The sequence below is a fragment of the Panthera uncia genome (genome assembly GCF_023721935.1).
Source record: "Panthera uncia isolate 11264 chromosome A1 unlocalized genomic scaffold, Puncia_PCG_1.0 HiC_scaffold_17, whole genome shotgun sequence".
Taxonomy (NCBI): Eukaryota; Metazoa; Chordata; class Mammalia; order Carnivora; family Felidae; genus Panthera; species Panthera uncia.
Window position 1 is genome coordinate 25,548,143 of NW_026057577.1, and position 71,250 is coordinate 25,619,392.

The 71,250-nt window shown below is 47.9% G+C and overlaps 2 protein-coding genes across 8 annotated transcripts in view; one reads left to right on the plus strand and one right to left on the minus strand.

The window, feature by feature from the left end:
• Window positions 1-6,407: 6,407 nt before the first annotated feature.
• P4HA2 (prolyl 4-hydroxylase subunit alpha 2) lies at window positions 6,408-40,657 on the minus strand. Of its 6 annotated transcripts, none has more exons than XM_049649132.1 (16): window positions 40,562-40,657; window positions 39,866-39,999; window positions 31,806-31,905; window positions 31,078-31,174; window positions 30,545-30,696; window positions 26,616-26,753; window positions 22,530-22,769; window positions 20,840-21,033; window positions 19,633-19,809; window positions 16,499-16,569; window positions 16,168-16,267; window positions 11,565-11,618; window positions 10,936-11,001; window positions 9,082-9,150; window positions 8,589-8,685; window positions 6,408-6,885 (listed from the first exon to the last, which is right to left on the minus strand). In XM_049649132.1, exons 3-16 carry the CDS (start codon window positions 31,885-31,887, stop codon window positions 6,815-6,817), a joined length of 1,608 nt encoding a protein of 535 aa, XP_049505089.1. In that variant the 5' UTR covers window positions 31,888-31,905; window positions 39,866-39,999; window positions 40,562-40,657; the 3' UTR covers window positions 6,408-6,814. The 6 variants fall into 6 exon arrangements, 5 of the variants coding, with proteins under 5 accessions (XP_049505089.1, XP_049505088.1, XP_049505092.1 ...); XM_049649131.1 differs by having other exon boundaries at window positions 31,806-31,927; XM_049649135.1 differs by lacking the exon at window positions 10,936-11,001 and adding an exon at window positions 11,051-11,110 and having other exon boundaries at window positions 31,806-31,927.
• A 23,816-nt stretch (window positions 40,658-64,473) lies between these two features.
• PDLIM4 (PDZ and LIM domain 4) overlaps window positions 64,474-71,250 on the plus strand; it is a 15,343-nt gene continuing 8,566 nt past the window's right edge. For both annotated transcript variants that reach the window (XM_049649137.1, XM_049649138.1), the window contains exons 1-2: window positions 64,474-64,646; window positions 69,981-70,132. In XM_049649137.1, the coding sequence (XP_049505094.1) occupies window positions 64,554-64,646; window positions 69,981-70,132 (245 nt within the window). In that variant the 5' untranslated portion in view covers window positions 64,474-64,553. The remainder of the gene's footprint in view (window positions 64,647-69,980; window positions 70,133-71,250) is intronic.

A 71,250-nucleotide genomic window follows, 5' to 3' on the forward strand; every position in this document is an offset into this window, starting at 1 on the left:
AGTAGGTTAAGCATCCAACTTTTTTTTTTTAATGTTTATATATTTTTGAGAGAGAGAGACAGAGAGCACAAGCAGGGGGAGAGGCAGAGAGAGTGGGGGAGACACAGAATCTGAAGCAGGCTCCAGGCTCCTAGCTGACCCTGGGCAGACCCTGACCTGGGGTTCAAACCCATGAACCATGAGATCATGACCTGAGTGGAGTCGGACACTTACCGACTCTTGATTTCGGCTCAGGTCATGATCTCACAGTTGCTGAGATCGAGCCCCTCATTGGGCTTTGCGCTGACAGTGTGGGGCCTTCTTGGGATGTTCTGTCTCTCTCTCTCTCTCTCTCTCTCTCTCCCCCTCCCATGCACACACACACTCTGTCTCACTCTCCTAAAATAAATAAATAAGCTTAAAAAAAAAAATCTGGCACACTTGTTCATGATGGCTACATCTGACATACAAAGAATAAGTTAAAGTATTTCACTCACTTTATTCCCAATAGTGTTTCAAATCTAACATGATTTCCTAGTAACACTATATGTTCCCCTAAAATTCCTATGTTGAAGTCCTAATCTCCAGTACTCTGGAATGCAGTGCAACTGTATTTGGACTTAGGGCCTTAAAGAGGTAATAAAGGTAATATGAGATCATTATCAGCGGGCCCTAAACATGACTAGTGTCCTTTTAAGAGTTTAGGCCATAGACAACACACAGACCAAGGGATGTCCAGAATAAGGACATAGTAAGCAAGTGTCTACTTGCAAGCAAAATAGCGAAACTTCAGAAGTAACCGAACTTTCCCACGCCTTGATCTTGGACTTTTAGCTTCCAGAAATGTGAGAAAATGTCTACTGTTTAAGCCACTTAATCTGTGATGTTTTATTATGACAGCCCTAGGAAACATACAAGTTATAAATTTATATTGAATTTTATTAGACAAATAAGGCACAGATTCCCTTTTAGGATAGCTACATCACATATAATAAGTTCAGTTAAATTAAGAAACATAGTAATTGGTTTTTCAACATTTAGTATCTGTTTAACCTGGAAACTAAAACAATGTCTAAAGTATAACTGACAGAAGTCTGGAAGTAAAAGGACATGTTATTGTGACCAGCTGTTTGGTCAAACACTAGTCTAGATCTTTATCTCACATATTAGACTGTTAGACATACAGCCTTAGGCTTACGCAACAAAAAAGAGGTTTATGTTACTAGGCAATGAGAGGGCTATAAATAATAGAACTATCAAAAAGTAGCAAAGGGAGTGTGAGATGTAATGAAGGATAGTGAATATAGCTACATGATCATCTTTCAAATTTCCAAAGTGTTAAAATCAAGAGACATGTACTTTGTAAGTATATGGTTTACAGTCAGAAAAATTAAAAAGAGACTATGGATAGAGGTTCCTCTAGGAAGGATACAAGAAGAAAGCAGTAGGGTGGGGAAGAATTATTCATGGTAAGCTCATGTTCTTTAATTTTAAAGCCATATGCATGTATTTTTAACTGGGATGGCAGAGAAAGCAAATCTTTGCGTGTGCTTCAAGATCCAGATCTAACGTTGCCTACTGTAGTGGCAGCTTCCTGGTTAAATTAGTCACTCTTCTGTTACGCAAGCACTTGGTTCTGTTATCATGCCTCTCCTATTTCACACATCTATTTAAGAATGCCTTCCATTACTCCAAATTATTTAAAGTTAAAAGCAGTATTTATCTTTATTTCCATATCAGATCTTTAATAACTGTTGAATCGATGAAAAATATGAATTACTTTGAGTAAAGGCTTTGGGAAGCTACCAGATCAGGATTTGATTCCCAGGCTTTTCACTTAGCATCAGTGAAATCTCATGGGACCTCAGGTGTCTTACCTAACCTTTATGACCTCCAGCTTGTTAGTTAAAAGTTGTGAGTTTAGTGGCACCTGGGTGGCTCAGTTGATTAAGCATCCAACTTCACCCAGGTCATGATCTCATGATTCCTGAGTCTGAGCCCCGCATTGGGCTCTGTGCTGACAGTTCGGAGCCTGGAGCCTGCTTTGGATTCTGTGTCTCCCTCTTCCTCTCTGCCCCTCCCCCGCCTAAAAAAAAAACAAAACAAAAAACATTGAAACAAAAAAAATTTTTTTAAAGTTGTGAGTTTGAAATACCAGACTGTAACATCCCAACAGTTGGGCATACTAAAACGCCCAACTCTTTGGTGCCATAGTGAACATGTTAATGCTAAACTAAGTAGGTTAATAAAATTACTGAAAACAGTTCCCTGTCTCTAATGTTATCCTTTATTTGTTTCCAAGACCACAGTGGGATTGATAAGTAGGCACCAACACATAACAGATTCCTTAACGGTTGATTTCATGCTTACTGCAGGAAATGCTCAAAAGCAATGTGGAACATCTTGTTATGCTATATAGCAAAGGAAGATACCAAAGACAAGTTTTTCTGTATCTGTGTTTTATTTCACATGAAACAAATTTTAAAAACTCAAGAGAACAAGAGACTTCCACTCCCAGTTAAGATGGAGTAGCATCTGGTAGATCAACTTTCATGTCAAATGTAACAATGAAAACTGGATAAAATCTCCTAAAAATCTGTTTTAAGGCATCAAAGGACTGCTGAAACAAAAAAGACTTGAGCATGAAGATCCCAGGGAAGAATGAATCTCAAGTCGGTGAGCCAAAAGTCCATAGCCTCTTTTATCCTTAGATCATGTTCTGATTGTAGGCATGGGGCAAAGATTGAGAACACAGGTAAATGACCCAAGTAATGGGCAGGTGCTAACAGGCAGAGAAACCATCAGAGGTCTTGTCAGTGTTAAGGGGTATTGAAAGGCAAAACCTAGACTGTAATTTGTTGGGATATTGAATGGAAGGGAGAGATGAAGAGTTTAGTCAACCACTCAGCCTGTTAACTCAGTAAGACATTTTCTGAATTCTGAAGGTGTGCAGAATGGAAAGTTAAGAAGCAAAAAAGCCTCTAAAAAGAAAAAAATTTGCAGCAATATCTAGATACTAAAGATACAAGGATTGAGCTTCAAAACTGCCAGAGGGACAGATCCAGTGAACACTCTGGGCTCTCAATTGGAAAACCCCTGGAAGACTAATATATAAGAGGGGAAAATGAAGGTAAATCAGAGGTAGAGTAAACAAAAATGCAAATTAGCCTTAATCAAGCTGGCTCAGACTCTGATTAGATTAAGATGATCAATCCCCACTCTGCCTAGAAAAAGGAAAACAATGAATCCATTATGTAGCAGGTTGTCACCATCCAGAGCCTCTATAATTTGTCTAGCATCCAGTCAAAATTATCAGTCATACCAACAGAGGGGGAAAAGGATCCACAGAAAATTTATATCATGGAATTAACAGAGAAGAACTTTTAAGTAAGTGATTCATTAGTCCAAAAAAAAATGAGTAAAACAAAAGACAAATTCCCCAGAGAATTAGAATCTATTAAAAGTAATTGAATGGATACATATTCTAGAACAAAAAAATGTTAAGAACTAAAATTAACTAAATAGATGAGGTTAGCCGAAGAGATAAATGAATTAGAAGACAGCTCAACAGAAAATATTTACTCTGAAACACAAGTGGGAAAAGGATGGGAGGTATGAAAGCTTAAACTGAAAAGTTCTATCATTCAGATTATTGGAATCCCAGAGGAAACACACACACACACACACACACACACACACACACACAAATGAGACAAATAATTCTTGAATAATAACTGAGAAATTTCCAAAACTAAAGATGACCCACAAATTCAAGAAACTCTGTAAACTCTAAGCCAGAAAATAACAAAAAGAAATCACACTAGGCAAGTCATAGTAAAACTACTGAAAACCATAACAAAGAAAACTCTTTAAAAGCAGGTGGGAGGGGATGAGGAAGAAATTACCTTCAAAGGAGCATCAAAAGGACAAGACAGCTGAATTTTCAACAGAAATGGTGTAAGCATGCCTATAATGGAATCACATCTTTAAGCTGTTTAAAGAAAAACATGTAAATGAATTTAATAGAAAACAGAATAAACTGGAAAACAGTTGTAAAATTTACCCCCAAATACAGCATAGTTTTAAAAATATATGAAAGCAGGTTAAGAACTAAAAAAAGTATGGTATAATCTAATTTACTTTTAATCCAAGTTCCAGAAAGGAACGTAGAAAATATTGAAAGAGAAAATGGTTTAATAACTTTCTAAAACTGATTGAAGATAATATTGTACACATTCAAGCATTCAAGCAGCCCAAAGAATGTCAAACAGTGGAAAAAACACACCTAGCATGACAATAATTTTTCTGTTTTCAGCACTGAGGGAATCTTTTTTTTTAAGTAGGCTCCATGCCCAGCATGGAGCCCAACGTGAAGCTTGAACTCATGACCTGACGACAGATCAAGACCTGAGCTGAGATCAAGAGCTAGACGTTCAACCAAATGAGCCACCCAGGTGCCCCTCTAAGTGAATCTTTCTATACTCTGCTGTTATATTGGAGTTGCAACTCCGTAAATTCCATTTCCCATATTCCCTTACCAGCTGGCATCCTGTTAGGATCTGCCGATGGAAGGCACTAGAAGATTAAATGGCACTAGATAAGTAGCAACTGCCCAAACCCAGCAATTTTTTTTTGCATGAGAGACAGTTTTATATATTAAGCCACTGAGACTGAGAGGTTATATTATTACTGTAGGTAGCATAAGCCTATTCTATCCTAACAAAATATAAAAAAGAATCTTTTTAAGAAGACCCTTGCACCAACAAAAATAAAATGTAAGTATGTGAGAGGCATAAATGTAAAAGACAAGGCTATAAAAGATTTTGGAAAAGAATACAGGAAATACCTTCATCATTTTGGGGAACAAAAGAATTTCTCAAACAAGATATAAAAAGCATAAATCAAAAAGTAAAAGCTTGGGGCGCCTGGGTGGCTTGGTCGGTTAAGCATCTGACTTCGGCTCAGGTCATGATCTCACGGTCCGTGAGTTCGAGCCCCGCGTCGGGCTCTGTGCTGACAGCTCAGAGCCTGGAGCCTGTTTCCGATTCTGTGTCTCCCTCTCTCTCTGCCCCTCCCCCGTTCATGCTCTGTCTCTCTCTGTCTCAAAAATAAATAAACGTTAAAAAAAAAAATTTAAAAAAAAGTAAAAGCCTGATAAATGTGGTGTAAAAAATTGAGAACTTCTCTTCATCAGAAGACAAAACTAAGAGTGATACGACAAACTAGAAAAAGGAAGATATTTTGCAAAATGTATAAGCATCAAAGAACTTATGTCTATAATATACTAAAAATTCCAGTGAATCAGTAAGAAAAAGACTTGAAAAACATAAACATGAGGACTAACAAGAAAGTGTTCAATATCATTAATGATGCTAAAATAGACAATACTATGCATGTAACAAGTTACCTAAAATGCACAAGTAGGACATTACCAGGTATCGGAGAAGGCTGGGATAACAAGAACTCTCATTCACTCCTAATGAGAATGTGCATAACCACTCTGGAATACATTATATGGTAAAGTTGAAGACTAACTAGTAAGATTCCATACTTCAACTGCTAGATACATATTCTGCATGCACAAATGTGTTTATGTGTACCAGGAATCATGTATAAATATGCAAATGGAAGTATTATTCATAGTATACAAAGTGAAACCTTCTCAAATATCTATCAACAGTATATTGGCTATATTATGTACTGTCTGTCCTACAATATACATTAAAAAAACTGAGTCAACTCTACATATTAAAACAAACTACAGCTACACAACAGCATGAATACTAAAAACAACTGTCAAACAAAAGAAGGCAAAAGCCCCAAAAATACATGGATTCCATTTACAAAAAGTACAAAATCAGGGGAAAAAAATAACTACCTATTTAGGGATGTAGACATAGGTAGTAAAATTACAAAGACAAGCAAAGGAATAAGTACCATAAACCACGAGACAATGGTTACCACAAAGGTACTGAAAGCAGAACAGGAGATTTGATCCAGAACAGGCTCACAAGGGGCTCCTGAGGTGCAGATTTGAAAATGATCTCTTCTCTAACCCAGGTGGTGGTCAGCTGGGTGCTCACACTCACCTTCATATTTTTTAAACTGTACATCTGTGTTTTGTGAACAATTCTGTGTATGTATCTCAAAATTTTTAAATAAGAAATTTCAATTTATAACAGCCAGTCATGAACACACATGATTTCTATGTTCTCTGGGAGTCAAGGAGAGACTATGTTCCCTCACTTTCCAAAAAGGATACTGAAGCTTGGAAATGTAAGTGTTGAAACCATATCTAGAACCCGTGGTCAAGGTTTTGCCATTCAAGTATACACTTACCCAGATTCCACCTACACAGAGGAGATGCACAGGAAATAGTGAACTTGGTACAAGCTCACCCACCTTAAAAAATACTCAGAATAAGGCTCTTTAAGGCTTCTGGCAGGGACATTTTATTTTTTGGTTAAAGCCACATTGATAGAAATGCCATAAAAACAAATATGTAAACAAGGTATCAAAACTTTGGTTCACTAAAACACCTCACACCTAAAACATCTGAGGTACAAAGGCACCTTGCTAGGTGCTAGACAGCCTGACTCTGCTGTAGCCACTCTGACTCAAACTCTGTGGCCAGAGGTGGCACAGGCCAACCAGAAAGGTTGGGACCCAGGTCACCGAGAACCCTCCTCAGTCGGCTCTCCCTTTGGTCCAGACAAACATTCACTCCAACTAAGATCCAAGTGACAAGGCCTGGAACATACAAAGGTGTCTGTCATGTTGAACTTGAGGATGACATAGGCTGTGGGGCCAGGAAGGAGAAGGGCAGAAAACAAAGTCAGTCAACTTCTGTTGATCCACACGGCCTCAAGAATTCCTGTCCTCGTTCATGGAACCACTTATTGGAGACTGTGAACAGAAATAAAGTTATGTTAACAATCCTGTTGATTAGTTTAGCATCCAAAATTAATGACTCCTTCATGATGACTCCAGGACTGGGGCCTGATAATCAAACATGAGTAAGACATGCTGTCATACTCGAGTTGCTCATGAGCTGGTAAGGAAGACCTATATGAAAAGATTAACCGTACAAATGTCTGCCAGTGATAAAAGATGGGTATGTGTACGCTGCCATGGAAACTGAGCCAAAGGCTATCCATCTAACCATGTGAGGGAAGAGGAGACCCAGGGCTGGGACATGAAGCTGAACAGGAGTTATCCAGGGCAGATGATGGACATAGCAGATGACTCCTATATCAAAGGGTCCAAGAAGGGGGAAGAGGACAAGAAAAACATCAAGGCACGAACCACCTTGGTGTCAAGGACCTCAAGCAGCTTGGTATTACTGGGATGGAACTGAGATACAGAAACTAAGGATGAGGAAGACCATCAGGACTATGGGTGCCTGGACATCAACCTCAGGACCTGGGGGCCAGCAGATCCAATCTGTGTGCTGTGGGTAGCAGAGTAGCAGAGCTGGTGCTAACACTGCCTGTCACCTAGAGCTGTGTCCCAAATGCACCTAAAGCTGTGTCCTTAACACATACTACTGAAGTCAGAGAGCTTTTGAATTAAAGTACAAGATATACTTAGTTGAAAAAAAAGCAAATTGCCTATAAAGCTTAGAGTGATAAACAGCAATCTCCTACCCACCCCCTCTCTGCCAAACTCCACTTCTAGAGGACATTCAATTCCTTTAGTTGTTTCTTCTGATATTCTGCCACTTATTTCTAAGCAGCATGCTTATAGTGCTATCTCTTGTCTTTCAATTTTGGAATTCTTTCATTCTATCCCTAAAACACATATATTTAGTGTCTTTTATCTTCCCAATAAAGTCACAAATTTTAATTAAATTAATATTCAGTGCCTACATTATGTCATATAAGTGTCACTTACACCTGAGCCACCTAGCAGTATATGCTAACATTTGTTGCACATTTTCTTTGCCCTTTTAGTCAGCAATTGCCCCATTTATTTTCTAATTGCTTAATTTTCTGCGAACCTACCACTAATATCCCCAACTTCTCCAGGACAATATAAACTCACATCTTTGCAATCACTTCCTGTCATCCTCACTCAAGCCTCTCCCTGGCTCACCACAACTATTTCCAGAACAAAGCTCAAAGCTCAAGCTTTAGCCTGTGGTCCCAGCCTTGAGCCTCATCTCCTGGCCCCTGTGCCACAGGCCTCCTCTTATGCAAATGACAAAGGTGGCTGGTCCCCACACCTATGATGATGTTTTTAGCCTTGCTTGCTTAGGACACTCCTTCCCCTCTGTGATTCCAGTTCTCCCCCACTGCCCCTCACCCCTTGCCAGAGTCCATTCCTCTGGGGAGCCATCCTGGACCTACTATGCTTGTGCAGCTATTCTTCCTTGTGGCTTCTTCAGTTCTCTGGGCATCTCTGAGAGTATTCCCAACCACCTGTCCTGACACATAACCAGCATTGTGGTTAGTTACATGGCTGGATGAGACAACCACTTAGCAGGGGGAAAAAAAATAATCAAAAAGGAAGATAGCCTTGGCGTTGTAAAAATATGGCAGCAGGTATCTCCCAACTCAGAGTCTAAGGCTGACCATAAGAGCCCAGGCTGAGGCCACCAAGCCACTCACCCCACTTGCAGCCCACAAGCACGGGACAGGCAGCATGTCTTGTACGATAGTCACCTTCCCCACTCCGCAGGAGGTTGTACCAGAATACAGCTGTGCCCTAGGAAAAGGAGACAGCCTGTCACACAACACCCACAGATACTGGGCTCAGTGACCTGACCCCAAATACCATAGACCCTCTCTGAGCAAAAACACCCTCACTTTCCTGCATACAAAGCGACAGGGCTCTGAGATTCCAGCAACAGACAAGCACCCCAGAAAGCATCCACCCTTCATGAGGGGGTGGATGCTTGATAACCCACCTTCCCCCAAAGGGACTTCCCTCCCTATCCATATCCCCAGATGGAAGCTGGAGCCCCAAGGTCAGAGTTCAGGCAGGAAGGGGCTAAGAACCCTCAGAGTAAGAGTCAAGCAGGCCAGGGAATGGAACTCAGAGGAGAAAGGAATAAGGTCTGAGCCGTGCTTCAACCTGTGACCCACAAGGACTAGAACTCACCTTCTTAGGCCAAATGGCAGCCCCCAGATCAGGAAAAACAGTGGCACCGCCAGCTTCCACATCACTCATCTGAGAACAGAAGGCATATAGCTTGGCCTTTATACCCAAAGCTCTCAGAGCAACTGAGTCACAAAGGACACAAGAGTGCAGATTACCCTTCTCTGAGCAGGAGTGGCACTGCTTGAAGGCTCTGCTCTACAGCCAGTCAGCCACCCAAGAAAGGCTCTCCCCATGCACTACCCCTCCCTAAACCCTGCTTTAACCTGCATGGTTCATCAGGACAGCTCCATGCCAAGGGCTCTTGAGAGCTGTAGCCCTGCAGGAGACCCACATCCTGGCCATCCTCAGATAGGAACAACCCCAGTCTGTACACGGAAAATGCCTGACTGACCTCCCCCACATCCCACCCTTGTATCCCCTTCCAGGCCGGGCCATTCCTAAGGCACTTGTGCCCAGTGATCTGCCCTGACCCAGAGCTCCTTGCTGCTTCCAATACCATTGGTGGCCCCCACTGTGGGCTCTGTTTCTCTGGTTCTAGCAACACCCTCATCAGAATGGCACCTGCCATCAGAATGGCAGCCCTAAGGGCCAGCTAGGTGAGCAGGCAGAGTGAAGCTCTGCGGGCCCTGCTTTCTCCCAGTGACACCTCAAACTAAATGGACCACAGGCTCCACGGTGGGGAGACTACACTTGGGCCCGCAAAGCATGCCTCAACCCATGCCCATGCCCAAGGCACCACCTCTCTTTCATCTGGCTGGCTTCCTTCAAGTTTTTTTGTCTATAATGTATTAACAGGTGGAGTAAAAAAAATATTTCCACAGGATGCATGCCAGACAGACTAAAGAGCACTCAACAGACATATGGTAAACGAATAAGATGAAAACCTTTGATGGCTTCCCATAGTGCTGGGGATCAAATCCAGGCTCTTTTCTAGAACCCAAAGGCCCTGTCAGTCTCAGAAGCCATTCTCTCTCACTAGCAACTCTCACCTCATGCACTGCCTCTGAGTCACAATAGCCTTCTTCCATTTTCCAACATCCCCAGCTCCTTTCCTCTTCCAGGTCTCCACACATTCACTCCTCTGCCAGGAAGCATGTTCCACCAACTAATTTCCACTCAACCTTCAAGTCTCCACAGACACATTACTCCCCAGTGAGGCTGTCTCTGAACCTCAGCTTTTTTAAGGCACTTATCACCATGGTAACTAAATAATTACTTCTATGTTTAAAGCAAGTCTCTCATATTAGACCATAAGCCCCACCAGAGGCCACACGTGTCCTGCTCACCAGCATGTTCATGGCCATCCCCGGGACATAATAAACATACACAAACACTTAAATGAGATACCAAAGGAAAAGATGGACCTCGGTTTCTGTGTCTAAGTTACTTGACAGTCTGTATGCCTCTTTAAAGTGGTTGCAAGCATAGGGGAAAGCAAACTGTTCCTCACGTGACAGGTAAACCCAATGGCATGTGGCTGGAGCACAGGCAGCAGGTGGGAGGCAGGCCACTGAGTTCTGGGTAAACAAAGGCAGCTTTCATTTAAAAGCGCCTCATGGCAGGCTCCCCACTCTGCCACCAAGGAAAGAACACTCCAGGGCACTCACCTCAAAAGTTCTGACTAGCAGTGGGCCCATTAAAAAGGGTCAAGGACGTGAAAGTCATGGGTGTGGCTAAGCACACAGATGGGAACAAAGGTAAACTCTCTACTCCAGCCAAGAAGAGAGCTGAGGGCCAGAAGGCTCAGTCATTAAGCAACAGCTGGTGATATCAGGCCTCACAGAAATGAATGTAAGATAGCACTCTGGACCCAGTTTCCCCTGAAGACCCATAAGCTGCATGCATCATACTCACGTAGTTTAAGAACGTGGCCACACGGTTTCCCGTCCCTAAACGCTTGAAAGCATCTTGCTCATTTTTCTATAAAATTAAGTGAGAATGAACAGGTGGACCTGGCCCGAATACTTACATAGTTAAGAAACGTCGCTAACCTATTCCCCTCCGTTTTGAGGCCGCTGTCAAAAGGTCGCTGCAACAAACAACAACTTTCACACACGTTTGCAGATGATTCCACCCCCCACTCACAGGACCGGGGCCAAAAGGATCAAGGAAGGGCACTCAGCATGTATTCCATATATCAGCCTGGACCATGGACCATCACTGCAAAGGAAACCCTGACTGGGGCACAGGGGAAGGGGGGCAGGAACAGCTTTCACTAAGACCTAGTGAGGTTCTATGTTTTACAATCATGGTAAAGTGGCAGTTGGGGCAGGGGGAATACTCCCCACATCACAGGGATACAGCCAGGCTGCACTGGGCTCCACAGGTCCCATGCTTCCAGATTTGGACTTCTCCAGTAACAAACAGGTGGTCCTGGTAAGGCAGGGGGGCCTGATGTAGAGGTTGAAGTGCTCCTAGAAGCTCCAGCTTTCTCTCACCAGCTGGAGCAGGGCCTCTGAAAGCACCTGTGGTCTGGGCCTTACCCTAGAGAAGTCAAAGTGTGGCTCGTATTGTCCTCCCATTCCATAATTAGCAACCTGGTGGGAAAGAACAGCGTTGGACCTTGTCAGCAGCATGAACGGTCCTGGAGCAGGCCCTCTCCCCAGGGATACTATCTCCCCCTAACAGCTAAAACAACCTGAACCTCCAAGTGCAGCCTCTCTATACCCTGCCAGCACTGGCAGAAAAAAAACTAAATGTGTCCACAGCTGTGTCCAATCGTCAGGCTGCAGCACAAATGTGCTTTCCCAACACAACAGGATAGGCCACTGGGAAGAAGCTATGGGCTTCGGGGACACTCAGAAGTCAGCAGACAGAGATTTCCTTGAGGTAGGCTCTGGCCTGGGCCCTACATGATTGCGAGATAAGAAGAAGGTAATCCAGAGGAAAGCCAACAAGAAACTCACGACAGGGAATTTCTTTTTACGCTAGTTTGGGAGTGACTCGGTGCCTGACACTGCTCCTGCCCCCACTGTGTCACTGTGTACCAGTTGCTGTTCCTAGTCAAAGTGAGCAGGGCAAACGTACCTGACTCCCCTCTCTCAGCAGTTCCCTGTACAGAGTAGCTCTGTATCCAAGTGAAACAGCGGGACATGGGCAGCCAGCTGCAGTGTGGCCAATGACTGCTGCTCTACCACGGTGACCCCTGTGGGAGTCTGGACCTGGACTAGGACCTGAGCCATCTTAGCTTCAGCAACTACCAGATGTCATTATAGCAAAACCTTGGAATGCAAATAACTTCTTCTGCAAGTGTTCCACAAGACGAGCAAACGTTTCTAATAAATTTCAACTTGATAACAAGTGATATCTTGCGATATGAGCAGTACGTGACACCCAATAATACATAATCACAAGTGAGCCAATGGTTCTTGAAATTCGCCTTGATATACAAACGCTCTGGATTATAAGCATGTTTCCGGGATGAATTATGCTCACGAACCAAGGTTTTACTGTAATTAGATTATGAACTGTAAATACCTGACTGAACAGTTTATCACCACAATGTAAGTCCTAAGTCACAAACGTTTATTTTAGCCACAGTAGCCAGATTGATAGACAAAGTTCAAGAAGAAGCATATAATTTGTTATGGAAGCTGACAGATCAAGTGGCACCACCAATGTCCATCTGGGAGCATTTGGCTACTGTCTCTTACTGAAACCCTAAAAACCTCTAGGGCACAGCTATTAGTCTTTAGGAAGTTGGCATTTTCTGCATATCCTTTTTGGTGATTCCAAGAGTCAGATGTGAGATACTCCAAGATTGTCAATAATAGAGACCTACAGACATGCGGGAGAGAGAAGGAGGTACTTTTCAAGAGAGGAAATCTTCTTACTGGAAAAGAAAATATATATCAAATGTGAGGAAGGGCAGAATTTGGACAGCATGATTTTCAATGTCCAAAGAAATAAAATTTGATAAACAATCAGGGGATGAAAATATGCTGTCATACGCTGCCTCGGCCTGCAAGATTCCTGTACCAGAAATACCGGGAAATCCTGTCAACAGTGCAAGGAGGCCTGGTTCAGCCAGTGGCCCAAAGGCTGAAGGTGCATGTAAGGAGGGAAGTGCTACAGTTGTTGATAAAATATTACAAACACTTTCTTTGGGTCCAGTTTAGCTGGGAACTTGAAAGAAAATTTTAAATATGACTGTGATTACTGTAGCTATGCACTCTGCAAAATTTGATCACTGCTTGCTGTTGGAACTGCAGTGTATGACTGCATTTTCCAATACTCCCCTTTGCTGGATAGGATGGCTTAAGCTTGCAGCTGGATAGGATGGAGTGAAAGAAGCTGCATTATTTTAACGGACTCATCTTTTTACAGTTCAATCATGGTGCTGATGCTATTGTGTCTACACAACTTAATACTGTCCCCAAAGAGCAAGTGTCATGGGAGCTTCTGGATTTGCAATCAAATTCACCATCTGGGCAAACTCCAGGCCCAGACTCACAACTTTAATAACTAGCAACCGTACATCAAAACATTCTTGGGGTGTCTAGGTGGCTCAGTCAATTGAGCATCTGACTTGATTTCAGGTCAGGTCATGATCTCACTGTCTTGAGACTGAACTCCACATTGGGCTCTGTGCTGGGTGTGGAGGCTGGTTGAAATTCTCTCTCTCTCGCTCTCCCTCTGCCCCTCCTCTGCTCGTGCGTGCGCTATCTCTATAAAACAAACAAACAAAAACTGATTCCTGTGAGGAGGTATTCATTTTAATCTTTAGATGTGTTGTTACAAAAGTATTAAGAGTCAGTCATTTGAAAGACATGGGTATTTATGATATTTAGGTCAGAGTGAAGACACACACAAAAATGGTCAGAAATTACTTTTCTAGTAAGGCTGAGATGAGACATCAAGTCATAAGTGTCTTCAATCCTGCCAGTGTAGCATCTCTTCCACTATCAGACAAGCCTTTGTCTAATTCATAAGAAAGCCTCAATTGCCCTTTCTCCTCCAAAAGATCTACAGCAAACATCGACTACAAGTGACAGAGTATCAATAGGGAGCATAAGCATCAGCTCCTTTCCAGAAGCCTGTAATATTCTGAAGGACCAGGGACTAGAGACTTTTGCTGGTGCCGAGGCTCTAATGACACTTTAAACGGTCCATGTGGAATGAGCACTTAGAAGCAAGTGCTGAAACCCAGGTTGCTGTCCCCCAGACCATGTAGGGTCAAAGCTTTCAACACTGCTGGCTGGCAAAGGAAATGCCAAGACAGCTCCTAGAAGAAGGCAAACAAAAACGGGGCCTTAGCCCCCGGGCAGCTGTGGTCTGGGTCTTCCAGAAGAGCCCCAACATCAAGAGTCCCTCCATAGGGAGTCCTGGCATTCAGATCCCAGTCATCAATTCAGCTACAACATGATGACAGGCCTGACAAGATGGAGCCAGGGTTGTGGCAGATAAGCTAGTCCAAGTACGAAGCTTCTGCCTTTTAGATTTCATGTGAGATAAGGTAGAGAGGGTATAGCAGGGAAGCCAGCCAGGAGGGCACCATGAGCAGAGTCCCACCCACTCTTCTCAGCCCATTGGTTTAAAGCATGCAATCAGCCAATCAAGCAGAATGTCAATCTCGATGGGGGCAGTGAGAGTCCTAACACTGGCTCCAACAGTGGCAGATGTCTTAACAACAACAAATCTGCTCCACGAAGATATGGATCACAACAAAGCCAACAGGGATGCACCAAGTGCACTGAAAGTCCCTACCACTCTTAAAAAGGTGAAAGTAGGAGAAGTGATCAAAATCCTCCACTGATGGGCTTGTTTACAGAACTACATTAAAATTAAATTAAGCTTACAAACTCAACACTAGCTTGGGCTGAACTAAAGATTATATAAAACTTTCACAAGAATGAAAGGTAATCAGCAAGTTTTCAAAAACTGGTGGTGGGGTGGGGTTGGGGGGAGCGGAGCGCCTGGGTGGCTCAGCTGGTTAAGCATCCAACTGATCATAATCTCACAGATCATGGGTTTGAGACCCACGTCGTGCTCTGTGCTGACAGCTCACAGCCTGGAGTCTGCTTCAGATTCTGTGTCTCCCTCTCTCTGCCCCTCTCCTGTCTGTGTGTGTGCTCTCTCTTTCTCAAAAATAAATAAAAATAAAAAATAAAATAGACTAGAATAGACTAAAATAAAATAAAATAAAGTAAAACAAAATTAGTGGATTTCAAACAAATCCATAAAGAAGACTTTCAAAATCCAAAAGAAGACTTTTCTGATTGGTGTCACAGCTATAGGAAAAAAAAAAATCAGTGATTTGCTTGAGTGTATCCTGCAAAAGTTCTGAGAACCTTTTCCAAATGATCTTCAATATTCTAATGAAATCTATTGTTGATCAGATCCAAATGCCAAGCATCAAGATGAAAGGAGCAATCCTGAAATACAGAGAAACTCTAGCCAGAAAGACAGACCCAGGGGACTCTTAAAAAATGCCAACAGGTCATCACTTTACAATAGTACCCAGAAGTTCCAATGTTCAGAAGGGAGGATGGCCAGAACTGATTTGAATTCAATATACTACAGAGAATACATTAATTAGGAGCTTTACTCAGCTTTCATGTGTCTTTACAATCACCTTGGAAATAAAGGCAGGAAGCCAGGGTTCCACAGGGGGTACTTTGAAAAAAGCACTCCACTCTCACCATCCTCTCCAGGCCTCTCACTTTTCCTACCAATGTATCTCAGGACACGTCACCTCCAAGTGCATGTGAATCATGTGCATCAGAACCAAGACCTTTGAAGGTATTTACAGCTCTCTTAGAAGTGTCCTTAAAACCACTCAGGATTTCAGCTTCCAAAGTCAAGAAGACACAACGGGCCTGCCATGCCCACCACTGATCCCTAGCTCCTACTATGATACTTGGATACAGAGAAGATAATCAACATTTGTTGAATACTAACTGTTGGAATGACAGTAGGCATGCTTAATTCTGGCTTCCCTGTGTGAGGTCATTTCATATTCATATCGTTGTGCAGTCATACAGTTCATTGGGCAAGCCTCCCTAAGTCTGGCCATGGGCACCCTGGGAGACCATGTAGCCAGAAATACACACTTCCCAACCACAGGGTCACAGGGACCAGCCATACCTGAAGCAATTCTGCAGTCTTTACTGTTAGCCCTGTGATGTGCTGCATCCGACGATTCACTCGAGCCACAACAGGGTCATCATCCTCCTCCAGCCATGAGCTAAGTCAAAAGAGGGAGAAACAGGAAAGTTGGGAAGGCAGCTTAGGTGAGATCCTTCACTCTCCCCCCAGAATCAGGGCCAGCACAGGGTGAGTATTGTAAGTAGGGATGGTGCCAGCAAGTAGGACAAGCCAAGCCAAGCTCCCTTGAGTACAGACTAGGAAGCCCTGGAAAGAGGGCTTGAGCAGCCACCCCCCTCCCACCACCACTACCGCCATCACCTCTGCTAACCTTTTGGAAACCCTGTAGCTGGCCACAGTGAGGACGCCTGTCTTGGGGTCACGAACAGTGGCTCGTGCAAGCTGGAAGACAGGAAGAGAGGCACACTTATCCTTCTTTGTCTTGAGTGTTTTCCCAGAGAGACTGGGGCCAGACCCACCAGTCAGACCAGTGAGGGAGGAAGACTTTCAGGCAGTGGCTCTGGCCAAGGCAACGTGATCCTGCAAGCCAGGCAAGGTGGTAGTCTGAGGCCTCGACATTCCTACTCTGCTGCTGCCCCACTCGGTCATTGCCTAGCCCTGGGTGCTGCCCAGGTCTGTGCTGTATGCAGAATTACACCTGTGGAGTCTTCTTTATCCATTGCCTCATCTTCCTGGACAGACTGCTTTCTCACCAGGCCCACAAACTGCCCCTGACTGAACACCACCTGTGCTTGGCTGCTCCCACTGTATTCAGACAGTGTTACCATCCCAGAGCCTGAGGCCTTCTGAACCACAGCAGCCTCCTGTCCAAGAAACCTACGCAAACACCCTCCTGCTGCACCAGCTCACACCGGACTCCCACTGCTGTGAAGAGGAAAGATAGGAAGCACAGTTTCTACTCACTTAGGGGCCTCACAAGGTCAGATGACAGAATCCAGAAAGGACTCTACGAGTTGAAATATGTGAACTAATGCTTGGAAGCCACCTACCTCCACATACACACTCATACACACACATACACAAATACCCCTAACCTACCTCATCTCCCCCTCAGTCTCCACAGACAGGTGCAATGATGCTCCCAAGAATCACCTGGCTGCCCAAAGTCAGCCCCACCATGCTTCAACTGTGGGCCGTCCTAATGACCTCACATGGGTAGGACCACAGACCCAGATACCCCCACCCCAACATCACTTCCCCTTAATTTCAATTAATACTTAATGAGTACCTACTATGTGCCTGGCACTACACTGGTGACCAAGACATCGCCCCTGCCCTCACACACCTCAATCAAGTGAAGAAGGCAAAAGACTAGCTGCCTAATTGCAGCACAACATGGTAAGAGCTGGGAGTGGGGTAAGCTTACAGTCTGTGGGAGCTTAGTCTATACAGTCAGGAATGGTCAAGGGAAGACCACCTAGCTGAGACTTGAAGGGTAAGCAGGAGTTAGCCAAGTAGGGGAATGTTACAGTAACAGGGAAGGAACAGCAATGCAGAGGCCCAGAGATGAATATGGGTGTGGCACCATGACTGTAGATTAGAAGTTAGATGTAAGAGATGAGAGTAGGCCAAAGAGGCAAGTGAGGACTGGGCCTGGAAGCAAGCTTGTGGCCAATCAGAAACAGGAAAGGCAGGTGAGGGATACTCACAATCTGAATGTGGACACCTCATGGAAAACTAGGGAAGGGCCAGAGTGGTAACAAGGAGGCCAATGAGGAGGTCAAGGCAGAGGTCAGGCCAAGAGTTGATGGCAGAAGGGATGGAGAAGTGTGACTGGACCAGAAGATTGGCCAGGAGATCACCGAACAGGGACACTGCTGCTGCAGCAAGTTCTGGCAACACGGCAGCGCACCCAGGACAGAGGGCTTCCCTAAGCTCCCAACTACGATTCCTCCTGATAACAAGTGCGGCTGCAGCCAGACCCCACTCAAACATCTGAGCCTCGGTGCTCGCTGGACATCCACAATGAGGCTGTGGGCAGCTGTGTTCTGCTACAAGAGACAGGGCTATTTTCAAAGCAGGCCAGGGACCCAAAAAAGCAGCTGCCAGGCATTCCCTGCAGACCAAGTTAAGTTCATGGTTCCTACTTCAAAGCCAGAATAGCATCTGTCCCTCACAGGCTCCGGAAAGGAGAGGTCAGCTTTTAATGGCCAACATGTCATGGCTTCTATTCAAAGACAAGTTTTCCCCCCACTACACCGCCCCTGCCACACACATGTATACACACACACCCATCGTGAATACACACACAGATATGCTGCAGTGCCTTGGTCTGAAAGACAAGTGAGGAATGTCTCAGGAGGTCATGGCATAACAAACCCTCTCTTGCCCGGCAACCAGGAAAACAGTTTTCTTCCTTGGCTGACTCTGCAGCTGTCCCAGGGAGTGGAAAGGGAGGTCCTGGTCCCTGTTCTCCACACGCACTGGCTACACCATCCCTCAGCAACATCAACGGCTGATTCTGAGTGCTCGATGTCCTAGTACCTCAAGCCAAGGTCGCTTCAAATTGAGGTGCAGGGGCCAGGATAGGAACCTGTTTTCTGTCTCTCCACAAGTGTTGGGCCTCCTGGCCACTACCAGTCTATTAGGAGCACAGCAATACAGGATCTAACTAAATCCCTCCTTGTAATCACCAATGATAAGAGAAGGGTGGGGACATAACACCAAATGGTTCTCTTTGAAAGACGTCAAATGGAAACAAGTCTTCTATGAACTAGAAATATAAGAATAATTTTATAGCCTGATGACAAATGTACAAAAACCAACAGCCAACTGTATACTTAGTAGTGAAATACCATAGGAATCCCCAGGAAATTCAGGAACAAGACCAGGATGTATACTGTTAACAATGCTCATGGAGTTCTGAGCAGTTCAGAGGAACTGTAATTACTGGGAAGGAGAAAACAAAATTTTCCCTATTTGCAGTTGATAACAGTGTCTGGGCTACGTAAGAGAATCAGCTAAAAACCCAAAGAAGAATGAGACAGTTGAGCAACCAGGTGCAAACTACACAGGTCTGTTTCCTCGTGGGTAAAATGAAAACAATGACATAATATGTTTAAGACACGTGATAGTTAATATATGTTAAGCACTCAGAACAGGGCCTGCCATACTTAAGAACTCAGTAAACATTAGCTATTACTAAAAAATATATTTTTATGATCAATACTTCAGCATATAATAAACTAACACTAGAGACCTAATTGAACAACATAACTAGTAAAAACCAGTGAGGCCTTCTGTCCTAGCACTTGGCTGTTCACATTGGTTCCTTCAGTTTTCCTCACCATTGGACCAGGAACCCATAAGGTCAAATTGTGCAGTACCTCAGCACCCAGACAGCAGACTCATGCTAGTATCAGAAAAGGCCAGCTGAATAAACAAAGAAATCACTCCATGGTACCAGGGATGAGGTGGCCAGGAAGGAAGTGCAGAGATACCTACTTTGGGTTTCGCGATCTCCTTGATCCTCTCGATTTCCTCATCAGACATGACATCATAGTACCTGACGATGTGCGGACTGTCCCACTCATCCTCTTCTTTGAAGGGGGCAATGAGAAGCTGTGGTGTTCTGTTGCCATGGTGATACCTACAGAAAAGCCTCTTCTGCCTCCGGGGAGTCTGGAGAGCACACAGAGCGAGAGGTCCTGAGCAAAGTGCGTCTTAAACCTCGGACCCAGGCTGGCTTGGTGCAGAGGCTGGTCTCACATGTCGTGTCCAGCAGCTGCTCCCTTCTGCCCCACCAGAGAAGAAACAAGAGCCCCTCAGCTTGACTGAGAGAAATGATACCCCACAAATCATGTAATGTTTCTCCTCTTCCAAGAATTCCTCACGTCCACAAGTGCTGTGGCACAGGGTGATCCCTGACCCCTCTCACAGAGATATTAGAAGGTCAGAAGGGCTGACGCTGGGGAGAACCCATTCCAGGTGGAGGAGCCAGTGGGAGGTAAGCAGACATGGGCATGGAAAAGGCCCAGAGACCGCCTCACACCTGAGCCTCCTGGAGGAAGCAATGGAATCCCAAGGCTCTCAAAAGCCAGTGACACCTGAGACTAAGCTGTAGCTACTATTGTGTCTTTACTACACAGACCACAACTTCCCTTTGGGTCACATCCACACTCATGGTTTTCCTCAGAGCATGGGTCAAGCAGAAGCTGGGCATGCTGGGATGGGAAGGGGAGCTTGGTAATAACTTAGAGGATTGAAATTATGCCTGTGGGGTGCCTGGGTGGCTCAACTGGTTAAGTGTCCAACTCTTGATTTCGGCTCAGGTCATGATCTCAGAGTTTGTGAGTTCAAGCCCCACATCAGGCTCTGGACTAACAGTGTGGAGCCTGCTTGGGATTCTCTCTCTCTCTCTCTCTCTCTCTCTCTCTGCCCTCCCTCACACTGTCTCTCTCTCTCTCTCTCTCAAAATACATAAATAAAGTTCAAAAAAAGAAAGAAAGAAACTCTGCCTGGATCATCAGGGGAGACAGTCTCACAATCCTACACCTCAGAGAAAACCCATAGGTCAGCCACAGCAGAGGCTACAAAGAACTGGGGAAGAAGTTGAGGAAACGGCCTACACACAGAGGAACACCCTCCCCAAATGTGCTTGTCCAGAGCTGAAATCTAGGTCCACATGTAGGACCCAGCCATGTTTTCTCACCAGTTTGACACCCTCCCCACGACAGAGACTCTCATAGATATCCCTCTCAGGCAGGTAGTCCACAGGCCTCTCATAGATGCTTTCCTGTGTTGCTAGCCCAGCTTCTGTCTGATTTGACAACACTTTTTCTCTTTCTTCCTCCAACAACTGTTCAAAGTACCGCAGATTCCCTCCAGCTCGTTCATGGCTCGGGTCTAGAAAGAGCAAAGAACAAGAAGGAAAAGGAAACCACAAACATCTGTTAGATCGCTCAGAGAAATTATCCTGTAAGTGGTTTTCTCTCCAGGCAGCTCACTTTGCACGCAGCATTCTGCTTTTCCACAGCACCTAACGAGGCTCATCGGTCAAAGCGGGGAAAACTGACACAGGCTCTCCCTGCTCCATCAGAGATGCGAAAGGAACAATAAACTGGGGGACACTTAGCCGGCCACACAAGGGGTCTCCTCTCAGGCCTCCCTGAAGGGCCCATGGGCACAGGTCTAGAGAAGGAGTACAGACTCTTGCTGCCTCCTCCCCACTTGGCTGAGTCATTTACACCCATGCCCTAGAGTACACCCATTACTAGTGACCGCATCACATGCTGATCACAACAAGAAGGCAGGCTGAAATACTGGCAAAAAGAACAGCCACGACAATGCCACAACTTCATTTTGTGTGCCTCAATAACACAAAGGAGTACACTTGACAGGATTACTGTGCCACTCCATACTGAGGAAACTGAGGTCCAAAGATATTAAAAGATTTAGGTTAAGGTTATGCAGAAAAGGAATCCAGGCATCCTGACTCCCGGTCCAAGGCTCTTACTAACATGAAAGGATCTATAAAGCTCTCTGCCCACATCAGTCTTACAGGACAATCATACGCTAGGGGGCATCAGACTCAAGGCTCATGAAAAACAGCAGCTGGTCTATGAAATTCTCGACTGTGATAATTCCATATGTTAGTAAGAGGTGGAAGAGATAGATTTTAAAGACACACTGCTGGGGCGTATGGGTGGCTCAGTCAGGTGAGCATCCGACTTCGGCTCAGGTCATGATCTCATGGTTTGTGGGTTCAAGCCCCACGTCAGGCTCTGTGCTGTCAGCTCAGAGCCTAGAGCCTGCTTCAGATTCTGTGTCTCCCCCTCTCTCTGCCCCTCCCCCACTTGCGCACGCACTCTCTCTCTCTCTCTCTGTGTCTCTCTCAAAATGAATAAACATTTTTAAAAATCCAAATTTAAAAAGAAAAAGACACAGTGCTTCTGATCTCCTTCAATCCAACACCACAAGACATTCTAAACACCAATGCCATACCAAATCCCACCAGTAAGACCTCAGACTTCTAACTAATGGGGCAGGCCTCTGTCACTGCACAAACCCTCAAGTGCCTCTTGAGCTGTTCCTGACACTGTGAAGGCTCTCTATCCCGCAGAGCAGCAGAGGCACTGCAGCACTGGATTCCTATTTAAAAAGGGAGTGTGTAGGACGACAGGTCTGAGGGTATCCATCAGCAACTGGGCAAGGGCTCAGGCCAGAAATAAGGTGAGTAAAGAACTAGGTGGCAGATGGAATAGGCCTGAAAGCAGTTAAGGCATTAGTCACTGGCCAGGTGACATGTGAGACTGGCTCAGTCCCAGGACAGTGGCCAGCAGAGTGACCAGTTCTCCTGCCAGCTCCCCATCAGCTCTGACCTTCCCCTAGAACATACTTACCAAGAGAAAGCAGGCGGCGGGTGAGCTCCAGGGCACGGTGTAGGTCACCCAACTGGAAAACAGCATAGCTCAGGTAGTCCAGCACCTGGGCCTTGGTTGTGGTGCCCTCCTCCCCAGCATCGAGTTGCTTCAGCACCTGCTCCATCCACAGGACCGTATGGTAATAGTCGCCTTCATTGTAGGCTGAGCGGCCCATCCCAAAGCAGTCATCCACACTCAGCACTGCCTGGTACTTGGTTCCTGCAGCAGGAGAGGCCAATGGTCAGTCTCCAAAGAGCCTCTGCGCTGGCAGAAAGATAATCACATTGAGGAAGCCTGGACGAGTGGAAGGTGGGGGGTGGGAGGGCATCATCCCAGCTGAGTTCCACCATGGCTTCAGACCATGCACTTCAAAGTGAGCACAGAGAGGCTGGTCCTGCCTCAGACTGGAGTTCACAGCCAACCTCCCAGCTGCAGACTCCCCTTCTCCCATGTGGGAAGGGGCCTTTGTTTTTTTTTTGTTTTTTTTTCAACGTTTTTTTTTTTTTTATTTATTTTTGGGACAGAGAGAGACAGAGCATGAACGGGGGAGGGGCAGAGAGAGAGGGAGACATAGAATCGGAAACAGGCTCCAGGCTCCAAGCCATCAGCCCAGAGCCTGACGCGGGGCTCGAACTCAAAGACCGCGAGATCGTGACCTGGCTGAAGTCGGACGCTTAACCGACTGCGCCACCCAGGCACCCCTAGGGGCCTTTGTTGTGGAGAAACCCAGGAAGCCCAGAAAGTAGTATTCAGAAGAGTATGAAGGTCCTGTGAGCCACAGAGGAGATGTCTGTTGGGCAGCTGGCCATATCAGACAGACTGGGAGGGAGAAAAATTAGGTGAATATAAAACAAAGAACTTATGTGGCAGCTAAAGCCACAGATGAGGATAATCACTTCCAGCAAGAGTACAAGGCAAGAGTAGGGAAGGTGGCTAAGGTCAGAACCCCACAGATCACCTGCAGAGAAAGGACAAAGAGTAACACTGAGAAGGACCTAAGAGGTAGTAGCACAAACAATGCCAGGAGTGCTGTGGGGCAGATGCCAAGGGAAGTCAAGAGCCAAGCCTGCAGTGTCAGCTTTGACCATTAGATGGCGGGGACCTTGGTGAGCATCTATTCTACAGGTCCTGCCTGGGCTCAGCACTGTACAGTGACAATGAAGGTAGTTTCAAGTCAAGGACAAGATATGGTATGCCAGCTACAGAAACATGTAGGATTTAGGGTGGGGGCAAAGTGGGAGGGACCATGAGTGAATTCCTCAGGGAACGATGAGAAAGCAGGTCTCACGAAGAGGAAAGAAGAGCTGTGACCCTCCCTGGAAAGTGAGGGAATCTCCGTTAACTCTCTTAACAACTTAGGCAAGGGTGACATGGAAGAGCTGCCTCAGAGGGAGTTCTTTCTGCCTGATGTCCAAGATGGGGCTCTGTCCACAATAAAACCCCTGTTGCAATGGGTCGGGTACTTCAGAGACTGGGGTCTGTTTGCCCTGATGGCTCAGCAACAGACAACGTGGGATAGGAAGGTGAGGAGGGTAGGTGGAGTTAGTAGACAGGCCAGAGATGAAGGGGTTCCTTGAGCCCCTGGCCATCATCCTTGGGCCTGCACAGATCTTTGGCTCTGTAGGCCCAGGAACTAACAGTGATGGAGTCAGTATAACACAGCAGCTGAGCTAGATGGACAAAGCTGGGTCTATGTGGGCCTCACTATGGCAACCACCAGCTGTGTGACTATGAGTAAGTTACTTAGCCTCTCTGACTCTCAGTCCCCTTACATCTAAAGTAAACACCATCAATTTTAGAGGACTTGAACAAGAATTCAACGAGATAATGCACAAAGATGTCTTCTATGATCCCCAGGATGCTAATAATCAGTAGCAACTATCAGCATGTCTCACAAACGCCAAGAATGTCAACAATAGCTCCCAGATACTCAGCATCCTCCCCAGAAGCCAATCAAAAGTCTACCCGCTGGAGAGTGCTCCCTGGAGAGTACCGGCTGACCTGAGTGCTGAAGGGCAATCAGACATGAGACCCAGCAGATGTGGGTAAAGGTACTTCTGCAGAGGGTGTGGGATGGGCAAAGGAGCTGAGGGGTGGGTAGCTTAGTACAAATTTAATACACAGTATGGACAAGGAAGAGAGGGAGAGGGCTCCATGCAAGACTCAAAGATCACACATAGGTGGAATTTGGGTTTAGCAGTTAAAGTTAAGCTTTGTGATCAGGAACTGATATAAACAGATATGTGCTTGTAACTGCATAGAGAGTGCTTTTAAGGAGTGACGTGACAGGTCAAAATGACATATTTCAATACTACAGTTGAGAAATAAGGCTCCATGAGGCTGGAGTCAGGGCCTCCAAGTAAAGAAGACACGATAAGACAGGTAGAATCCACAGACCTTGGTATTCTGACTTGGGCAGCCAGTGGATGGAGGTGCTTTTTGCTCAGGTAAGGAGTGAGGGAGGAGGAGAAGCATTTCAAAAGCAGATGAGAATTTCAGTTTGGAACATGTGACTTTGGAGGTGCCCACAAAACACCCAAGTAGAGATGCCCCATAGGCATTTGCCTACACTGGTTGGAAGCTCAGGAGACAAGCCTTGATAGGAAACACAAATCTGGATATCATCCAGGTACAGGTGATGCCTCAAATGATGGCAATGGCTGGGCTCACCTGGAGAAGGTGCTTAGGGAAAAACACAAGGTAAAAGAATCCTGGGGAAGAACTCCCTTCCACCCCTCACTCTCCCTCCAGGACATGCATGGGTCTGTTAACTACATGTACAAAGTCAATGCTTGAGTGTGGTTCTCTCCTCCTACCAAACATTCTCACAGCTATAGGGTGAACAGATCTTGCAGGTGCCCTGAGGGGCCTTCTCTCTCTAGCCTCATGGCCTGGCTTGATCCAAGACCTGATTGAGGCAGGAATAAGAAGTCTACACTGCTTCCCATTGACTCACCAGACTCCTCAGGGCCAAAACTCTAAGCTTTGACTAGCCAACAACAGAGTGCCTCTTTCTCCCACACACTGTGATACCCTGGGCTTATGCCTCCTCCAGGGTCCCATAGGTGAATGGCATCAAAGGTCTAATAGGGTCTAAATGAATCCCTGGGCTTATTGGTCTCTAACAGTCCCCTAAGCCCAATATGTCTTGTTGTAAACATACTGAGGCAATCATGGGAAAGGGGCCTGTTTAAAAGAGAGAGAGAGAGAGAGAGAGAGAGAGAGGGAGTGCAAAAGTGAGAGAGAGCACAAAGGCCGAAAAGAGAAGAGAGATCAGTGCCCCAGAATTCAAAGGAGCCAGAGTATCAGGAACACTGGGATAATCAGTGTGCCAACTGCTGCTGAAAAGTTAAAGAACATTATGCCTGAAACCCATCCACTGGCTTTAGCAGCTGAGTGGCCACTGGTGACCTGGCAGGGGCAAGACTGGCGGATGGGGGGCAAAGAGCCAGACTTTGCATGTTTAGGAGGACATGGGAACCAAGAAGTGCAGACCATGTGGATGGCTATCCAGCAGTCTAACCAGGAGGGCAAAGAGATCCATCAGCAGTAGAGACTCAAAGGGCCTTGAATCCTGAGGGAGGGGTTTGTAAAATGAGTAAGAACAGACAGTGCATGTGAGCTCACAGATAAGAGCCAAGAGAGGTGGGCCAAGAATGAACAGGGCAGAGACTGTAACTGAGGACACACAGGACGCAGGGCAGTGAGTCCAGAGATCAGCCTTTGGCAAAAAGAAATCAGAGGGTGTGGGGACAGAAGCAGGTCTGAAAGCAGATCTGAGCAGTGCTCTGGGGGCAGAGTCTGAGGGGTCCTGAGCAGCAGCCTTAGTTTTCTCTGAGAGGGGAGAGGAGAGGGTGTGGGAGGCAGGTTGGGAGGGGCTGACGGGAGGCGGCTGCCAGGGAGTGAGGGAACTGGCACCATGGGAAACCCAAGACAGATCACCACCAGCACTGACAGCATGCCTGACAGTCCACCAACCACAAACTGGCAGTAGCTCCAGCCCTGTTCAGATGCCATTACAGACACACACACACTGGACAGGTAAAGCCTTGAGAGGTAAGGTACCTGGAAGTTGCCCTTTGGAAATGGTGTCTGGGTCCAGCTTGTATGTGTCCTGAAGTCTCATGAGGGCCTTGGCAGCTCCCATTTCGTCCTCTTCAGTGGGGAAGAACTGCCGCTGCACAGAGAGGTTGGCAATAAAACCTTCCAAATGAGAGTGAGAACAAGAAGTTACCCTTGATCCAAGGGCACAATTCCACCTGGGATCAGAGAGGTACCCACTGGAGGGTTTCTAACTAGTGCAATCTCCCTGCCCCTTCCCTCAAAGGCTGCTTGCCCCTCTTCCAGGAAGCCCACCCTGATAACTCCAGTCCATGGAGATCTCTTTTTTTTAAGTTTATTTATTTTGAGTGATAGCATGCACACACAAATGGAGGAGGGACAGAAAGAGAGAGAGAATTTCAAGCAGACTCCATGCCACCAAGACAGAGCCCGATACGAGGCTCGATCCCATGAACCGGGAGATCATGACCTGAGCCAAAATCAAGAGTCAGCCGCTTAACGAACTGACCCACCCAGGACCCCTAAGACATCTCCTTTCTTACTCCTCACTGTACTGTCTGCCTTGACTCCTCATTTGGAATGAACAAAAATGTTCCCACATACTGGTTTACATGTGAGAGTCTGGGAGTCTTGGCTCCAAAGCACTCAGACCCGGTAGAGACAGAAGAGACAGAAGACAGAGACAGCAACTGAAAAGGGCACAGAAGACGACTCAGGGAGGACTTGCTGACCACTTAGTGGAAAATTAATCACATGGATTCAGGATCCTTGGGCTGGCCAGATAAACACATTTCTAGCCCCCGTTCCAGGTTAAGGAGCCCAAGGGACAAAGGTGGTCAACTCAGGGAACCCAGCTGGCCACTCATTACTGATCACTGGCCCTTATCATCCAGAAAGGTGATGATGACAGTCTTGGAAGCATTTGGTGCTGTCTCCACCCCCCAGATTAGGGACTGGGGGACCATCTGGCCAGGCCAAGCACTGAGGTGGGGCTGTCCAAGTCCAGCATGTTACCCTGAGAGACCACACTGGCTATGGCTCTCTCTCTAGGGGACTCATGCCACTCAGACCTACAGTAAGCTCAGAGCATGAGCTCCCAGAGTGTGGCACTCAAGACCCCAGGCTGGAGCCGGGACAGCTCCTGACCACAGAAGTACCCAAGGAGGCTATTCTTGGGCTCCAAGCCCTAGCTCTTCAGCAAGATATACACCTACTACAATTTCAGGCCTCCAGGTGGAGGCCAGGCCCTTCCAAGATGATTCAGGGGTTTCAATTCTGCCTGTGAGCTGAAAAGTGGGAGGGGGAGCTCCAAGGCCCTTTCTTCCCTGGCCTCTTCCTCAGGACAGCAGTACCCATGACCACCTACTTTCACAACCTCAGGCTGAAACACCCACTTCTAACCATCCCTGGACCCAAGGACCAAGAAGCTGTAATCCTGTCTTCCTCGTGGCTTCACAGTCAGGAACTCTAAGAGTCTGGAATTCAGGAAAAAGAAAACATGCCCTTAGAAAAAGCCACACCATCAGCATGTCCCCCTCATCTCAGAGGCAAGAATTCTCAAAGTCAGAGGTGAAAACAACCTATTGCTCTCTAGGCCTGTCCTGTGTGCCCTCTGGTAATTATAATGTTTTCTAAAAGAACCAGAGGCTGACAGTGGGGATTGGGGTGTAGAGAGCAAGACTGGGGAGCAGAAGGTCACTCCGGCAAGCTTATTCTTATTCTACGGCAGTGCAGACAGAACAGTCAGTTCTTAGCTACAGCCCCAGGCTGGAAGACAGGGGGCTGGGAAAGGCAGTCATGGCTTCTGGAGGCAGTGAGCTCACTGGGCACAGCTCCAGCCTGGCTGAACTCACCAATCCCTCCCCAGAGGCCACCCTGCCCCCAGCCAAGCCCAGCCCAGTCTGGCCACATGGGCTGAACTCCCTCAGCCAGAGACAACCAGTCTGAAGTTAATCAGCACTCCCAACTCAGGGAGAAGAGGCAGTGAGTCCAGGATAAGCTCTGGGCTAGAGTCAGGGGGGCCCACATCCGTGCCTGCCCCACCATCTCCTGCTGAGAGGAAAATGTTAGAGCACAGAAAATACCAGCATAGTAAAAAGCACCAAGCATAGTTACAGCTTTAAGAAAATTCATACTCTGACCTGCAAAAACCACTTCTAAGAATCTATCCTAAGAAAATAATCAGAGATAGGCACAAAGATGTATGTGCACGATTGCTGGTAATTTGGAAACAATCCCACTTCCACTGACTTGACCAGTTTTACACTAGATCAGTTTGACTTATTACTGTTCAGACATTAAAATCATGTTTTATAACATTTGGGGCACATGAGTGGCTCAGTTGGTTAAGCGTCCGACTTCAGCTCAGGTCATGATCTTGCAGTTCGTGAGTTCAAGCCCTGCGTCGAGCTGTGTGCTGACAGCTCAGAGCGTGGAGCCTGGTTTGGATTCTGTGTGTCCTTCTCTATCTGCCCCAACTCCACTCACACTCTGTATCTCTCTCTCAAAAAAAAAAACCAATCAATAAACATTTTAAAAAAAATAAAAAATACATAAAACCATGTCATATAACATTTAACGTATATAGAGAGAAACTGAAAATTCAGAAAAACACTATACACTTACGGCACAACTCTGCCTACAGATACATTTTATTTCTTTTTTTTTAAGTTTATTTATTTTGAGAGAGACAGAGACAGTGAAGGTGGGGGAGGGAGAGAGAGAATCCCAAGCATGCTCTGCGCTACCAATGTAGAATCTAACGTGGGGCTCGAACTCCTGAAACCGTCATGAGATCACGACCTGAGCCAAAACCAAGAGTCAGACACTGAACTGAATGAACCACCCAGGTGCTCCTGGATATGATTTGTTTCTAAAATATATGAATGGAAATGGATTTAGACCATGACCCCTAGCTTATGCTGGCCCCACTACCCAGTCCACTTAACTCACTTTTGTTAATTCATTTGGTTCCTCAAAACAAATAAGTTTGCATCCCCTGGAATATATGTATGGGTCCAATTTTTTTTATGTAAATCTAACTGTAGGAAGACCGAAAAAAAATTTTTTTTAATTTTTTAAATGTTTATTTATTTTTGAAAGAGAGAGAGACAGAGTGTGAGTGGGGAAGGGGTGGAGAGAGAGGGAGACACAGAATCTGAAGCAGGCTCCAGGCTCTGAGCTGTCAGCACACAGCCCGACACAGGGCTCGAACTCACAAAATGCAAGATGATGACCTGAGCCTAAGTTGGACACTTAAATGACCGAGCCACTCAAGCACCCTGGAAGACTATAATTTTAACAGTGCTTATCACCAAGCAGCTAGATTAAGAATTTTAATTTTCTTTGGGCATCTGGATGGTTCAGTCGGTTAGGCATCCAACTTCAGCTCAGGTCATGATCTCACTGTCTGTGGGTTCGAGCCCCACGTCAGGCCCTGTGCTGACAGCTCAGAGCCTAGAGCCTGGAGCCTGCTTTGGATTCTCCATCTCCCTCTCTCGCTGCCCCTCCCCTGCTCATGCTCTGTCTCTCTCTCTCTCTCTCTCAAAAATAAATAAAGATTTAAAAAAAAAAAAAAAAAAGAATTCTAATTTTCTTACATGATTATTTTATGTTTTCTAATTTTTCTATGAAAACATATTAGTAAAGCATGATTTAAAAAAGTACCGCCCGAAAAGGAAATGAAAATGCAGGAAAAGGCAAGACCTAATTACATTACATATTAAAAACAAGGACAGCCAACTGATAGGTCTGCACAGAGAAGGGAGAAGGCCAGAGGGCTCTGTGCACCACAGAAGGTGGACGAGCAGAGAACACAGGACTACATGTTCACATACTGCACATGCCCATCAACACCCTCAAACCCAGGACAGGCTCAGATACACACTCCCCAGACATAATGGCCCACCCAGTACACGTTCACCGTCCCTCACCTGCGGCTGAGTCCTGCAGGACAAGGTCCTCCAGCGCAGGCCAGTCTGTGTTCATCCGCTTCACCAATTTATAGGCATTTACAGGGTGGGCCAAGTAGCCTTCAGGGTCAGCGGCTGATTTGCTGGTCAAGGCTTCCATTTTGTCCGCCCAGCTGAGGAAACAAAACAAAAGGAAGACTAACACGCCCACTCACACAGGTCTCAACCTATGGCAATTTCTCCAGTGAGATTCAGGACCCTTCAAGAGGCAATAGAAAATGAAAACAGCAACTCTTCACTAACACTTGCAAGCCCCTTAATCTAGATAAGGGGTGGGTACACCAATGTATGTAAAAAGACTCTTAAATACAAAGGGAAAAGCAGGGAGTCCTTAACCCAAGCACTGAGAGGACTGGCATGAAGTAACCTCCAGGCCAGCTCCTCACCGTTCTCTCAAGGGCTTCCTCTTATGTGCACCCTAGGCGGGTTGTGGGCGGGGGGGGGGGGGGGGGGGGGGGGTGAGACTGAGGGTGAGGATTTAGGACATCAGATACCTCTTAACCTTTAAGAGTTTGGCTTCTTCCACAAGGATGTACTCCTTCAGAGACTGTACCAGGTCCTTCTCTGCATAAATCAAGTCGGTCATGTGCCCTGCAGAGAAAGAAAAAAGGCAGAACCAGTAAGAAATAGATGAGAGGCATCTAGCCTCCTTCCTTGGGGCACAGAACACCAGCACAGAAGTAAGTCCTCTGGGCCACCATCATGTCAACTCTCATGGGATCACCGGGACATGGAAGTTAAAGGGGCCATAGGCACTCACAGGGTCCTGGCCCCCAGTTTCAGTAAGAAAGAGGCGGAGGTTCTAAGGGGCCAGTGAGATAAGCGCACTGGGAGTGCCTTCAGGAAGAAGCCCCAAATCTCATTCTCCTATTGCCACCGGCTGGGTCCTGTCACCAGGGCATGGACATCCTAAGGGTTCTCTGCTCAGAACCACTTTCTGACCCTGGGGAAAGATGGTCATAAAGGCCAGGAAACCCAGGAGCAGCCTGCAATTTTCAGGGAGGAGACCCAGTTGAGACAGCTAGCTCCTAGGAAGGACATTCAGGTCACCAGGGCCTCAGAAGGGGAAATGGCAGCTCCACAAGCCCCAATTTCCCCTGAACTGTTCAAAATCAGTGGGTGAGCCATCCCATCTTGAGTAAGAACAGGACTTAGGCAGTGATATTCCCTGGCACTTGAGCCAAGGATTGCTCAGGGAGACAACAGTCCTGTTGGCACATACCAATGGAAGTGAAGAATTCAGCCTGCACACGGCCCAGGACAGCAAACCAGGCCACCAGCAATGTGGACACCCAGCGTTTCATGGTCACAGAGAGTAGTGTCTGCAAGGCATTCAAGTGACAGCTGTTGGATCAACAGTTGAAAAATGTAACTTAGGTGAGAGATACTTACACATGTGCACACAGACAGACATCACCAAACATGCCAAAACTCTGACCTAGTACATAGAAACTAAGGATATTCAGAATCAGCAGTGCAACGAGGCCAAGGTGTACAACGAGGGATGTGTGCTCAATGCTCCCTGCTCTGGGAGGCCATGCACCCTTGGGAGAGACCCTGCCCTCTAGATTCCTGGTATCTAAAGGCAACATGGAAAGGCTGAATTGTGTGGGAGGCAGTCACCTCTGATTCTAATAGCCTATCAGTCCAAGATTCTGGCTCACAACTTGTCATTTCACAGCCTGCTTGACTTATTTGTCTTTCCAACACGTGTGTCAGGATGGTGCCAGGTGCTGGGGACACACAGGTAACTTCGGCACACAAGAAGACTGAAAGTACACGAGAAACAGGGAGAGAACTTGACACAGTATGCAGCAGGGAGCCCCTATCCGAAACGAGGCATAGAGCAGCTGTTGGCCAGCAGGGGGATAAAACTGCTCCCCTTGACAGTGTGCACCTGGCCACAGCAGACGCAGTCTGGGAAGCAGGCACTTTGGGCAGACACCACTCTTCCCGTCTGCCACCTCACCAGACACCATCCCCACTGGCACGTCACATTCACAAATATTTACTGAAGATCCACACAGGCTACCCACTAAGCTAGGCACCAGGGATACAAAAATGAACCATCCACACAAATCCAAAGCTCTGGGCTAGGCTAGGCAGCTGACATGGTGTGAGATCAGCTTCTGTCTTCTAGTCAGCCTAGAAATAGCGCAATTCAGCTGTGAAGGCAGCAGGCACAACATGGGGCAAGCTCCATTGGCAGTGAACCTAAGTATACAACGGAAGCTTTGGACATGGTCTTCCAGCTCAGCCACGCAGCCCAGAGCATGCTGAAGGACCAGCTCCCATCTGAGTCCCCAGTCTGCCAGCCCCTTCTCTTCCTGCTCTACTTCAGCCAAACCCCCCAGAAATGTACTAAGAGAAAACAAGGAAAATGAAGAAAATACAAATGCTTCCCCCCAAAAACGTAAGCCTTACCTGACTGAATTCCAAGTCTGAGCTAATGCCAGTTCATCAGGGTTTTGCCTGCTATGGTCGATCAGACACACACAGCCAAGACTATCATTCCTTACCTCAGAAGAAACTCCAATCTACTATGGTTCCAGGTTAGGCTCAAAGAGGCCCAACCACAATCCCTACCCCTAAAACAGTTCCTCTATTAAGAGGAGTGAATAAGCAAATGGCCGCATTTGTTCATGTCCCTGCTAAATGTCTGCAGAGCTATGAGCATGCCCATCAGTGCCCTTGATATTGGGGACCAGGAGATACACAGAGCAAGATCTTTTAGGCCAGAACCTGCTGCAGGGTATGGAGTAATGGGCTAAAGGACCAATATATGGAGTTAGGGCAGCAGAGGAGAGCAAGTCACTGAGAGAAGGCGAGCAGGCCGTCAGACCTCAGGTGGAGCCCAGGTCCTCCTTGTTCCAGCCACACATCTCCTCTCAGCCCTCACCATGCTGCATCACCACCCCAGGATCTGAAAGCCTCTCTTCTTGTTCACACAAGCCCCCTGTACAGGGAGTAGTGTCTGTTCCTTACACCCCAAGAGGCTTAACTAGCTCAGGAAAGCACCTTCTGTATGTGAAAAGAAGGAACAGTAAAATTCAGGGCCAAGAGGCTGTTATCTGTGGACAGTGAGAGACCAGCCAACTGCCTTGTCAGGATGGGGTGGTGGGAGACCAGGGCCCAGGCAAGACACCACACCAGACACGGCCAGAAGTGGGGGAGCCCAGCGCTTTCCCCCTGTTGTGTCACGAGCTGCAGTGGCATATCTCTTCAGAGATTGGGTAACAAGTTCAAGGGAGGGAGATGCCTCTCCTTTCCTTTCAAATCACCCTAGTGATCCAGTCCATGGTTCATGCCTTATAGCACTCAGGAAAAAGCAGCCAGGTTCCTTCATTACATGAATTCCAGCTGTCATTTCTCTGGAATGCACTATCTGACTTAGACTGAGCCCATCCACAAATACCAGCCTGGAGGCAGAGCCCCACAGAATCTCAAATGGGGTTCTGGGAAATGGCTTGCTAAGCGCTTGCAAAGTCCTGCTGTGATGGAGGAGAGCAAGATGACTGCACTGGTCAGAGAGCCATTTACTCCCAAGCAGCCCCCAGACTGCCAAAACCAACATTACCACCTCAGGCAGGGGTACCCTAGAGCCCCAACACTTCTCTTGATCCTGGCCCTGAACACCACAAACACTTTGTACTAAAAAAGATACTAACTAGGGTCAGGTTGGGAAGAAGCAGCATCCAAGGACTGTCCCAGAGTGTGGGAAAGGCCAACCACCTACTTGCCTGCCCTTCAATCTGATCTCATACCCACACCCAGAGCTTGATAGGATACAGTAGGTGGGAATGTGTGTGCATGCCCAGTGCCCCCCCAAAGTGTCCAGTGCCCCCCCAAAGTGTCCAGTGCTCCCAAAAGCCTTTCCAGGAACACTCAGAAATCCATGCTGAATAGTCCTAGAAATGGGCAATGTCAAACCTCCTTTTACAAAAAACAAAAAACAAAGTGGCACCCGAGCCTGAGGAGAAAACCAATATGCAATTTTATGTGTGTTGCACCCTGAGTTTAGAACAATGTCTGGCCCTTATCAGGCACCCAACAAATAATGCTTTGCCACAGACTTGTTTAAGTCAGAAACCATTATCACAAGATTTTACATTTTTTCCCACACAATGGATTGTTATGGATTGTTTAAGAATGGACACTGTATGCATATGAAGTCCCAAGTTTGGACCCCCACAGGTAGATCCTCCAAAGCCTACCAACACCCCAGTGACAGTGATTCACTCACCAGGTGACCAGCACTGTTTCTAAGCACAGGGAAATTCCAAGACATACAATCAGAGGTCCCAACAAGCCTGCTCTTTGGAAAGGACATTTACAATCTGGCCAAATGGCCATGAAAAGAGGTTTCCAGCTGCAAACCAGCAGAGTCCTTAGCTTCTCCCCTTACCTCATCAGGCATGAACCTCTGCCAAGCTCGCAGCTGCAACCCAAATGCAACAGCTTGAATTTTAACAATGTATTTAACAGCCTAGAGACAGAACATGGGTTTGCTGAGTATAAGCAAGTCTTGCCAGGCACTAATCAAGAAGCTGCCTGCCTTCTGTGAAGGAGCAAAACGCGCCCCCCAGTGGTCCTGCCTCCCAGTGGTGTGGCCAACTCTGGGATGGCAGAGTCAAGAGGACCTGTGAGCTGTGCAGAAGCTCGGGGAGGCCCCGGTACTTAAGCATACAGATGTCCAATAGGCCCAGAAGCTGACTTCCCCAGAAGGTTGAGAAGCACCCTTCTCTCCTCACCCAATGTGAGGCCTCAGTCATCACCGTGGTCTGAGCCACCTCCAATTCCCTCCCGCAGCCATCCTGGTTCCTACCTACACTCACTGTCATCACATCTGGTGCACCGCCACCCCACCCCCAACTCCCACCAACCTCTGCTCTACAAAGTAGCCAGCATAGCTTACTGCAGCTCCTCTTGTGGTCTTTCTCTCCACTGCTCGTAGGATAAAGTCCAAACTCCTTGATCCCCAGAGTCTTTTTGACTCTGTACGACATGGCCCTACAGCCCACTCCAGTCCCATCTCATGACTCTAGGTTTCCCAGCCTCAGATGCTACTTTTCATGGAAAATATTCTTCGCTGAGGATTTTCTTCACTGAAACCCAGATGTTCATCTATATCCATACTTGTACTTCACTATCAGGTATATGAACATGTTGATTTATACTTCCCACCTGGGTACCATCAAAACTACAAAGCCTCCTGCTTCAATAGCCAAGCAATGAAGTAGCAGAGAAGGCTGTAAAAATCAACATGCAAAGACCAAATTGGATCTTCAGTCAGGGTCTTGGCAGAGACTTGGCAGTCTAAGTGAGACTAACTCATAAGCAAGTACACACAAGGACAAGACCCACACGGCACTACATAGGATGCTTCTGATGTACCACCTCACACTCTCTTGGCCTCACCAGTCTCCTGGACCCTGGGTCTCTTGCTGGGCCTCAGACCCAGTGAAGGCGACTGTGCAGGCCCCAAATCTCTGGCTCCTCCTCCTACTTCCACACACCACAGAAGTGCCACACTGGCCTCCCCAGTGGCTGCTGGAGGGCCCTGGTAGTGCAACCAAGGAGCCACAGGGAGAGAACTCTTATGAGGCAACTCTGACCAATGAAGACAGAACACAGAAGGAGGTCAGCAGATGAATTCCCTCTTCAGGCTTTGGATGACAAACTATTCTGCAGCATGGAGTTTCTGTAGAGATCACCCAGGGATATTCGGCACAGCTGAACAATGACTGCGTCTCTGTGCAAATTGGCCAGCTTGCTTCCATCCTTCCCTCCCTCTGGTTAATCTTCCCTTATCCTTGCTGCCCTGCACCTTCCAGTAAGGCATTAAGCACTTAAGCTCTGCCTCAGGCACTGCTTTTTTGGGAACTAAGCCAACCACCATTTACATTTCCAAAAATCTTCCATTTCTACCATCTCATCCTCACCAAAGTCTTGCAAACTAGATAAGCATCTTGATTTCAGATATAGAAGCTAGGTAAGTGGGGATGAGAGGTTTCCTGTATACCTGACATACTACCACCAATCAGTGGCAGAGCTGACGTAAACCCAAAACACACTTTCTGCTAGATACTGCTACCATTCAATCCCACTCAGTAACATCTGCTGTCTTACAGCCTAAGGGTCTCCCAAAAGGAGGAGCCACACTTTGACCAAGCAGAGCAGGCTTGCCCAGGTCAAGGACTGTATCACAGTCCACAAAGCAGCTTCATGATATACCTGGCTTGATCCCACCAAAAGGTGGACAGCAGCATGGGCCCAGAAGATAGGAACAAGGAGCCTCAAGTTCAAGCGAGCAGTCACTCCTGCTTCAGACATCACAGCACTCACAAATGACCAACCAGCCCAGTTCAGGGCAAAGCAGTACTATCTAATCAGGCACACCCACAGTGGGGTCAAACCACTCCAAGTTAAATCTCACCTCCCCCATCACTTCCTGGCTTTGTGACTTTATACAAGTTACAGAACTCCCTGAGCCTGTTTCCCACCTATGTGATGGTGATAACATTAGGACCCACATCTTACAGGGTTGTTGTGAGGACTGAATGAGATGACAAGTATTGACAGGCAGCCTACCACCAAGCAGTTTTCACCAGACATTGGCACCAAGGTTACTAGAGGGACATCAGTAGACCTGGATTGGCCAGCTGTCTGGCTAATCCCTAGAAAATGAGAAGGTCCAGGAGTGCCTGGATGGCTCATTTTCTTAAGCTCCTGACTTCAGCTCAGGTCATGATCTGATGGTTCATGAGTTTGAGCCCCACACCGGGCTCTGTGCTGACAGCTCACAGCCTGGAGCCTCCTTCGGATTCTGTGTCTCCCTCTCTCTCTGCTCCCCCGTGACTCACACTCTGTCTCTCTCTGTGTCTCAAAAATAAATAAATGTTGAAAAAAAAAAAGTAAAAAGAAAGAAAGAAAGAAAGAAAGAAAGAAAGAAAGAAAGAAAGAAAAGGAGAAGGTTCAGCCTAAGGGACAGTGAAGATGAAAACAAGGCAGAAATTGGGCAATCTCCATATCCCACAAGGGCCAAAAGAAATGAAACATTAATTTAGGTGAGAGCAGAGTCAGACATAATGGAGCATACTATCAGGGAATAACCCTGAAACAGGCCAATCAGTGGCTCAACAGGTCACCTAGGAAACAAAGCTCTCTGGCAAAAGGCAGAGGACTGGACTAATACTCTAGGATCTCCTGTATTTCTATACCTCTGACCTAATGGATCTGAGTTCCTACAAGTACCAGGCCTCAGGATCTTGCCACACCCTGGCCCTCAGGAGTACCTGGTACACAGTAGGCTGTACTCTAGAATGCACTTCCTAAAAGGTCTACAGCAGATACTGGTCTGTGAACAGGCTCAGACAGATCCAATCTGAGCCAGAGAACTCACTAACCAAACACTTAATCTTCTGCCCTGCAATAATACCACTTGTGCAAAAACCCTTTTCTAGGGCTCCAAAAAGTCTAGTCCAGGCTTTTCATTCTCCTCCACCCCTTCTGAGAATAAAAAGTATACCCTTCATCCCACATCCCCAGCGCAAACCCCAGAGACCACAGGAGCCACTAGCCCTCTCCCTCTAAAACACGCTGATGTCCCACTCTGGGGCACTTCAAGCAATGTTTTCCTAGTCCAACTCTCGCTCTAGCACTCTGTCTGGGCTTGCACGTGCCTGCAGCACAGCATTTCCTGCCAATGACCATCTGCATAAAATTAAACTCTTGACAGATCCCAGGAGCCAGGGACACACCCATCAGTCCAATGTACACTATCAGCCAACGTGGCCACAAATCGGCCAAGATCTTGCGTCCAGCCTCAGAACTTCCCATGGATGTGGGAGAGCGGAGTAAAAAGTAAGGCTCTGTTAGGAAATGAGTAGACCCCAGAATCCCTCACCCTAGTCATTCCTCAGGGCTGCACCCACACAGTCTCTCCTACTGATGAGTACTCACACTCTGAGCTCCTCCTCTGCCAAAGGACCAGCTGCCAGCATGAAGCAGTAATGTCAGGGAGATTATGAGCTATCCACAGGCAAGGATAGTATCACCACCACTTCCCTCTCCTTCTCTCCCTCCTAATTCTAGCCCTAGGCACACTCAAAGCAGAAGCCAAGCACAGTAGAGGAACTCAGGAAATGAACAGAGATCAGCTGTGTACAGGCTAAACCAATGACAAAGTAAACACGCTCCTGGGCACCCCATTTCAGAGCCTCCTACTGGGTAAAAAGGCCTATCACAAGTCATAGACAATGCCTAACCGTCATCATGTCTGCATGCTGGGCTCTCAGAGAACTAGGGTGGCCCACTATGACAGCATCTCTGGGATGAGGCCCCAGGCCAACTCACTCCATCCTTGCTACGTGGCCTCCTTGGCTGGGCCGCACAGCAGACATACTCGGCCATCTGAGAATAAGAAGGCCTAGAAGAAAAGGATTCAAAGCCCAAACATCTTTCAAGTGTGTTCAAGTGAACAGAAGAGGCCTGGGCTCTGAGGCCCAGAAGCACAGTGAGAGACTACACCTAGACACTTCAGTGGCAGCTTAAACACAAGCCAAAGGACATCTTGGTGCATTAGTAGAGAACTAAATCATGAAACCTGTTGTTCCAGATGTGATCCAGGGTGAGAAGCAGCAGTAACTTGCAAAAACATTCTACACATTGTTAGGTGGACAGCAGATCTTGGCAAAATCAGGGACATGTGAGAATGTCCTCAGCTACAAATGATATCACCCAACCCTTGCTCTCAGAGCCAGGAACTCCTGAGAAAGGGCTGAGGCTATCAGGCCTCAGACGGTATACATTCAGAAACACATGCCTTAGGCTTCACCCTACAGCACAAGACACCAGTCTTGGTCTTGGGATGAACACTAATGTTGCACACCATCTTAAAGATGTCATATTAGAATACAAGGCCAGGGGCCCTACCTATGCTGTCCTGAAGTTGGAAGTGCCCTGATCCAGGCTCATGCTGAGGCAAATCCAAATGCAGGGCACAGTACCAGGCACTGTCCTCTCACTTCAAACTGTGGTGGTCAGGGCCCATGGGCAGCTATCCCCTTAAATGTCCCTTCCCTCATCACCTTGCCTCTTCTAGAGTATACAGGTCTGCTCCCACTCACACGGGTTGTTCCTCTGTCCAGGTTACCCTTATTCAGATTTCTTCTGACCACTCCAGCTCATAAGTCACCTCCTCCAGGAAGCCCTCTGGCCTGACACATCCTGCCCTCTACCAAGGACCCACAGCCTGATGCTCCCTCCTAACACCACACTTACCACACTGTTTTGGACCTGGATTTTCCCAGTCTTCAATCTGTCTGCTGCACTGAGCTAGCAACTCCTTGCAGTTTCCGACACACCGAAGGGTCCGTTTCAATTAGTTAACTAGTTACCAGAGGTCCACGCAGCTTCTGAGGAAAAATAACGCAGGTTGGAAACAGAGGTCTATGGGGGGGGAAAAACTGTTCTCAACCAACAGCCTGTTTCATGGGTACCAAGGTGGACCCCGCCGGGCTAAAGCCAGAAACTCCCATCCCTTTGGAGGGAGGAAGGCGGACCTCGCTAACTTTAAGCGGCCCCCCGGGGCTCAGCCGAGGGCACCGCCTCTGCCTCCAACCTCTGGCCGCACTCGGGGCCAGGCCTCCCGTTGCCGTTCCCGGGGAGCCTGCCGAGGCAGGGCGGCCAAGTTCTCCACCCCGCCCGGCTCGGCGCGGACGCCCAGGGACCGGCAGGAAGGGCGCCGCTGACCTCACCACCCTGAGCTCGGGGAAGCGGCGGGACAGGAACCCAGACGGGAGGAGAAACAGGGCGGAGGGCTCCGGGCTGCGGCCCGAATTGCGCTGCGGGAAGCGGGCTGCGCGACCCCCGGCCCCCAACTCCCGGCCCCGCGCCGGCAGCACTCACGGCCCGACGACCCCGGCCCGCGCGCGAGCCCAGCCGCGGACCCGGCGGCCGAGCGGGCGGGGCGCTCACCTGGACACGCGCCGCTCCCGGCGTTTCCAGAACCTCCCGCGGCGGCGCCCGGCCCGCTCGGCGCCTCCTCCCGGGGCGGCTCCGCCTCCCGCCGCGGCCCGGCTCCGCCCGCTTGAGCCGCCGCCACGTCCCCACCTCCCGCCCCCAGCCGGCCGGCCGGGGCGCTGGCTCTGCGCCCGGACAGCTTCGGCCGGGGGTCTTCACCGCCAGCGACCCCCGGGAAGGTCTGGGCTGCCAAGCCCGCCGGAGCCGGGAGCCGAGAGCCAAATAGCGGGCTTTGGGTCGGGCGGGAGCAGCGATCTGCGCCCTTCATGCCGCCGGCCGCTCGCCGCACGTACGCCGCGCCCGCCTCCCCTCGCCCCGCTCCACCTGCGGGACTCGGCCCTCCCTCCTTCCCAGTCCCTGGGCGGCTGCAGAAGGGCCCGCGACCCGATCCTGGCGCCGAGGAGGTGGGGAGCGCCCCCCACCCCGGGCGGACTTCCCCGGCTGGGCTCCTGCCCTTCTCCTCCGTGGTCCTGCTGGGCGCACGGGCTCCTGCTGCCCGCCCACCCCGCCCCCATCATCACCACCCTCAGGTTGGGGGGGAGGGGGGACACCCGGGTCCGGGCCAGGCAGGCTATCGGGGGAGCGGACGGACCAGTGGAGAAGACCTTGAAGAAAACGAGGGACCCGGGGTCCACCCACAGGGCCAAGCTCCCAAAGGGATTCAGCCTATCCCCAGCTCCTGTGTCAGGCATCCTCCTGGTGATTACCTGTGGGTGATGGGTTGATGACAAGGGGACCAATGAAAGACTGAGGTGGCTGGGGTAGTATATTGGGGCCAATTCTTGGTTTGCCCAAACCCCTTCATACAACAGGGACCCAAAACAGTGGACACCGCATTTACCTAGTGCCGTCTGGGAAGGAATGAGGGCTGGGATGCGGCAAATCTCAGCCTGAGTCCGAGGAGGCCCTGGCGGACAAGCAGGTTCCCACGCCTGCTCTGTGAACCTTCCTGGTCATGAATGAGGGGAAACACGGTCTGAGAATCTCATCAGGGAGCTAGCCCAGAGTGGGAGGTACCCAGCCTCCCCGCCCAGGCTGTGTAGGGATATTCCCTATGGCACTCTGTCCAGGCTGGCAGCCCAGACCTGGGGAAGGCACGAGCACACACATAGAACTACACATAAAATACGGAACAAGCCACTGTTCCGGCCTGCGTCAGCAGCCAGCCAGAGCCTAGCTAAAACCAAACAGAAACCTTCCTGCATCTGCTACATCCTGTTATGCCACAGGAGCCCCCCTCTATCCAGATTCGCCCATCCTCTCCCTGCTCTCAGGAGCTTGCCCTGTGGATCATGCCTTCTCTCTCCTGAGTGTTCAGCCCCTCCATCTCAACTGAATCCTTCCCTTGACCTATAAGTAGGTGTAACCCTTTACTGTGGAAACAAAACCCCCATTCGACTCCACCAGCTACTGCAGTGTCTTCTCAACTCCAGCAAAATACCTGAAAACAGTGGTGTTTCAATCCTTGTCCTCACTTCTCTCCCCGGCCCCCCCAGGCTCTTACAGCAGGCCTTCTGGTATCCTTACAACACCAAACCAGGTCCCAATAAACTCTATAACTTCCAAGTCTCAGAATTCAATAGTCTATCTTCAGTTCTCATCTGCCAAAGCCCCCAGCCACATTTGACTCCCCTGCAGTGTCTGACCACTGCCTCCTTGAAACACTTGTTTCCCTTGGTTTCCACCACCCTCTCTGGCCACCACCGCCCCATCTTCTAACCTCCCAGTACATCTTCCTCTCCCCCTCTCTTCATTAGTCCATAAAGTTTGGGGGGTCCTCAAAGCTCAGGTCTAGGTACCCTACTTTCCTCCTCTCTAATTTCTTCCTTTACACAGGTGCCTCACTTCTCTACACTTGCCCTGAATCCCAAGCTCCAGACTCCTATAACTACCTGCTGAGTCTATGTCTCCAAAGGAGTGTCCACAGGCACTTCATTCACAACATGCCCAATACCGAATCCCAGCTCTCTCCCTTCTCCTTTTCACACCACCCACATTCTAATTCCCTGCTTCACTGAAAGAGCCACCCTCCATTGGGTACCTAACCAGAAGCCTGGGAATCACATCTCCCTCTGCCTTGCCCTCAGACGTTATCTTTCCAGGTCTCATGTCCATTCACTTTGGCCACCTAAATCTCTCTTCAATCCATCCACACTGCAGCTACAGCAATCACCTCAAAATTCAGGTCTGAACCCATCACCCTCAGCTTAGTAAATGACATTGTTCTTAAGAAAAATCCCAAAGGTGGTCTGTAAGGCCCCACATGGTTTGGCCCTTGCTCACTTCTCTAGTCACACTGACCTTCCTCCCATCCCTCTAACTGACCATTCTCTCCTCACCACACTCCCAGGCCTTTGCACATGCTTTTCTTTTTGTCTAGAAAAATTTCCCTTCTCTCCAATTCAATCTTTCACATCCCCTTAGAGGGATTTGCCTCACATCCCTAATCAGGTCAAAACCTCCTTTAACAGCCTCTCATGCTCTGAGCACTTTGTAACACTTGCCACAGTTGATATAATTGAATGATTGCTTGATTAATGTCTGTCTCCCCACTGGCCCAGGGCCTCCAGGAGAACACAAACTGTATATTTTTGCCCATTACCATATTCTCAGCTCCATTCAAAGAACTGGGCTCAATAAATATTTGCTGACTATACGAAGGGATGGGTGTCTTCTTAATGCCTTGCTCCATCACACACCAGTAGTGAAAGGTCTGGCCAAATCCTCCACAGGGCGTTAGAGTCCTGGACCCCACTCATTCTTCATTCCTTATAAAGATACTTGGTACTGAATTTAGGGCCCACCTAGGTAATCAAGATGATCTCATCTCATGATTCTTAACTTAATTACATCTGTCAAGTTTTTCTAAATAAGTTCGTACTCACAGGGTCCAGGTATTAGGACATGGTCATATCTTTTTAGGGGCCACCGTTCAACCCACTGCATCTGACATTCTCTCATGTCCTCCAGGGACTACTGGCTGTGGGGTAAATCTATGACTCTGAGTTCTGAATCTCTAGCCCAGGCCCACGCCAGACTCACATAGCCTTTTATTTGCAGCCACTTGATAGGTGAATTATCTCCCCACACCCTACCCATAGCCCTGAACTGTTTCCGCTCCAGCATTTTCTATATCTCAGGAAATGAAATGAACACCTTCCAGTCATTTCTATTTTCTTCCCCCCCCCCAACATTCCTCCATTACAGATGTTACCTGGGGGACTAGACTTGTCTGCCCACCACCACCATCCCAAGGGAAGGACCTAGTGTCTCTCCAGAAGGGATGTCAAAAATATTCACACTGTGGGGCGCCTGGGTGGCTCAGTCACTTAAGCATCCAACCTGAGTTCAAGTCATGATTTCGCAGTTCATGAATTCAAGCCCCACATCAGGCTCTGTGCTAACAGCTCAGAGCCTGGAGCCTACTTCGGATTCTGTGTCTCCCTTTCTCTCTGCCCCTCCCCCACTCATACTCTGTCTCTCTCTCAAAAATAAACATTAAAAAATTTTTTTAAAAACCCATGCTGGGTAGATAGGTAACTGGATGACCAGTGTGTGGACGCACGGCTTCCCTCTAAACAGAGGCCTCCTCAGCCTGCCCCTGACCTCCCCCATTTACCTGTGATCTCTGGGTAAAGTGATGGGGATAGACTCCACTGCTTGGTGCTGAGGTCTCACTGATGACTCTTGCAGACCCTGGCAACCACCACAGCAACTGTGGTGGCCTGGCCAGGATTTATGAGCACCTGATCCTTCCATAAAATTCCCCAGAGCGGGGGCTCCCAGGGTCAACCAATGCTTCACAAAGGGTACTGCGTATGTTGATACACATCTGTGCATTGCAGCACATTCAGCAGACAGCTGTCCACTGGTTTCTGAGACCACCACCCTCCACACTCCAAGTTCTTACCTTCAGGCAACTGAGGAAAGACTGGGTGTGTCCCAATTGACCAGTACTTGACTCAAGGTCAACTACAGGAGGCTGGAGGTGCAGCTTAAGTGGGGCCACCTAGTGGTGGCCCTACGGCTTCAGAAATAGGGCCTCCCAGGTAGTCTGGTGCACGTCCAGCTTGGTGTATGACCCTGGAAAAGGGAAAAAGAATCTGGCAGAATCGCCGGGACTCTGTGGCCTGCCCTGGACAGGGCCAAGTAGGTCCCCAGAAACTACTCCCCAAATCTCTGAGTCCTTTCGGTGCATGCAAAAAATAAGACTGGCCCCATAGAATGTCCCCTCCCAGCTCCCTCTCCCATGGACCCCTGCAGCTCAAAACAGCAGAGCCAGCAAGAGCTGGGCTGTCATTACAGGGTGGAGAGAGGCATCCCAGGGCCTTCAGAGCTGTAATTACCCAGCAGGTCTAGGGCAGGCCCTTATGATAGAGACAGCAGGCTTCGACTTCGGCTTCTCTCCTCACTGTACCCTCCTTTCTTCTATCTTTGGCAAGAAGCTTCAGCTAGTGTAAATGCCCGGAGGGCCAGGAGTTAGCTAGGTATGGTGCTTACAAATCCTGATATCTTGATATATAGAGATAAAGCACACTTTTCGAAGTTATTATTATTGTAACACAGAAGCCCCTCATTCCTCACCCCCCAGCCTTGACTCCAAATGGAGACTGTGTGGACATTAGGGATGAGTGAGGATGATGTGAGGGGTGGGATACCTATTGGACACCTGAATTAACTACTGACTAAAAGGCTGAAAGTTCAGTAGTTTTGCTATTTTTTTAGGCCTTTTCAAAATGTCAGGAAGTCAGTTGAGCAGAAGGTAGGGAGAAATGAAAGGTGAGGTTGCAGAAGTCCCAGGGGCAGATCACCTGGGTGGAGCATTTTGGATTTAGGAAAAGCACCCTGGCTGTCTGTTGTGGAGGAGGGAGGAGGAGGGGCAGAGCCTGGAGGTGATAGGGAGGGAGCTGGTGCAGAGTCTAGATGACAGTTGATGGTGACCTGAACTGACAAGTGGCAATGCATACAGGGAGAAGTGGGCAGACTTTTTTTTAATGTTTATTTATTTCTGAGAGAGACAGAGAGACAGAGAGAGAGATGGCATGAGCGGGGCAGGGGCAGAGAGAGAGGGAGACAGAGGATCCCAAAGCAGTCTCTGCCCTGACAGCAGTGAGACCGATGCCGGGCTTGAACTGAGGAACTGTGAGATCATGACTCGAACAAAAGTCAGGCACTCAAACAACTGAGCCACCTAGGCACCCCAAGAAGTGGGTAAATTTAAGAATTATAAAGAGAGGGGCGCCTGGGTGGTTCAGTCACTTAAGCCTCCGACTCTTGATTTAGGCTCAGGTCATGATCCCACAGTTCATGAATTCAAGCCCTGTGTCAGGCTTTGCCCTGACAGCATGGAGCCTGCTTGGGATCCTCTCTCTCTTCTCTCTCTCTCTCTCTGTCCCTCCCTTGCTTGTACACACTCTCTCTCTCAAAATAAATAAATAAACATTAACAAAAAGAATTATAAAGAGGTAAAATACAAAGGGCTGTGTACATTCGCTCATTTATTTATTCAACAAACATTAAATGTTCTGCTCCCTACTCTGAGCTCCTTTTTGGGGATGAGGACCTGCTTCTCATCCAGAGTGAGGTGAAGGCTTTTCACCCTTGGCTTGCTCTCCTCTGCTTTCAGAACAGGCCCTGCTGAAGGGAATCAGCGGCACCCCCAGACCACACAAGAATAGGGAGCAACTTGGCTGCCCAATAAGAACACACCAGCACACTTTGAGGTTGCAGACTGACATGGAATCTTAATCACAATGTCTGGATTCCTTAATCGCCAGACTCCTTCCACCATAAGGAAACCACCCATTTAATGATGGTTTCAACACTAACGCACTAATGCCGCCCTTCCCCTCCCTGTTCCTTTTATCCCTGCCCCCTTATTTTTCAATGCATGCATTGTTATAGTGATAGATGCTTGTAAGCACCTTATATCCTTTTTGGAGTGAGATGGGTATCAGTGAATCCACCTGTGAGTCGCCCTAGCTCAGTCTAGTTGTGCAAATTCTGTACTGCATAAGTCTGGGGCTCCCTTCGCATCATAGATGTTATAGATTTGCATATTCATTACAACTTTCCAGTAGATAAAAAAAAAAGTGAAATGAAAAGGGTATCCTTTGCTAATATGCACAAAATCACCATATGCTTTTGTACATCTACTTCCATCCATATAATCAATCATAGGAGCCAGAGTCACCCATGTGGTTGAGGGCTGCTTATACCTGCCTCAGAGACCCCAACCTCTCCTGTGGGCTCTCTCCTGCTCTCCACTATCCTGCCTGTATCGGGTCTGCTTGTGACTCTGACTCTCCCCCAGTCCCTTGAGTAGACACGATCGTCCAGACATGTTGAGGAGCCCTCTCTTCTGCCCCTATGGGACACAGCCCAGGACTCTGACCTACCTACCACAGACAGGCCAGAGCACCCGTTCCTTTAGAGGCCCTGACTAGCTGACACATCACACATATTCTAATGCACCTGTATCCCACATAAGTGCATTCTACTTTTTTATGTTTTAAGTTTATGTATTTATTTTGAGAGAGAGAGAGAGAGCATGAGTAGGGGAGGGACAGAAAGAGTAAGAATGAGAGAGAGAGAGAGAGAGAGAGAGAGAGAGAGAGAATCCCAAGCAGGCTCCACACTGTCAGCACAGAGCCCAACTTGGGGCTTGATCCCAAGAAACATGAGATCATTACTGAGCTGAAAACAAGAGTTGGTCGCTTAACCAACTGAGCCACCCAGGCACCCCCAGCATGAGTACATTTTATACTTACCCAGCAGGGACATGGCTAAGCCACAGTGAACTGGTTTCTATGACACACTACTACATTTGCTAGCACTTAGTATTTATATTTTCTTTTTTGTAGTTTTCCACATTTTTTTCTGTCTCCAACATTTGCATGAACCTATGAGATGCTTGATGATCCTTGTGCCTCTCGCATATAAAAGACACAACAGGGGAGCCTGGGTAGTTTAGCCCGTTAAGAATCCAACTCTTGATTTCAGCTCAGGTCATGATGCCAGGGTCGTGGGATAGAGCCCTGCATTGGGCTCTGTGCTGAGCATGGAGCCTGCTTGGGATTTTCTCTCTCTCTCCCTCTGCCCCTCCCCTGCTCCAGAGTGCGCGCGCTCTCTCTCTCTCTCTCTCTCTCTCAAATAAAAAATAAACATTAAAAAAAAAAGACACAACCTGGCCACAGCTTTTGGTGGGAAGGTCCTTACCCACTAGACACACAGGCGCGTGCGCGCACACACACACACACACACACACACACACACACACACACACACAGGAATGTGCATGCATGCACAAGCTGTGGAACTTGGCCTCTCACATAAGGAAAACATCCTGTGCTCTGTACTCTGGCTCTGCCGGTAATCTTGACTCTGACTCAGAACCTGATGTTGACTTTGAACCAGAATCTGACCTTATCCCTGATCCTGAACCAGCCAGGTACGGCTTGGAATCAGGAAGATGTCCACCTCCATCATCTGCAGGTATCAGATCCCAAAGGAGAACAGGAATGGCTTGGACAAGGAGTCTCCCTGGTTGAAGAGTAAGTAACCCAGGTGGTAAAGGTGGAAAGCTGGCTTTCCCACAATGACAGGACCATCAGACACTCTGGAGCATCAGCAGTCTTAGAGGTAAACAGTGTTCTCTCACCCCAACAGCTCGAGGCCAGGCTGTTCCCCGACCCTCAACAAGATCTGGGATTTTCTCTGTGCTCCATCCTGGGACAGCAGCAGTTATCTGCGTGCCCAGGCAAAGACACACGGAGCCTCAAAACCCTTTGGGGAAATTCTGCTGCTCTGGTCCTGCCCAGAGAGTGCCATCTGCAAAAATGAGGATGGCCAGCAGAGGGTGCCTGGAGCCCACCATGGGACACCCAGTTAGAGAAGCAGTTAGTCTCAGTCTCTACAAAAAGCCCCTCAGGGCCTGATCCAGTGCCCTATCCCTCCAAACAAGGTTTAACCAGGACCCTTGCTTAGAGCTACATATATAAGCATGAGCAACTGGGATAGATACAGCTGTTTTCATAAAGAATGACCAATGCTATGACCCCTAGTGGCGGGAAAGGCAGGAAGGATGTTGGGAGGGTCCCAAACCCCTTATTTAGCCACGTTGTGACCAGAGCCCTTCAAAGCCAGTTAACTAACAGCTTTACAGGAAGCTCAGGGCATAGGAGCCAGTAGACCTAAAGAAAAACCAAAGGCTAGTAGCATAATGAAGTTAGATAAGGAGACGTGGGAGGTGACTGACAGGACTCTGGACATACCTACAATATTCTGGTTTCTGTTGAAATGAGCCCTCGGAGGAGAGGAGCTAGAGAAGTAGGAATGGGCAGTCTGTATCTGGGTTCCTCTGATGCTCTAAGGGGCTTCTATGATTGGGCAGTTCACATGGAGCACTTTCCCTGTACCAAATGTAACTAACACTTGACAGACTTGCACAACTTGTGCTTGCCCCTTCAGATCTGTCTCTCTCTCCTCCTCGCCCCTGCTCTGTGCTCCTGGCAGCTGACCTCCGTGGATGACATCAAGAGGTTCTCCTGCCCTGTGACTTCTAGTTGGGTCCAACTAGACCCAATGGGAGTACCAAGGAAAGATCAGCCAGAGGGAGGAAATGGACTTTTGGGAAGTTGCCTGCACTCATGAGCCTGGCCCAGCAACCTGTCTAACCTCAGGATTGTCTTGGAGCTGCCCTAGCCATGCTAAGGAACAGCCACGCCCATCTGCTCCAGAAGGGCTTCCAACACTAGGTCACTCAGCGTGAGTCCTCAGAAGCCCTACATCCTCACTCACCCATATTGAGTCAGTCAAACATTTGCTGGCACCCCCTCTGGGCCAGTGCTGGGTGCTCAGGAACACAGACACAGACATGAGTCTGATAAAGGCCCTGCCCCTACAGATCTTATGGGGGAGAACAGGGAGCTGGGACTCAGGGAAACTGACAGTGAGTCCCTGGGCTGAGGGAGTCTGCAGAAGGGGCATGTCACTTGCTGAGTGGTCAGGTGAGGAAGATAGGGTGTGGGTCTCCCCAGGTACTCAGCCAAGGGGAAGGCTGGGTGTTCAGAAGACAGAAGGAGCAAAGACTGCGGTGAAGGAATGGTTAATTCACATGGCAGCCTATGGTGGCCAGGCAGGGTATCATTCCACCCACTGGCAAGTCAGTATCCCCTGCTTAAACTTCACAGATCCCACTAGCAAGGGCGGGGGTGGGGGTGGGGGGGAATGACATAGGAAGCCAGTGCCACTTTAAACTTTTATTTAAAAACTTACTTATTGGGGCACCTGGGTGGCTCAGTTGGTTGGGTGTCCACCTCTTGATTTTGGCTCAGGTCATGCTCTTGAAATCGTGGGATTGAGCCCCACGTCAGACTCCACACTGACAGTATGGAGCCTGCTTAGGATTCTCTCTCTCCCTCTTTTCCTCCCCTGCTCTCGCGTACTTACTCTCTCTCTCTCAAAATAAATAAATAAACATTAAAAAGTAATAAATAAAAAACATTAAAAAATAAAATAAAAAAGTAAAAACTTATTAAGGGGCATCTGGCTGGCTCAGTTGGTAAAGTATACAACTCTTGATCTCAGGGTCATGGGTTCAAGCCCCACACCTGGGTAGAGGTTACTTAAAAAAATTGTTTTTAACTTACTTATTAAGATATAATTAGGATATAGTAAACTGTATTTTAATACACAACTCAGTGTGTTTTACATTCATATAAATTCATGTAACCACCACCTAGATCAATATATAGACTATTTCCCAATACCAGAAGTCTCCCTTATGCCCCATCAATCAATAAAGCTTGCCAGAGCTGACCACTATTCTTTCTTCTATCAACTTTGACCATTTTTTTTGTCAGATTTTGAACTTTATACAACTGGAACTTTACAGTATATACTTTTGTGTCTGTTTCTTATACTCAGCTTTATGGCTGTGATAGCCATGCATCTTGCCATTTGTGACAGTATATCATCCTGTGTCACTGCTATGTAGTATTTTATAGTTTGAATATACCATAAGTTATCCATCCTATGGTTGGTAGACATTTGGGCTGTTTCCAGTTTTGAATTATTTTACATAAAACTGCTTTTCATATGTTCACACATGTCTTGTAGCAGAAATAAACACTCATTTATGTTGAGTATAATCAAATTCCAGGAATGGAACTGCTGGGTCATAGGATATGCATATATTTAGCTAGAGTAGCTACTTCCAGTCATTTTTTCTAGATGGTTGCACAAATTACACTCCCAGCTGCAATGTATGAAAACTCCAGTTACTCCATATCTTTGCCAATATTTGGTATTGTTAGCCTTTTCTTTTATTTTTATCCTTTGTTTTTTCCTTCTCCTCTTCCCTTCTCTTCTCTTCTCTTCTTCTCTCCTAGTGCATAACTCTTATTCCTAGGACGCATCCCTCTCTCCTAGGGTGTGATTCTTCTGGGAGGGACTCAGCTGAAAACCTGGGTGTTTACCAAAGACACTTCACCTTGGCAGAACATGAATTCCAATTTGTGTCCCTAACATGTTGAAGCTGCTAGAACTATTGCTCAGTTCTTTACCCTCAAGCTGCTGTTTAGAAATAGGCCAATAAATTCAAAAGAATTTGTTCACTGGGCTCCTTCTCTGATATATCCTCCTTTCCACAGTCCTCTGTCCCTAAGTCCTAGTCTCTTTGGCATTCCTGAACTCCAACCTCCCTATCCCCAGTCTGGTAAGACTCATGCTTTCTGCTCGGTCTTCACTCCCACCCGTGCAACCATGTATGAAACGCCCCCAGAGAAAATGCCAGGGTAAATGTGGAACTCACTGCACATTATTCCCTTTATTCAAGGACCATAATCCTTCAATTCTTACCTATACTGGTTGTTCTCCAATGCCCTCAAATATTAGTTTTATATATCTTGTCCAATTTTCATAGTTGTTTTTGGCAGGAGGGTTAATACAGCTTACCATTATGACCAGAAATAGAAACTTTATTCAGTATAATTCTGATGACAGATTAGAAAAAACTGGAAATAGGTAAGCCCCTAGTGGCCCAGCTGCTTTCACTAAATCTTAGATGCTTACACATGTGGCATCTGATTCACATCCTGAATTAGAGCTCCCTATTTTCCTTTCCTTTCCCTTCTTCTTTTAAACTTTTATTGGATTCCAATCATGACTGAGTAATTGGTAATAAACTTACTTCCCTAATGTAAACAACTATAAAACTAGATAAGACATTTATAGCAACTGATTACAGGCATTAGACATCAAATAGCCTTCATCCTTGAGAAGGAAAACACAAGGTGAATTCCACATTCACTAAAGTTCTTTGCCTGAGGCACTTTCCAAACTACAGTAGAGAGAAGTGGACCCCAAATGGTTCAGTGGTCTCACTGAGTAGAGGAAACAGATATCAAAGATAAGAGATGATGAATTGGCTGAATTTTTGGGGCAGGGCATCAAAGAGAAGGTAACCACATGGAGAAGGAGCACTAGAAATATGAATAGAAGTTGTCTTGAGATTTTGTCTAAGTTGCACATGTGCAGGGAAAGGATTCATGAGGACTGGTGGCTTAAAAACTCTGGGTTTGAGAGAGCCAAAGCATAAGAGATCTTAAAAACTGAGAACAAACTGAGGGTTGATGGGGGATGGGAGGGAGGGGAGGGTGGGTGATGGGTATTGAGGAGGGCACCTTTTGGGATGAGCACTGGGTGTTGTATGGAAACCAATTTGACAATAAATTTCATATATTGAAAAAAAATAAATACATAAATAAATAAACATTTTAAAAAATTAAAAGAAAAACTCTGGGTCTGTGTGGTGCCTGGCTGACTAAATCGGTGGGCCAAGTGACTCTTGATGTTGGGGTTGTGAGTTTGAGCTCCATGTTGGGTATGGAGACTACTTAAAAAAAAAAACAAAAAAAAAAAACACAACAACAACAACAAAAACTATAGGTCTATGAAGTAATGGGGATTCTAGAAGCCACACAGTGATAAGACATGTTCTGGCCAGCCAGAGTGGAAAGACTTTGCTGAATACCCTGAACATTTAATTAAAATCATAGAAAGTCCTTGTCTTAGGAATAGAACTATTCTAGCCATTTTGTATGCCCTACTTTACACTCACCTTAACAAAGCCTAAAATCAAGCCTCAACAGGATCATATCAAGCCTTAAGTAAATTTACTGCCTAACAAAACAAACTCAATGTTCTGTAAAGGAGACAGCATAATCCGGACTCTCAACAATTCCCAGAATACAATCAAATATTGCCAGGCACGTGAAGAAGCAGGAAAATGTAATTCATAACCAGAGAAAAAATAACGAATAGAAACAGATCCAGAGATAATAGAGATACTGGAATTAGTGGATGAGAACTTTAAAACAGCTATTGTAATATATCCAAGAATTTTAAATGCCAAGATGTATATAATAAATATACAGATGAATCATCTCAGCAGAAAAATGAAAATTAAAATTTTACTAGATAGGCTTAAGAGTAGACAGGACACTGAAAAAAAAATATTTCAGTGAACTTGAAGTCAAGTCAATAGAAACTATCTAAATGGAAACACAGGGAAACATACAATAGAAAGAAAAAGAGCTAAAAACAGAAAACAAACAAGCAAACAAAAAACAAGAGAACCTCAGTGAAATGACATTGAGACAATATCAAGCCATCTAATATACATAAAAGTGGAGTCCCAGAAGAGGAGAGATTGAAGCAAAATTAAAAAGAAAAAAAAGGAACTGAAATTCTAAATTTGGTTGTAAAAATTTTTAACTCACCATTGCAAGAAGTTTAGGATTATAAAACCCCAAATGGGATAAAGACAAAGGAAACCACACCTAGGTGTACTATAGCCAAAAATCTTAAAACCAAAGACAACATCTTTAAAACAATGAAAAAACACATTACATTAAGAGAAACAATGATAAAGATTACTATTTTCCTTTCATCAGAAATAAAGAATGCCAAAAAATGTGGAAACAAAGAATGATATATTAAATATTAAACATGCTAGGAAGAAAAAAAAAACCAACCTAGAATTCCATATCCAGAGAAATAATCTTTAAAAAGGGAAGGAGAGGAGCATCTGGGTAGCTAGGTTGGTTGAGCCCCCGTCTCTTGATTTTGGCTCAGATCATGATTCCAGGGTCAAGCAACTGAGCCTCACATCTCCTGGGGCTCTGTGCTGAGCATGGAGCCTATTTAAGATTCTCTCTCTCCCTCTGCCCCCCTATTCCCCTCGTGCGCACATGCATGCATGTGTGTGCGTGCTCTCTCTTCCTCTGATTAAATAAATAAGGAAGGAGAAATAAAGATATTTTTAGATTAATTAAAAGAAAGCTGAGAGAATTCATCATCTGTGGACCTGCACTACCAGAAATTATTGAGGCTGAAAAGAAGTGATACGTGACAGAAATTTGGCTCTAAAAAAAGGAACAAAGACTATCAGTAAATATAGTAAGTAAATATAAAATGGGTTTTTTCTTAAATTATTTAAGAAAACTTAGCAAAAATAGTAACTATGTATACAGAGTTGATAACCTTTGTAGAAGTTAATGTACCAGGACACTTACATTAAGGAAGAGAGGAAAAAAAGGAAGTATGCTATTGCAAGGTTCTTACATTATATAAGAAGCAATGTTTATCCTTCATTCCCTGCCTTTATTTTCCATTTTATTATCCTCATTCCTCTACTTACAAATACGATACAAGTTTATTTATATAAAATTACTATTAAAAAATAAAACTTAATCAAAATTCAAAATTAAAATACTTAACAGAAAATGTATATTTCCCAAAGTGCTATTGTCAGCAACTAACAACTATCAAGAGTTTACAGTATGTTTCTGATACTTTTTATCCATATGTAATAGGAAAATATATTTAATATGTTTACCTTGATGAAAAAGATGTTTATTATAAAAATATTTATCTATATTTTCTACCAGCCCTGTGTTTAAGTATACAAAAAAATAGTTTATAAAAATACATTGGAAATATTGTAAATCATTTTGTGAGTCATTTTATAGTGTGGAGAAGTATATAGTATGTAGGATTATCACCATTTAAAAAAACTTTTTTTAATGTTTATTTATTTTTTAGAAACTGACTGAGTGCACGTGAGGGAGGGGCAGAGAGGGAGACAGAATCTGAAGCAGGCTCCAGGCTCTGAGCTCTCAGCCTGACATGGGGCTCAAACCCATGAACCATGAGATCACGACCTGAGCCAAATTCAGACACTTAAGTGACTGAGCCACCCAGGCACCCCGGATTATAACCGTTTTTTTTTGTGTGTGTAGATAATAAATGTCCCCAACCTGATTTACTGAATAAACTACTCCTTATCCTCTGAATTAAGATGTTTCCTTTATCACTTACATTGAGCTCCCCTTTTGTTCTCCTGATGTATTTTTTCCTGTGGTTCCACCACATTCTAAACTACTTTAGCTTTATCACTCACTTAGATGCCTATAAGGACAAATCTTAGTTTATTAGTCTTTTAATCCAATTTTTGGTTTTTCATCCTCTTTTTGTGTTCCCAAACTCAGTTCCAATGTGGAAGGATTCCCCTCCAACACAATACCAAGCAATGCTCATACACCAGCAGGATGTCCAAGAATTCAACTCAATTCTGACATTAACTACCCAGAGATAGCATGAGATTCCACAGATCAAGGGCTCAGTCCTATCCGACTGCCCTCCTCCCAGATACACAGGGCAAGGTATGGGGAAAGGGTGCAGAGCTTCCAGGCCCTCTCCAGGAATGCCACTCTCGCCCATCTCCATGTGTTCACCACACAGAAGCTCTCAGAACCCAGTGCTTTTGGCTTTTTATGGAGGCTTCATTGCATAGCCATGATTGACTAAGTCATTGATCATAGGCTGCTTTAACCTGTCCCTCTCCCCTCTCTGCTTCCCAGAGGTGGAGAAGGGGTGGAATTGAAGGTTCCAGTCTTCTAATCCTATACTTTGTCCTCCTAGCAACTAGTTCCCCTTCTGCCCCCCACCCCCACCCTTGGGTAGAAAGCAAAAGTCACCTTCATTAACATAACAAAAGACACACACATTTATCACTTTTATCGCAGGAAATTCCTAGGGTTCTAGGAGGTGTGAGCCAGGAACACTGGATGAAAACCAGATACAAATGCGAAATATATTTCAGTAATCTGAATGACAAAACATATATTTTTTTATAAATCGCAATATCACATATCCATATTTACTCTTTCAGTTGAGCCTCAGCGTCATCTTGTCCATTTTTCCCACCCAAATGAAGTTTGATTGGAATTGCGCTTTAAATTAATAAATTTAAAATGTTGAGTTTTCCAGGCATGTAACATATGTGTCTATTTGTTTTAAGTTTATTTATTTATTTTGAGAAAGAGAGAGAGAGAAAGAGAGAACAACTGGAGGGGCAGAGAACAAAGGAGAGAGAAAATCCCAAACAGGCTCTGCCCTGTCAGCACGGAGCCTGATGAAGGGCTGGAACCCACTAACTGAACTGTGAGATCATGACCTGAGCTTAAAACAAGAGTCAGCCTCTTAAGGGGTGCCTGGGTGGCTCAGTCAGTTAAGCGTCCGACTTTGGCTCAGGTCATGATCTCGCACTCCGTGAGTTTGAGCCCTGCATCAGGCTCTGTACTGACAGCTCAGAGCCTGGAGCCTGCTTCAGATGCTGGGTCTCCCTCTCTCTGACCCTCCCCCATTCATGCTGTCTCTCCCTGTCTCAAAAATAAATAAACGTTAAAAAAAAAAAAATTAAAGAGTCAGCCTCTTAACCAACTGAGCCACCCAGGCGCCTCAGACATATGTGTCTATTTATTTTTCTTTTATATCTATCCTAGAGCGAAGATTATATGCCTTTCATGTGTCCAAGTGAGTTTCTAGATATTTCTCATGAGTCACTGTGAGTGTGAATGGTAAATTATTTTCATCATATTTTCTAAGTTGCAACTTGACACTTTTAAAAACTATTAAAATCTATATACATATACAAACTTATCATATTCTGCTCCACCTGACTTGATCCCCCTACTAATTATAATAGTTTTCAACCAATTCTCCTGGATTTTATGGAGGCACAATCACAATATCATCTTCCAGTAATGATCATTTTGACTCTATTAATTATTTCTTTTACTTAACCATTATTTCTTTTTCTCACCTTTTTGTCACCTTTAGGATGTCCAGAGAAATACTGTGCAAATACAATACAGGGTAGTGAAAGGGACATTGTTTGGATCTTGACATTAATGGAAATTTTATAGTGTTGAGTCCAGTATTGGCTTTTGCTTTCCAATACACATTCTTTAAAATGCTGGGGTGCCTGGGTGGCTCAGTCAGTTAAGCGTCTGGCTTCCGCTCCGGGCATGATCTCACGGATCGTGAGTTGGAGACCCGCGTCAGGCTCCATGCTGACAGCTCAGAGCCTGGAGCCTGCTCTGGATTCAGTGTCTCCCTTTCTCTCTGCCCCTTCCCTGCTTATGTTCTCTCTCTTTCTCTCACTCTCTCAAAAATAAATAAACACTTTAAAAAATTAAAAAATAAAATGCTAAGAACATTTCCTTCTCTTCATGATTTTCCAACTGTTTACTGTGAATGAATGGTAAATTTAATCAAATGCCTTTTGAGGGTTTCTTTTCTTTCCTTTTAAATTATTAATCAATGGATTTTGTAATATTAAACTAACCTTGTAGTCTGGGAAAATCTCCAAGTTGGTAACTATTTTAACATACTATGGAAGCCAATTTGTTATATTCACAAATTTGATGGACCTGTCATTTTCTTGCAGGGATTCTATCTTGGTGGTAGGATAATAAATAGATCTTCACAAGATTATGGACGCTCTCCATCTCTGCCTGGCTCTGGAACATCACGGTTCTCTGAGGGAGACTGTTTGTGCTCCTTCTTTGGGCCAACAGTGCTTCATGCTTGAATGCCGATTGTCACAGCCCTTTGTGGTCAGCTAACCCTGGACACAGCTACTTCTCAGGGTCTGCTGGTCCCAGAGTTCTGGGCAGTGCCCATTCCAACACTTGGTGCATTCCTAGTCCAGACCTGCCATTTTCTCTTCCTCTTCTCTGAAATGAGACAGTTCTTGTTTAATTCTCAGCCCATAGAAGTTGTCATTAGACATTCTTTTGAAGTGACCCTGGCTTCTCATGTGGGAGAGACATGTCCCCTCCCCATTGCTTAGGCAAGACTGCCTTCCCACAAATTCGGTGGTCTCACAGGCAGCAAACAATCTGATCAGGCGTCCTCTCAGTGGGGGTTCAAGTCACATATATGCTTTTGCCATTGTGAGCGGGTATGAGAGATGTGGGGTGTGAGTGCAGCCTCTGCCTCTAGGGTTCTGCCTTCCACTGCGTGCTGCCAAGCCTGGGTCTGCACAGCTACGGACCTAGCCTTGGAAGGGAAAGTAAGTGGAAAAGGATTTTGAAGATTCTTGGAAGCCAAGAAAATAGCCACCCAGGACATGAGACTGCCCATGGGCATGGAGTAGCCTCAGCCCAGCTTCACCCTTGCAGGCCTGGATCTAGCTCTTCCTGCTCTAATCCCCATGGCCCCTTGCACCTGGATTCCCAGACTCCTGGGCCAGCTGGCAGATGCTACACTATGGTGGCAGAGCTCTGTCCCCACTCTCCCAGCAACACAGGCAGCCAGGCTCACACCAGGTGGCCACAGCTGGGGTGTCCTATGGCCAGGCCCGGAGGTGAGGTCAGTTAGAACATTCCTGCCAGCCGGGTGATTCAGCCACGAGAGGAACCACAGGCACCAGTGGGCAGTGCTGTGTACCTCTGGCAGGACACTTCACTGAGACCAATCAGTGACTAAAGGACCTGGTGCTTTAAGGCAGCCATAAGTCATAGGACGGGGCTGGAAGAACAGGCTGGAGACAGGCCTAGGCTGGCTGGGCTCCCAATGAAGACTTTGCTGCCTTCACTAATCTCATTGTGGTCCCCAAGACCCCTCAGAACAAGGGACAGAGTCAAACCTACACCAATGAGAAAATCATGGGGGGTGTCTGGCTGGCTCAGTAGAGCATGCAATTCTTGGTCTCAGGGTCATGAGTTCCAGCCCCTTGTTGGGTGTAGAGATTACTTAAAAAATAAAGGGGGACCTGAGTGGCTCAGTTGGTTAAGTATTCTACTCTTGATTTCGGCCCAGCTCATGATCTCATGGTTCGTGAGATGGAGACCCACATCGAGCTCTGCACTGACTGCATGGAGCCTTCTTAGGATTCTCCCTCTTTCTCTGCCCCTCCCCCCACTTGTGCTCTCTCTGTTTTCCTCAAAATAAATAAACAAAAACTTTTTTAAAAATTTAAAAATAATGAAAAATAAAATTCATGAGGGATGGGGACTGTGGAGGTCTAGCCCGAGGAAGTGGGCCAGGAAACCTAGAATTTGAATCTTTGAAGTTATCTACAAATGATGCTGTACATTTTGTGTGTGTGTTACAAACATTTAATTGTGCAGTACTCAGGGCTAAAACAGTACCTGACACATAAAAGGCTCCTACAACTATTTGAATATTTTATTAAGTAGAACTGAATAAAAAATTTTGTTGAATAAGTGAGCAAAGCATAAACAGCATAGGCCAGGTAGGGGCATCTGGTGGCTCAGTCCGTTAAGCATTGGATGCTTGATTTCAGCTCAGAGCCCAGTCTGGGTCTCAATCCCACGAGCCCTGAAATGATGACCTGAACTAGGGCCTGCTTGGGATTCTCTATCTCCCTCTCTCTCTCTCTCAACACACACACACAATAAACAAATAAACATTAAAAAATAAACAACATAGGCCATAACTCTTAAAACACTATTTTTACTTTACTTTCATTTTTGTGTTTCTGGAAGCCTAGAGATATGGAAGTGGCCTGGATCTCTCTAGCTCTTTAAGAGGTCCTGGATATCAGCACTAGAGGTCAGGAAGAGGAGGAGGGTCCTCAGCCCAGAGATCTAAGTGCCCTGGAAGGCCACTTCTGAATGAGTCTGTGAATATGTGAACTGGGGCGGGGCTCCAATCCAGGCCTAGGCAGTGAGTCTCAAACTGACAGATGAGTGGTGGTGTGTGTATAAGGAGCCCCAGTATCTAGATTCCACACACCCCATGCTTGTTTCCTCTTTGTTATCCCTTCGCCTTTGGTGGAGCCTTACACCTGACAGCCATGTCTCCCTCCCTGATCTGAGAAGGGGAGGGTCCTGCATCCCTGCCTGTGCCAGAGCATGGTGATGGTCAGGCCAAAGCCACGAGTCTCCAAGGCACAGAATGAGCACATAGTCCATGCTCCGCAATTCTTCTGCTGCTCCGCCTGGAGGAGCTGATTTATAAAAGGAGGCTCCTTCTCTGCACAGAGATCAGCATAGTTGGCTGATAGAAGTCCTCAACTGTCAGGGGAAGCTGGAAACCTAAGAACCCCTGGGTCGGGCTTTTCTATGGAGGATACAGGTAGAATTGAGCCATCTGGTGCCAGGGGAGGCTGGGTAATCTAGGGCAGGCTGCCTGCACAACTCGAGCCTGAATGACAAGTAGGATAGAAGGTAAGAATGGAGGTAACCTTGTGGCAGAGCAAAACCATGGTGCCTTTATAAGCTGCCTTCTTGAGGCCCCAGCTGCACAACACTCAATCCCACTCAATCTCACTGCCACCGCCAACAGCCTGTTTTGTCACTTCCCTGCCTGGGCTGGCTGAGCTGCTCTCTGGCTCTCCCGCTGTCTGCTGCCTCCCCCTTGTGTGTGATGCCACTCCTCCCAACACCCTCCACTCCCAAGCCTCAGGGCCAGTGCCTCCCTGGGCCCAGCTGGGTAAACCTGCCCCTGCCCTGCTGCCTGGCAGCCCCTTTGTTGGGACCCAGAGCAGACAGGTTTTCTCTGTGAAAATAGACACAAAGCAGGTCTGACAGGGGTGCTGTTGGAGGTTGTCAGTAGGACTCAGACACATCCAGTCCCTGCTGCAAAAGGCATGGCATAAAGCCACGAGGGCAGGGTCTTAAGCTCCAGATGAACTGCTTAGGAGCTGTGTCACCTTGAGGTGGTCACTCACCCTCCCCAAGGCTCAGTTTCCTAACAGGAATTGGTTCTGCTTTTGTGTCTGTCACGGAATTTGGCTCAGACCCAGGAAATCGGCTTCAATTGTTAGAGTCAGCTCTGTCCCTGTTTGGACTCTCAGAGACTGACTCCCTCTGGAGACACTAGCTCTCAGCCCCCAGAGGAGACCCAGCAGGGCGGGGAGTCGCCACCCCACTTCCAAGTCCAGTTAATCAAGTCTAGGCTACACACACAGCAGGTACTCCGTAAGTGTTTGTTGGGGGAATCAAACAGCACAAAACTAGAGCTGGGAAACTCCCTTGGTCACAGGCACACCCTCCCCTACACGTTCTGTGGCACCAAACACAGCTCAAAGGCCAGCTTTGTTGCCTCCTTGACTGAGTCCTGTCAACCTCAGCTCTCAGCTCACCTCACAGGCTACACAACCCCACATTTCCTTTTGTATAGTGCCTGCTGTCCATGCTCCTGGCTGCCTCTGTTCCTCTCAGAGCCCTTCAAACCCTGCCTCAGGCCTGTCCAGGCTCCCTATTACTGTAGGCTCAAGTCCTAGCCCTACAGAAGGCCCGTACAGCCCCTCCTCATCCAGCCTTGCCACACGTTGCTGTTCTCTCCATCCTACAGACTCTCAGAGTCCTGGTCTTGACTAGCAGGTCTCTTGGAGAGCAGACCTCTGGGTGACCAGAAGCTATGGGGCCTGGAGCCAGGTCAAACAGGCCACCCTAAAATGGGGGCTTCTCAGGTTCTTCCTTGGCTGTCCTCTGGGGCCCTGCAGTGGTCAGTACTGTGGACTGGGTGTCTGGTAAAGAGGGGATGCCCGTTCAGGGATTTAAATCCCCTTGGAATCCAGACTATTGACTGGGGAGAGGGAGCTGGGCCTTCAGGAAGAGATGCATTGGCCTAAGGAGCTGAGTCTGAATGGGCAAGACTCCATCCAGAGACCTATGGCCACTGGACCAGGATGGGGCGGGTCAGGGTCTGAGCTTTCTGACCAACCTCTAGCAACCTCACAGGAAGGTATCCTCATGGGATGCTCCACTACCTTCACTCTACCCCCACCCAGGTCCGCTTCCTACGCTGGGCACTCCCTAGGTTGGCCTCACCCTCAGTCTGAGGTTGTTCTTGTCCTAGAACTTCCCTCCCCCTTCCCCTCGCCTCAGCCCCAAGGGCATCTTCCAGAGGCTTCTTCTCCTGCTGGAGCTTGCCAGCCCATTGAGGAAAAAGCATTGTGGTTTCTCCTGACCTTGGACAGACCCGACTGTTCACAGAGGACCTGGGCATAATGCCTGAGCCACTTGGAGCCCCTGAAGGACAGCGTCACTGAGTGTGGACTCCGGGCAGCAGAGGCAGAAGTCTTCCTGCTTCTTGGTCCCTCATGCTTCTCTCTGGGTAGTGGCCAAGGGGTGAGCTGAGATTATAGTTCCTATAACAATGATAATGCTATTTAATAGCAAATGTTTTTGAACACACTCTGTGTGCCAGGTGCTCTGCTGGGTGCTGGAGAAACATAAATAAATAAGATAGACACAGCCCCTGCCCCCATGGATGCCTTGATCCCAGCTCTGGACAGGCACTGGCCATGGCATATGAAAAGCACTCAGTACATATTTGTTGAATACATAGAGAATGCATGAAATGAACAGTCTGGTTATACCCAACAACACAGATGCCTATGGTGGTGTGTAATGAACAAGTGAAGTCCACTAGGGCAGAGGTGAGGTACGGTCCAGCTGCCACCCATCTCCACCTTGGAGAGGACTCCTAGACCCTATAATTGCCACTTGACATGGTGCCCTACACGATAGGGATTCAGTAACACAGCACCCCCCAGGAACAACACCATTAAGAGTGAAATGAAATTCTGAGGGCTTCCTGGAGGAAGTATCAGGGACGGGTTGGAAGCAGCTTGTCTGACCTACTACTCAGGACACAGGGTACCTCAGGAGTGAAACCACAGTGTGGCTCTTAAGAAGGTCTGCCCCTAGGGGTGCCTGGGTGTCTCAGTCAGTTAAATGTCTGACCCAACTGCAGCACACGTCATGATCTCACAGTGCGTGAGTTCAAGCTCTGTGTTAGGCTCTGCACTGTCAGTGTGGAGGCTGCTTGGCAGTCTCTCTCTCTCCCCTCTCTATCGGGCTTGCTCTCTCTCTCAAAATAAATAAATATACTTAAAAAAAAAAAAAAAAAAAAAGGCCTGTCCCCAGTCTCTAGGAGCACAGTCTGCCCAGGCTGTGTCCTGTGGAGGGCACTGTCAGAAATGGGACTCAGATGTCATCAAAGACCCACTATGGGGGATAACTGGCATGGACTCTGGAACTCACCCAGAAACTGCACAATGAAATGGGCAAGTTTATGTACAGATTCTAGAAGAGCCACTCCCCACCCTCCACGCATCTTCAACTCTGTGATAGACACCCTCAGAGATGAATTATACTGACCAAATGTTAAAGGGCTAGGAAAGTCATATTCAAGAGGACGACTTCTAGAAGGGAGAAATATGCTTCCCTAAAAAGGAAGTAAACTGGAAGGCAATGAAGTGATTTCAGGATGAGCCACTGACATTTCTCTGCCAGCTGAACAGACAACAGCACCCCACCTCCCAGAGAGGCATCCATGTTCCACCCTAAAGGCACCCCCCATTCCTTGGACTACCCTGAGTTTGTGCCTCTTGAATGGCCCTCCTTCTTGGGGGTTTTAAGAGATCCCATGGACACACCTCACCCCATAGCCTGTTAGCCTCCTCCAAGGGCAGAGTCCTTACCAAAACTTGAGGGCACACAGCCGTTGTCAAGAATGGCTAAAGTAGAACCTGGAGAAGGAAACAGTGTTGCCTTGATGTAGCCAAACACAAAGTGTCCAGGGGAGCCAGAGGGTAGTAGGTGTACTCTGGCCAAGCCATGATACCTGCAAAGGCCATTCACGGACATCCCCGGAGGACAGTGATTCAGTGAAGAAAGTACCAGCACTGGGGGCCTCAAGGGAAGGGCCACCCACAATTCCATGCCCCTGAAATACATTACTCCCCTGCATCGGTGCAGCTACTATCCCACCACCCTAAGCTGCTCCTTTTCTAGGAAGCCTGGGGAAACAAAAATCCTTGCAAAGGAGGGGAAGAGGCTGTGCAGCCAGGGAGACGGCCTGGAAGAAGAGGGGAGCTGGAGAAGGAGTGTCCTGGGCAGGCAAAGATGCCTAGAAGGACAAGAGGCCACCTTGCTTCTAGAGTCAAGTCAGGGCCCACTTCTTCCAGACAGACTTCCTAGCCTCCCAGAACGAGGCTGGGTACCTTCCTGTTCTCACTCACAGGCAGCGCCTGCTGTCATCCTGGGTCTGTGTCCCTGGCCAGGCCGAAGGCCGAAGGCTGCCCATCAATGCTTGCTGTTCAGAGCCCTCCTGGCACGGAGGAACAGGGAGGCAGCCTTGCCTGCCAGGACCTTGAGGAGTTTTCTGAGCAAGTCACAGCCCCATTCCCCATTTGGGCCGGCCCCCACCGCCATCCCTCCTCAGCCTGGGGCGCTGCCCGGTAGAAGGGACTTCAAAGGGCCTGTGCCTGACCTTCCGCGGCCGCGCTGGGGCCGCGGACTTCAGAGCGAGGCCAGGGCAGGATCCCTGACGTCGGGGCTGCCCCAGTCCCGGGGTCTCCGCGAACCCCGCGGGGGTGCTGGGCTACAGGCGCCAGGACTGAGGGGCGGGTCCTCAGAGCCCCCCGAAGTGGGCGGGGCGGGCCGGCCGCGGGGCCAATCCGGGCGCGCGGGGAGCCGGGGCGGGGGCCGGGTGGAGGGGAGTACGGGGGCGGGCGGGCCGGGGGCGGGGCGCGGAGTCCAGGCGGCGGCTGCGGCGGCGGTGGCGGCGGCGGCTCCTCAGTGTCCGGCTCCGGCTCCGGCTGCGGCTCTGGCCCGCGATGCCCCACTCCGTGACCCTGCGCGGCCCTTCACCCTGGGGCTTCCGCCTAGTAGGCGGCCGGGACTTCAGCGCACCCCTCACCATCTCGCGGGTGAGTTTGATGGCCACGGGGCGGCGGGAAAGTCCTCCATCTGAGACCCTGCCCTCGCGGTCCACTCGAGACCCAGATCCCCGACGTCCCTGAAGTTCGAAGGCCAAGGAATGGCCAGGGCGACACAGGCTCTAGAGGCTTCCAGGCATGGCAGTGTGGGGCCCCAACCGCCCCCCCTCTCTCCCGCTGGGCCTGCCTGCCCTGTCCCTTGAAGGATCCCCACCCCCTTGTTCCCACACCAGCCTCCCTGCTGGTCTCATTTTGGGGGAGTGACTGCAGGCCAGGGAAGGACCGCAGTCGTGGGCCAGGGGTCTGGACCCATCGACAGAGGCCCAGAAACGCTGCTTAGCCTGAACCCAGTCAGGACTGGGGGCGAAATGACTGAGAGCCCACTTCTCCTAACAAAGGTCCCTGCCAGCAGAGCTGGGTGACCCCAGGGAGGTCTGGAGTCCTCTCTGGATATGAAAAGAGAAAGAGCCATCCACTTCCTCACTCTAGTTTTGGTCAGACTCTCATCTATGACCTCAGTTGTCCTATGGGGAAGTGACCAGGAGGAATTCAGGGCTTCCAGGGGAAGGGAAAGGGGAGACTTACTGTGAGGATGTGAGACCCCTGCCCACAAGACAACACAAGGTCAGAGGCCAGAATAGCCTCAGCCCAGTTCCTCAAGGTTCCAGGACTATGCATTACCCCAGGCTTAGGACAGAGGAGAAAGCGGAGGGGGCACAATCCTGGGCGGTGGCTAATTTGAGGAGGGAAGAGGAGCAAAGGAAGGGATTCAGGCCCTGTCAGAAGGGGTACCCAATCCGGGTGAGACAGGATCCTGGCCCAGCCTTGGGGTCCCTTAGTTTGAAGGGCTAAAAAAGGGGAGTCAGCCTCTGCCCTTTGGGGTCCCAGACTAGGGGACAAAAGAGGACAAAACAGAGATCCTGCCATTGAAGGCTCTCAGTCTGGAGGGAAGAGCAGAGGGGCCCTGGGCCCATTTGAGGGCCATCCCTTATCCCCGCACAGGCTGCTCTGATCTTTGGGGGCCTGTGTCAGGAAAACTGAGAACCACTTTCCCCCACCTTACTGCCACCTCTCTCCACGGAGGCTGGACTAAGCTGGCTGGGCTTTCAGAGACTTCTTTCCACTTCCTAGGAGGGGGTGGGCACCCGGTGGAGCATAGAATTGTGGAATCCCTTTTCTGGGGGCCAGGGTGACAGGCAGGCCCAGCTGTCCTGGGAGGCTTCCCACATCTGCCCTTACCCCACGGCCACCAGGTTCCTGGGGCTGAGTGAGGTGGGCCTTTAACACATCCGGGAGCCTTTCATCTCCTACTTCCCTGAGGCACACTGCTGTGTGTGTGTGTGTGTGTGTGTGTGTGTGTGTGTGTACGAGCGCCTCTGTGTCTGTCTCCATGTGTGTCTTGCTGTGTGTCCGCCAAAGCGGGCTGGTGGGGGTGCTAGGCCAGCCAGCAGGCCAGGCACCCTAGGCGTGAGGCCGCTGACAGGCTCAGTGGCGGCGGCTGACGGCCACAGGCGGCAGGGAGCAGAGACATCTGTTGCCCACGCGGCTGCCTGCCCGCGGAGGAAAGGCCTCCACACGTCACAGTGGCAGCAGCAGCAGCGGCCTTGTTTGGAGCTGACAGGGATGTAGGTCCCTGGCAGGCAGGCAAGTAGCCAGGCTGGGAGAGGGTTTGCCAGGAAGAACCCCCCTTGTCCCCCAAAGTCATGTGGCAGCAGCTCAGACCCAAAGAGCCAGGATGCCTGAGCCTGGGTTTGAGTGGGATCTAGGGAGATCTCCAGGGCTGAGGAAACACAGGCCACAGCTTGCCCAACAGGTACCTCAAGGGCAGGTCTACAGATACTGATGATGTGTGGGAGTGTCCTTACGAAGGGGGCTGAAGATCCAACTCCTTCCATGCTTCCAGGGCCTCCTCCCACCTACCTCCCTGTGGGGACAGCCACACTCAGACAGGGTGGAGGCTGGGTGCCTGGCAGAGATGGGGCCTTGCAACCTCAGCTCACAAAGCTTCAAGGAGCCCCCAAGAACACTGCCCAAGGCTTCTTCTTCTGTGAACTATAATGGTTGCTGGTCTTGGCTGGGCATCCATAGCATTCCAGGCCCCACCCTAATGGGTGTTGGTACCAGCTCCCCAACAACCAGAGCCTGGAGTGAGCACCACCGTGTGGCCAACCTATTGTGGGGACTTTTTGCCTTGATTCTTTCAGGTAGCCCTCACAAGAGCCCTTATAAGTAAGGACTCCCTCCGGCCTCACATTATAGATGGGGACACTAAGGCTCAGAGGAGCTAAGGTAGTGAGTGTATCCAGAGGAGCAGAGCAGGGCCAGGAGTCCAGACCTGTCTGGAACTTGCTGTGACTGGACGGGACAGTATGGCACTGGACTCTGTGACTCCCAACCCATCACAGCATCTAGGCTGGGCAGAGTAGAGCAGGGGCTGGAAATATAGCTACTACAGGTGAGGGGGTTGGTTCATGCCCCAGTCTCCCAGCTGACGTCACTGTTCCCCTCTCCCTTCCTTCTATTTTTTTAAACTGTTTGTTTGTTTTGAGAGAGAGAGAGAGAGAGAGAGGTACAGAGAGAGAGGGGAACAGAGGATCCAAAGCAAGGTCTGTGCTGACAGCAGAGAGCCTGATGCGGAGCTTAAACTCATGAACCATGAGATCATGACCTGAGCCAAACTCGGGCATTTAACTGACTAAGCCACCCAGACACCCCCACGTCTATTTATCCTGCACTCAGCAGTCAGAGGGATAGGCCTGAATTAATCTGTGTCCTATGACTTCCCTGCTTAGAACCCTCCATAGTTCCAGACCACCCAGGAGAAATGCCAGTTTCTCACCTGGGCCTACAAGGCCAGCAGTTCTGGTCCCTGCTTCTTCTCTGACTTCTCTTCCATTGTCTCCTCACTAATGATGCTCCAACCCCAGGAGCCTGCTTTTACTCTCTCTCCCAGACGAGCCGTTATACATGCCAATCTTTCTACCTGTGACACTGTCTCTCCCCTGAAAGAGAAAATCACACAGTGGTTAATAGATAAGACTTGGAACCAGTTGGCTTAGAATGAAGCCCTAACTCTGCCATTTATCAATTGAGTGTCCTGCACTTCTCTGGACCTCAGTTTCCTCATCTAAGAAATGGGCTTTCCTTGAGGATTAATGAGACAATGCATATAAAGGCAGTTGGGAGAGTCATGGTTTCCTGGCCTCATGCCCTCTCTGACCAGAACTCCCCGAGCTAATGGAGTTGGCTGAGACCCAGCCACCCCTGCTTTCAAGAACTTCCTCCACCCACAGGGGCCTGAATGCACCCCTTGTGCTGGCTGAGTCATCCTGCAGCTAGCCACCCCCCTGAAGAAGAATACTTCTCTCCAGCACTGGGGACTGGGGCAAGGTGTCCCTTCCCCCAAGCCTCCCTTACTTCATCTGTAGGGATGAGAACAGCCTCTGTCTCACCAGGTGGTTGAAAGTTTGCCATGAACTAGTTATGGGTAAAGCCCAGGCCATGTCATAGAGCATGTATCCATAAAGGATAGGGGCCTGGAGCAGGACCTTGAGTAGAGGGTGGAATGATGCCTAGTGGGTGCTTCCCCAGGAGAACAGGCTTGTATAGGTGCCAGGCCCTGTGAATGAGCATTCATGGTGGTCTATTGGCTGAGGGTGTCATACTCTAGAAAAATATTCCTTGGGGCAAAAATATTTCAGGGCAGGTCAGCTTAGGCACTCCCCGCATCAGGACTCCAGCCAAGAAGCTGCTAGCACCTCAGCTTTGTCCACTCACTGCTGAAAGCTGGATAAGCTGAGCCTAGCTTGGCTTCCAGGAGCGCCCAACCCCAGCAATAAGAACAGGGTCACTGGCAGCTCTCGAGAACTGGGCACCACTGGAGAGGCTGAGTAAGAATGAGGGTGCCTACAGGGTCCCTCACTTGGTGAGCATGTGACTCTTTTTTTTAAACGTTTATTTCTTTTTGAGAGAGAGAGAGAGAGAACATGAGCAAGGGAAGAGAAGAGAGAGGGGGGTACAGAGGATCCTAAGTGGGCTCTGCACTGACAGCAGCGAGCCTGATGTGGGGCTCAAACTCACGACCTGTGAGATCATGACCTGAGCCAAAGTCAGACACTCAACCGACCTAGCCACACAGGTACTCCAGTGAGCATGTGACTGTTAATCTTGGGGTTGCCAGTTCAAGCCCCATGTTGGGCATAGAGATTCATTAAAAATTTTTAAATAAATTTAAAAAAATGAGGGTGGCTAAAGTCTATTTCCAAAGGCTGTGGTGGAATCAGGGATAGGGCAAAGGGTTCCCTGTTGCCTGAATTCCCCTGGACTCCTTACTCAGGCCTCCCTGTGAGCCTTTCCCCAACCTCATATGGCTCTCATGAGGGGACCAGTATTGTAAGAGTTTCCATATATGGACACCATTTGACTGGAGTCAATAGTGGCACTGGAGTGGCCTGAGTGTCTATCCTGCAGAGGAAGTAGAGGTGAAATTGTGACTCAGGAGTGCAGACTGGCAGCTGGAAGTAGATGGCCTTGAACTTGACTAGAAAGGTGGTGACACAGACCCAGAATGAGGCACTTAGGGGAGCAAAATGGTAAAGGGGGTGCACAGAGTACTGTGAGAGTCCAGAGAACCAGCTCCCAGAGGAAATGGCCTCTCTGCTAAGACCTGAAGGTGAGGAGGTGTAAGCTGATAATTATGGTTTGAGGTCAAAGGAAAGAGTGTTCCAGGTGGAGAGAACAGCATTTGCAGAAGCATGGAGGTGAGAACTATCTGGAGCTGTAAGTAGCCTGGATATTCAACTGGCCTGGACAGAGTATGGGTAGGTAGAAGTGAATGTGGGAGGTAGGGATGAGAGGAAACAAGTAGGGAGACAAGGTCACTAGGAAATATCAGGTCAAGGGGCTTCTGTGCAGTCTCTCTGGGTAGGGCACTGTCTATGTAGGGTATTTGTGACACGTCCATGCTTTGTATGTATCTGGGAGCACATGTGTCCCTGTGTGTCCTTTGTATGTCCTTGGGCACATATGCAGGCTACAAGAGTGACATCCTACTGTCCTAGTCCTATATGCCTTCACTTATATGCCCCTCTTTTATGCACTCACACCCCACCAGTCCTTCAGGTGCTAGAATTGGGAGTGTTTAGAGCAGAGGCTGCAGCCAGACCACATGAGAACTTAACCAGTGTCTTGACTTGCCTACCCACAGGTCATGTTGGCAGGAGGGCCACATAGCCCAGGTTCTGAGGTTGGAAGGGTTCTAGAGCAGAGACTGCAGCAAGGCCACACAATGACCAATTCCCAGTGATCTGGCTTGTCCACCTATAGGTCCATGCTGGAAGCAAGGCTGCATTGGCCGCCCTGTGCCCTGGAGACCTGATCCAGGCCATCAATGGTGAGAGCACAGAGCTCATGACACACCTGGAGGCGCAGAACCGCATCAAGGGCTGCCATGACCATCTCACACTCTCCGTGAGCAGGTATGCACAGGGCAGGCTGGGCCAGGATGATGGGGGGGATTTAAGGGGAGGGTAAGTTAAAAATGGCCAGTGTCACGGGAGAGCTGAACCTCACACAGTCTCTCTGCCTCAGCTCCATGGCACCCTGGTCCTCAGAAGTAGTGCTTTCCTGGGGGCCTGCCAGGCACTGTTTGGAGACGGGAGTGGCTTAAGAAGGGAAGAAGCTCCCTATTAGCTCAGGGATGGAAGTGTATGGAGGGACTTATGGGAAGGAGATAGGCAACCCAAATCAAGTATGAAATAAGACCTTGGGTGGCTTCTGGGGAGGGGAATGATTTCAGTCTTCTCTCCACCCGAGTGATCTGCTTGATGACCATTTCAAAGTGGTTTCTTGTCCAACACCTCATTTAACCTTCAAACCTGCCTTATAAGGTAAAACCTAGTATAGTCTTCGTATTACAGATGAGATAGCTGAATCTCAGAAAGGTTAGAGGGTGTCTAAAGTCACACAGCAAGGGAGTGAGGAAGCAAAATTTGTCCTCAGGTCTCTCACTCCTAGGAGTGGCTGCTAACCACTCCTACCACCCTGTGGCTACCCTCGGCTGTCCCCACTATGGCCCGTGCCTCTGCCCCAGTTAAATCCGGTATTGTAGACTATGTAATGCCATCCAGCCTACATGGAGGATTGGGGATCACCAAGCCCCCATCTGTACCCTATAAATGGTCTAGGATGCAAAGTCCACCTGGGGTGTTCACAGCCTTACTCAGGCCCTAGGTCTTTGTTCAGCTCTAAAGGCAGTTGGCCAGGTCCTGGCTGAGTGGGATCTCCCTGCCCTCTGTCTTGCTTGGATTCAGAGAAGTCAGACATAACTGTTCAGCTCTGCCACGTTCACTGCTAACAGGGACTTTCCATGACCCCCTGTGGATGTGTGTCGGCAAAACCTCCCCAAACCACAACACGGCTAACTATGCCTTAGCGCTGGTAGGGCTGAGAGCCATTAAACATGTTAGGAAGGCTTCTGAGATAGTATCCATTTGTGTCTGGGTCCAGGTTGGGGTCAGGACCCCTGACTGTGCTCTTGGAGCTGATTGCAAGTCCAAGGCCTTGTACGCTCCACCTGGTCCAAAGTAAGGAGCCC

Bases quoted from the DNA above. Each gene is read 5' to 3' on its own strand.
- P4HA2 (XM_049649136.1), bottom strand. From the start codon at position 31,887: ATGAAACGCTGGGTGTCCACATTGCTGGTGGCCTGGTTTGCTGTCCTG. The intron at 19,810-20,839 runs GTGAGAAAACAT...TGTGCTCTCCAG, and splicing joins GTGGGGAGGGTGTCAAACTG to ACTCCCCGGAGGCAGAAGAG. The intron at 8,686-9,081 runs GTGAGTTCTAGT...TCCTTTTCCTAG, and splicing joins CTGCCATTTGGCCTAAGAAG to GGCACAGCTGTATTCTGGTA.